This window comes from Lynx canadensis, chromosome C2 (genome assembly GCF_007474595.2).
Source record: "Lynx canadensis isolate LIC74 chromosome C2, mLynCan4.pri.v2, whole genome shotgun sequence".
In the NCBI taxonomy this organism is placed as follows: Eukaryota; Metazoa; Chordata; class Mammalia; order Carnivora; family Felidae; genus Lynx; species Lynx canadensis.
Window position 1 is genome coordinate 92,638,165 of NC_044311.2, and position 72,089 is coordinate 92,710,253.

The window sequence follows — 72,089 nt, forward strand, 5'->3', positions numbered from 1 at the left end:
TCTTAATCACAACAAAACACCAGAAAGACTGCACTACCCACATGCTAACATTTAGCATTGTTCAACTTTCTAATTTTTGCCTCTGTGATGATTGTAAAGTAACATCTATCACTTAATGTATAACTTAGACGAATTACTTAAACCGTCTTTGTCTCAATTTCCTTACCTGTGAAATGAGGTAATAAAATAATATTGATTTCATAGGATTGTTGTGCAGTTTATTTTTTGTTTCAACGTTTATTTATTTTTTGGGACAGAGAGAGACAGAGCATGAATGGGGGAGGGGCAGAGAGAGAGGGAGACACAGAATCAGAAACAGGCTCCAGGCTCTGAGCCATCAGCCCAGAGCCCGACGCGGGGCTCGAACTCACGGACCGCGAGATCGTGACCTGGCTGAAGTCGGACGCTTAACCGACTGCGCCACCCAGGCGCCCCGATTGTTGTGCAGTTTAAATAATACCAGTGATTTTGAGCATCTTTTTTCTACTTGTTGGCTATTTGAAATTCCTGGTTTGGGAACTGCCTGTTCATAACCTCTGCCCATTTCAAACTGAGTTTCCAATCTTTTCCTTACTGATTTGCACGAGTGTGTATGTATGTGAATGTATATGTATATGTATATGTATTTGTATATGTGTATGTATATGAATATGTAATGTATATGTACATTTCAGTTATGAGTTCCATGTCAGTTTTAGATATTGAATATCTCTAATCTTTCATTTTTTCTATAGTGCTGTTGATTGAACAGGAATTTGTAATTTTGATACAATCAAATCCATCGACTGTGCCCCAAACGTGGAGAGAATAAAGATATGAAAAAAAAAAACTGTTTATGCCCTAAGCATCTTAAAATCTAGCTGGAGAATCAAGAACAATAACCACATGAACAAGTGTTAAACATCATATAACAGTATGCAATAAAATGCCAAGTTGTAAGGCTATATAACCAAGTTTTAACCTTGGAAAAATAAACAAATGTTCCTGTGCTTCAGTTTCCTTATTTGGAAAACGGAAGCAATAAAAAATACCTTTCAGTTTGTTGTGATAATTAAATGAGACATGTTGAATGGCTCGGTAGTACCTAGTATACAGTACCAACCGCAGCTCAGATACAAAGCAGATCAATAAAATAATAATGGCTACCATCTGTAGAGGTCTACTACCTGCCAGGCACTTTCTATAACACACCGCATTTGCGTTGCTATCTGTCAGAGAAGGAAACCTCAATTCCTAGATTCCGAGAGCTTAAGTAATTTGAGGTCACACAGCTAGTAAGTGGTAGTCACCGCATAGAAAGCCAGGTTTGTTAGACCTCAAACCTCATATGCTCTCCCCTATGCCAAATTATTGTACGAAATGGTGCTAAAGAAACAAAGAAACTTCACTTGGGTCCTGGGGAGAGAGAGACAGACTTTGACTTTGAAAAGACACAAGGAGAAGGAGAGGAAAGGAGATCATGCCAGATTCTGAGGGGATGCAGTGCCTGTGCAAGGATAAAAAGTATTGTGAGTTATTAGAGGGCCAAAACCTTTTATGCTGCAGTTCCCTTCAATCCTAGCACAGAGACCAGTACAGAGGGTGGGGAGACATCTATTCCCTACATCTCCTATTTCCATACCAAGGAAGCAGGAATGAGTTATCTGACTGGTGAGCTTCAAAGAGGAATGATATATGTGTCGCCATGACCCCTCAAGTTGGGGGAGCTGGCCTGTCCTAGAAATCATGTGTTTTCTGCTTTTCCAGAAACTGTAAAACTGCAGTCAATTTTACAAAAGCAGTTTTTCACAAGAGGGGACTCTCTGCATGTCTGGCCTTCTATCAATCATTGAGGGGGTGTGGGGGACAGGTCTGGCTTCCCAAGGTTACACAAGCAAATTGTCCACTTCTGCTTATGACTGCCAGGTACTAAGAGAGCCATTTAACATATTTTATTTAATTCTGGGGTGAAGTACATGCAGGTCCATTGTCCTGGAAGATCTAAAGGCATGGCCACCATTCTAGTGCCTGCCCGGGACAAAGTTGATATTTTCCTCCCTTCAGTCTGACTCCAGTGGCTACCTCAATGGATTGTGAACCTGTATGGGGAATATGGGTGTTATCTGAAACCCCCTAAAACCACAACAGTAGGCTCTCAACAAGCCATGGTAGAAGAAAGAATATGAAAAGTTCAGAGGACAATGAGAATACTGGCCTGATTCCAGCAAAGGGAGTATAAGAAGTAGTTGAAGTAAGGTTACATAAATAGGTTGGTCCCACTAATGGAAGACCTACATGGAAGGGAGAGAGCTTGGATGCGATGTGGGTGAAGAGCGCTGAGAGTTTCTGAGGAGGGGAAGAGCCTAAGGAGGACAGAATTTAAATCAGGTAGTGAAAATATGGCAATGCATTGCAGTGGAGACTAGGGGAGGAGAGCCTGGAGCTGGAAAGCAACCAGAGGTGGTTTCCAGATTTCCCCAGAGAGGGAAGAGGAGGTCTGGCCTAGGGAAGTGGCAATGTGAGTGGCAGTAAAGAGATGCACGTGAGATCTCAAAGGGAAAACTGCCAGATCTCGGGGAAACCGGGGTCTGGGAAGAGGGGAAACGTTTGGATGGCGCTGCTCTGAAACAGATAGATGAGCAGGCCTGGGAGCTGATAGGAAGTGGGTCTCAGCCTTGGGCACGTTAAAGCTGAGGCGTCGAGTGGATTTGCTTCTCAGCACCAGGGACACCAGACACAAGGTAGGAAAGGGGCCGCAGCTAGGAGTTTGGGGAGCCAACACCTTCAAGGAGGCAGTGTACATTTGAAGGCCCTTCGGAAGAAGTTGGTGGAGATGGGAAGTATGAACAGGGAGGGGACTTGGGATGACAGGGCTGGGAACAAGGGCACAGGTGTGGGAGCAAGGGGAGGGGGGCGGAAAAGAGGAGGGGGACACCACTCCTGGACCAGAGGGGAGGATGGGATGAGGCTGCTGGCAAACGCTGGATTAAGGATCTTTTTAGCAGAGCAGGGCGGCTGCCACCTCTCCCCCAGGAAATCCACAGTTGAACCCAAAGCAGCCTTCCCCAGGCTGACCGTGTTCTGGGCCCTGCGCCCACTTCCTCGCACTCTCTCTGCCTGCCGCGAGTCCCTGGTCCCCGGGCCCGTAAGGGTCCCTCCGCACCTCTGGCTCTCTCTCCATCAGTCGTGGGGCGGGGGGAGGGGGGCGGCTCCGGCTCCCCAGGCCGCAGGGCGCCTTTTCCTCCAGGTTCCCGCCCTGGAACCGGCCGTGAGCCTTCCGCAGCACCGCCCACCTGGCCACCGCCGCAGCCCGCGCCCACGGCCCGCCAGAGCTGCCGCGAGCCTACAGCCCCTCCCGGGGGTGGGGTTTCGGCCCCCCACCCCTGTCCGCCTTTGTTACAGCTTCCCCCCGGACGCGCCCTCTCGGCCTCTGCCCCCACGTCCTGGGGGCCAGAGGGAGAGGGGTTCGGGTGGCGCCGGGACGCACGCGGGCTCCCCAGAGAGAGGGGCGGGGAGGACGGAGCGGAGCCGCGAGCCGCGGGGGCAGCTGCTGCAGAAGGGGAGGAGAATGGGGAGGAGCTGGGGGGCAGGCAGTCGGGGAAGGAGGGGTCTTAAGGGGCGGCGAGCGCAGGTCGGATTTCCTCCGAGGCTGCCGATCGGCGGAGCTCCCACCTTCCCTTAGAGCTCGCTGCAGCCGCCCTGCCCCGCGCCCTCCGGAGACCGGGACCAGACCATGGTGAGAGCTGGGTGCGCGGCGCGGGGCGCGGTGGCCCGACCCCTCCGGGCGCCCGAGGGTGGACGGGCGGAGGGGGCGAGTCTGCGGGACCCGGAGAAGTTTCCGGGGTGGGCGCGGGGCCCGGCGCCTTCAGCCTCGCTCTTCTCTCTTCCGCAGATGTGGACACGCTGGCTCGCGCTCGCGCTGGTGGCGGTCGCCTGGGTCCACGCCGAGGTAGGTGAGCGGCCGAGGAGGTCCGAACTCGGGATCCGGAGCCACTTGGGTGTGCGCGCCTGGCGGGCGGGGAGTGCGTCCTGGGGATGTTCTCCCGGGGTGGGACTGGGAGTTTCCATGCGTGGGGTGAGGGGGCCGCTCCGAGCAGAAATGCTACTTAACGAAACTTAAACCTCCAAATCAGGAAAAGTAGTTTGGGCCGTAAGCGGGAGCCCCACCGCGGCTAATATGGAGGGAGAGTGGGGAGGGGGGAGAGGACGAGCTGGGTGGATTGGGACGGAGGCGGCGACAAGAGCAGCAGCCGAGTTCAAAAAGGCGCCTTTGAGTTCTTTCCTTCACTTAAAAGGAAATTGAGAATAGTTGGGGGCTTTTTGCTTCCCAGGCTGACTCCTTGGGGAAAGGGGCGGGGGGGAATCTCCAGAGATTTTTCTTTTAGGGCGGAGAGCCCTTTTTTTTTTTTTTAATCTTTTTTATAAAGTAAGTTCATGATCACCAGCATTTTTTTTTCTTTCTTTGTAAAGTCCTCTCGGATTTTGTGTTCATATCAGGGCTATATAACGGCCTTTAAAAGTCTCAATTTTCCCTTAATCCAGCGTTGCGCAAGTGTAAGAGATCCATTGCTCTGCTCTTTGGGGGCTCCGCGTTTCCAGTCAAAGTATTTCAGCACTTTTTTGGTAATGTTTTCCTTTCAACTCCAGTGACCTTCCTGAGACACTACAAACAAACCAACAAACCCTTCACTCACAAGCCCCTCCATTAACTCAAAGGTTTATGGACAGAAAATAAACAATTCCAAATTCCCTGGGCTCTAGTCTCTCAAACAGTGAGGTCAGAAACCAAACATTTGATAATTATGGCAGGAAATGTGGAAGGAATTAAAAAGCATGAGGGAGAAGAAATGGAATGTACATTACAAAAGAAATAGCTCCCTGGTGGGTGGTTATTCTCCCTCTTTGAATTTTTTTCTTCATATTACAGTTTAGCCCCACCCTTAGCATCATAACTTGAGTCTGCCCAGAAAAAAATCATAAAAGTATGCAAGGTCTTCATGATTAAAAAAAAAAAATACACATACATTAAACTCTCACTTAATTCACTCTAGGTTGCACTGGAAACCCAAGCTGTTTTTACTCACAATGAAATAACAAAAAAAAAAAAAAAAATAGCTCCTGTTTACTGGATATCTACTTTGTGTTATAATAAAACCCCATTTTAATGATGGGAAAACTGAGTCAGAGGTTACATAATTTATCCAGTGCCCTAAGTTGTTAGATGGTAGGGATAGGGATTTGAACCCAGATAGTCTGGCATCATACCCCAGGTTCTTAACCTCTATCCCACAAAAGGAGTTCACGTTTGGTGTGCCTCTTACACAGCACACATTGGGCTACATGCATCATTTCTTTTAAATCTTCCCCAACCTTAATAAGGTCAGCGTTGTTAACCCTATTTTATAGAGGAGGAAGCAGGTTTAGGAGATTAGGTAACCTACTCAAGGTCACATGGCTAGTTATTTCTGAAGAAGGATCTAAATCCAGTTCCCTCAATGTTTGGGGGCCCATCTTGAACACCAGATCTGCTTCTCCTGCATTTTGTCTTCCAGGGTTTGAATTTGAGGGAGGATCTGTCTTCACTGGCTGATTTAACCCTAGTTAAGGAACACCCTTCCATCCCTGCTGTGGCCCTCAAAAGGCAGCTGCAGCCCAATGATGGATGAAGTGAATCCCTGGTTGGTTTTATGGCCAGGCTTAGAATTGCCAGTTAGTGTGTGAAATCATTCAGTGAACTGGAATGCAGATGTGAGGTATGATGAGGCTGTTGGTTCCCAGACCACAAGACTGAAGGCTGAAGGCTGTGTGGCCCAAGGTCCAGGATCTATTCTAGGCAGCCTGTGCTACACCCCTCCCCCTCAGGAGCATTGCAAGGCAAAGCTTTGCTCTCATAGGAAGCTCCCCCAGCAGCAATTTCCTGCTTGAGGTGGAAGAGCAAAGAGTACTCCCACCAAATTCCCAGCTAAAATCAAGAAGTGCTGAGGCATGAAAACTGAGAGTTGGTGCAGAAAGCAGGCTGTGAACTCAGGGTACCTGAGCAGTGAGGAGTAAGTATGATCCAGTTTGCATTTCTTGGCTCCAGACTCTTAAGGATTATTTTTTAATCAATCCAATCTCTTGATGTCTGGCCTGAGTAACACATGGCAAGTTTTTAACCTGTGTTTAATAATAATATACCTTTAATTATTAATAAAAAGGTAAAATAACCCTAGCAATTTATTATTTTAAGCATTTTACTGTGTAATTCTACTTGAAATAGAATTTTTTTTCCTTGCTAGCTATAACAACATATAGCAAACATATAGCAAATTAATGATATTTACAGCCTTTGTTGACATGAATCCACTTTAGTAGACTTTAGGGCTAACATTGTACAAATATTGTTGAATTTTTTAAAAATGACATTTAGAAAATAAACTTAGTTTCTTGGTGCTTTTTGGTTTAATATAAGTATGATTATTCAACTCAACATATATTTTTTTTTAATTGTGATTACCTGACAAATCATGTTGATATTACAAAAAGCCAAGCCTTTGCAGTAGTAGACCTCCAGAACTAGAGGTGTCCCAGATTTGGGAAAAGGTGGTTGTCATCATTATTAATGCCAGTCTATAAATCCTGTTTGGCTAGATTCAAGAAACTATTAACAAATCTCATTAAGGAAAGTGTTATATTTTGAATGTCTTCCATGGTCTCTTACTTGGCACCACTTTTTTTTTTTATTGCTTCCTCTCATTCTTACTTTCTTCTTGTCTTAATACCCTTATTCCTTTTAGCAGCCTCCCACAAAATTCTGCCCCATCCACATGAGCTCACTTCTGTGCTCCTTTATATTTCTGTTTGAGGGGATGGTGGGGAGTGTGGCACAAGTCTGTTGAAGACTATACATTAACATCTGTATGGATGAGGAATAGGGGGGATGGGTCGAAGCAGCTTGAGGGAGTGCTTCAACTGACAATTACACAGCTACCCCTTTTTTAGGTTCTGTTGAGAGGGGGCTGTGTGGGCTCATTCATTCTTGCTCACCCATCCCCCTCCCACTGAGAATTCTAGCAGTTCAGAGAGGTGTTGATGGAGACTGGGAAAGTTTGACAACCCAGGCATTAGGGCATGTGCCCTTGACTCTGAATAGGTGGATCTGAGTCTAACATGGCAGGCTGGAGGGAGTCCTGTGGCCCAACTGTCTGCTCCTGGAAGACAGCCTTGGTGAGCACCTAAGCACACTTCCACTCTCCCTTGGTGGTTGTCTCTGCTTGCACTCTGATTGCCAGCATTGCAGGTCTATAAATTCATCATGATAAGTCACATGTACGGGGGACTCATTCACAGATCAGAATGCTCATTTCAGTAAGGAAAAACTTGACCCATGAACTGCGAGTATATCACTTAAGATAATAGTAAAAATAATAACAATTACACAGATGGGTGAGAAGATTATTAGGTCATCGTCCCTCTGATGCCAGATTTCTCATTTACACCCTATTATCAAAATGCAAGTTAATCAACCACCAGGGGTTTTATTGGCTGATGTGGGATATCCTCTGTATCCTTCAGAATTATCCTAATGGTGGATTTAGGGAGGCCTACAGTCTGGCCCACATCCTCTGACTGCTTCTTGGAGCTGCAGCAGAACTACGATTTTAATATCCATCTTGCACATTAAGCACTAAAATAATATCTTGTTTCCTTATTCATTGGCAAATAAACTACTTGCTGTGATTCTAAAGACCACTATTGGAAATTAGACTGTTAAAACATAGCAGGGACTCTGCTTGAATAGTCAAAACAGATGGGCAAGCACCCTGCAAACTGAGGCCCTGGCCACCAAAAATGTCTTTAGAAGGAGGACATATTCATTTCCCATAGAGGTCCCTGGATTGGGTGATGGAAAGCATGAGTCCCTTCCCAGGCTCAGAGGAGCTAACTGGGGAGGAACTGTGATCAGGGGGCATGGGCTGCAGTGGATGTAATGTCCCAGAGAAGAAAATAAAGTCTTCAAAGTCAGTGAGTTAGAATGATGTGTTTCTAGGAGAATAGAGAAAGTAAAGGATGAACTGTAAATACCAGTGGTCGCATATCATGAATTGAAATGTCAGTATTCGTTTTCCTACTCTTCAAATAACCGGACATGGAGACAGCATTTCTAGCAGCCACAAATAGAATTAACATAATGACACCAGATGTTGTAGGGTTGAAAAATACCTTACACTTAGATGGATTCATTTTGTAAAGCCAGGTTTTTAATGTCCTATAGGTCAAATGCATAATTTTCTGTAAGGTGCCATCTTCTGGTGCCTGTAACTTTGGCGTGGGGTTGGGGGGTTCTCTAGGGTTGAGTCATCGACAGCATGGGTCTTCTCTTCACAGGGCCCATCAGGCAGTATCCCCACAGGCCGAGCATACCCTACACACAGGGCCGAGTCATGCATAAAGTGCAAGACATGGTCTCTGCCCTCATTACAGTCTAATGATGGGCCAGATACCTTAAACTGCGGCAGTTGTAATATTATTATAACTATATGATGAACAAGTATCTGTACAATTATAATTATTGCTTTTTTATATTAACATAGGGCTTCCCTTGATTTTTAAAGTATTTTTACATTAGCACAATGCACAAATCTTTAACATAGAGTTTGATGAACTCTTACATCTGGATATACCCATATAGCCAGGACCCAATCAAGGCTGAGGAAGTTGGTGCAGAGAGGAGGCTGTGAACTCCTGGTGTGTGGAAGCAGTTACAATGAAAAAAGTGAGGAGTAGATACGATCAGAGTTACATTTTATCACTCAGGGATCATCATTTAATTAGTGCATCTTCTTCATGTCTGGCCCAGTAACATTTGGCAAGCTTTTAATTTATGTTTCAACAATAAACCTTTAATAAGTAATGAAAAAGTAAATTAACCGTCTCCATATGATGATTACAATTTGGATATTATTTTAAGCATTTTAGCAGTGTTTATAGCAGAAAATTGATTTTCTTGTTAACTATAAGGACGTATAGCAAACACAGTTAAATACGGTCTTTTTTGACATTAATCCATTTTAGCAGACTTTGGATCAGCTTTAGGGGAGCTGACTTGACTATTTTGCAGATGGATATTCCAGGGCTCAATATAATCTACACTGAGAAACTAAATCAAGGAAAGAAACTCAAATAGTTCTTTTTGATCACTTTGCCCTGGCCATTATTACTTTCAAAGGGACTACATAAGATGTCTATTACATTATTTATGATGGCTAATACTTAAAATTTACTACATATCCAACAGTAGGGGAAGAGTTAAGAGTTAACAACAATATGTGCCACTAAAAGTTATGTTTACAAAAATTTTTAAAGCTCTGGCAAATGATTGTGATTTAATTTAAAAAGCAGAACACCCTCCACTCTGTGCCTTATTCTCACAACTGTGCACAGATTTGTATAGAAGTGTAACAAAATCTTAAAATCCATCTTGAGGATTCTTGTGATCCCTTTCCTTTTTTCAGGAGGAATTTACCATCCTAGTATATGCTCTTTTATTTAAATAAAAGTGTTGAGCTATTTTCTGATAAAATATGAAAAGATAATATGCTCATAAAAAGCTTAGAGAATATGGAAAAGATGAGAGCAAACAATAAAATCAACCATAATTCCACCACCTAAAGATAAATCAGCCCTGCATCCCTTCTTTCAGAGAAACTATCAAAATCAATCAACAAATGTATGTGGTGAGCCTACTAAACACTGTAGGCAATAAAAATAAGTATGAGGTATCACTACGAGATAAACGGCATGCAGTAATGGGACAAGCATGGCAAACACATCACCACTACCCCCTCCTTTCCCCATGGCAGACATTGCTAATCAATCATAGGATTCTGTCCTTCTGAGTCTGGAGGAGGTTTGAAAATCCTCAGCAATGTTCTGGGTAGCCACTAGCAATTAGTCTGCATGTGAGATAAAAGATATTTGCCACTACTTCTGGAAAAGTCTATCCAATCTGACAAACACTGGTATATCTTTAAACAAAATTAAGGTGATTAAAAGGCAGAGTTCAGGACTATGTGAAACAAAGACAACATGGGGTAATGGGTGGTATGACTAGGGTAGCGAATAGATGAAATCACACACACACACACACACACACACACACACACACACACACACACAGCACTTTATTCCTGGCCCAAGCTTTTAACTTCTTTAGACAAATTCCAACACCTTAAAGTGAGCCAAACCCTCTAATGTTGGCCATCAACAAGAATATGATAATGAGAATTTTCTTGGCTGTTCTGATGGAGTAAACAGTTGTTCTTGCTAAGGCTCTCTAAGAGCTGCTGCTGTCATAGATAACAGTTCCTGCATTAGCAGCCATCTGGCAGTAACTTGCTAATAGAAAGCTCTTTGGGTAGTTGGAGTACAAAATATATCCTATAAATCTGCATTTTCTGCTGTGGTTGGAGGATTTCAATGAAATCTTTCACAGACTTTTTATGTGCTCATTTGGAAGCCATCACCAATAAGCTATTCCCAGGATTAAGTCTGAAATTTATGACCCTTCAAATGTTCCCTGAATAATCCTGGACACTATTTTTGACCAGCTAAACTGTTGCCAAAACAAGTCGTGTGACACATGGCAAAAACCATGACATGTTGCAGGCTCAGATTTATACATATGTGTGTCATGGGATATTGGCTTGAATTGATAGAAGGAAAGTGGCTCTTTGTCTTTACTTTTTATGTCATTCAAGACTTAAAATTTTTGTGTCTGAGGCAAAATTTGTCTTTTCCGCACAGTCTTTCATTCTGCCCTTCGGTGATAGTCAATGAGTATAAATTATTGATCTACTGAAGTTCCAGACATTATCCCAATCCCTTTGCACATATGCTGCTATTGAGAATAGTGTGGAACTAAAAGGCAATACCATGGAGGTCCCTGTTCTTAAGGAGTCACTACCACCATAGCTCCTGTGCAGCTCAAAAGGACCTGGCCAACTTTAGGGCCCAGATTTATGGCTTTCACAGAAATTTTCACTCCCTTCCTCACCTCTCGCTGCTGGTTCAGAAAACCCTGAAATGCAGCATAGGGATAGATGCCTTCTCAGAACTTGAGAGGCTCCACTTGAGTTGCTGGTGCCATTTTCAGCCTGTCTACCTTGACCACTCAACCAACCTATCCAGAATGTGGCAGCTTTTTGTGTGGAAATTGTGTCTGTTCACGGAGTGCCAATGCTTTTCTCTTGTTTCCCATATTCAGGTCACTCAAGCCTTCCACTGAGTTCCTTCATTCTCTTCTCTTGTTTGCCATATCTGGGTGTTTCCAAGTTTTATCTTTTACACAGACCCTGTTACAAGCACCTTCTCATTATTAAGAAAGATGTTATAAAATAATGAGAGTCCTTGACTTCAAAGTCTTGCTCCACCCCTTTCTTGATGATGTTACCTTTTTTAAGCCACCTACTGTCTCTGACTTGCAGCTTCAGTTAAGAGCAAGGGCTTTGGGTAATGGGCTGGGTTTGAATTCTGCCCTTGTCTAGCTCTGAGGCTTTGTGCAAGTAACTTAACCTCCCTGAGCTTATTTTCCTCATCTGTAAAATGGGAATAATGGCCATCTCTCTGTCTGTCTAACTAATGGAAACTGGAAAAGGTTTCCTCTACTCATGAAACATAGTCAACATGAAACACAATAAAGTGCCTCTTAGCAGCCCCTAGTAGGCACTGAGAAAGAATGTTTTTGACTCTGTAATGACTTCAACAAGAGAATTCTCAACTTACATACTAACATCTAGTAGGCATTGTGTATATTTGTACAACCTGTGTGCTGGCTCAGGCTGTTACTGTGTTTATCCTTGAGAGGAGGTGTAGCATAATGGTTAAGTGCTAAGACCTTGGAGCTAGATTACCCAAATTTAAATCCTAGCACTACCATTACTAGCCCTGTGATCTTGAGAAACTTACTTAACCTCTCTGGGCCTGTATCCTTATCTATAAAATGGGCATACTACAGGGTATTTACTCCATAGGTTACTTGTGAGAATTGAATGACTTATTACATGTAAAGCAGTTAGAAGAGTGGCTCAGCACATAAGAGTACAGTGTTAGCTATTATTATCATCCTAGTGGCATCTATTTATTGGAAGAGCTCCAAAACCCATGGAGTGTGGGTGTAGGTGTGCACATGCATGTCCGTGACTTACAGAACTCTCCTTGCCTCTTTTACTCTCCAGAGATTAAGGATCACCTTTTTATTTTTTATTTTTTTTTTTTAAATTTTTTTTTTTCAACGTTTATTTATTTTTGGGACAGAGAGAGACAGAGCATGAACGGGGGAGGGGCAGAGAGAGAGGGAGACACAGAATCGGAAGCAGGCTCCAGGCTCTGAGCCGTCAGCCCAGAGCCCGACGCGGGGCTCGAACTCACGGACCGCGAGATCGTGACCCGGCTGAAGTCGGACGCTTAACCGACTGCGCCACCCAGGCACCCCAAGGATCACCTTTTTAAATGACACCTGGATGGCTCAGTCAGTTGAGTGTCTGACTCTTGATTTCAGCTCAGGTCATGATCTCATTTTCTTGAGATCAAGCCTCATGTAGGATTCCATGCTGAATGTCCAGACTGCTTGGGATTCTTTTTCTCTCTTCCTCTCTGCTCTCTCTCTTTCTCAAAAAAAAAAAAAAAAAAAAAAAAAAAAGACAACTAGGCTATGGATATTTATTTCAGTGGAGGCTTTGACGCCGAGAATTCATATCAGAACTCTTGCTTCTACTGAGCCAATCTTGCTTTCAAACTTCTAGATACTGTCAGTTCTGTGAAGTCAGAACCCTATCATTCCTGCAGAAAGAGAATTAGGTCCTCGTTGAGCCCCTCCCGTTGCACAGGCAGTGGGCTGTGCAAACTAGCATAAGTTCTCCCTAAAGACAGTAAATGAGGGAGAGAACCAAAAAGGGGAAAAGAGGGAGAAAAAGCAAAGAAAAGAGGGTATAAAGTTCTTGGAGGAGCACCTGAGTGGTTCAGTTGGTTAAGTCTCTGACCAGCTCAGGTCATGATCTCACAGTTCATGGGGTTGAGCCCTGCATTGGGCTCTGTGCTGACAGCTCAGAGCCTGGAGCCTGCTTCAGATTCTGTGTCTTCCTCTCTCTCTGCCCCTCCTCTGCTCTCTCTCTCTCAAAAATAAATAAACATTTAAATAAATAGCTAGCTAGCTAGCTCTTGGAATTTTTCCACATTCAGTTTTTCTCTCCTCTCTGTCTCTCCTTCTTAGATACGGAGGTGGCCACCGGATATCTTGGGTTTTTTGGGGGAATGGTCATTTTTGTCTATTCTTGCTGTCGTCCCCATAGCATGCCTGTTACTGGGCCATAAATTCTAAATTTGGGGTTTGGAACATATGATCACGCAAAGGAATAGAACCCTTTGCTTTCACTGTTTGAAAAATAAATACCTGCTCTCAAAGACAGGGTAGGGAAGTATTCCTGGAGCAGGCTGGGATTTGTCCCTCTGGGAACCAAGGCAACGCTCTGGGTGTTTGGCACACAAACCTTGAGTCCTCCGCTGGGAACTGCTGTGTCTGGTGGCCAGCCCTGACTGCACCCTCACATGGCCACTGATCCCAGGCCCCAGAGCCAGGTCTTTGTTGCTCCCCGTGCTGCTCCTTGCTCTCCTCTGTGTCTTTCCCTTCTTCCTTCTTGTCTCTCTCAGCTTCCTCCTCCACCATTGAAGCGAGGTCATCCTGGAGTGTTGGCGCCACGTTAGGAGCTGCCAACCCCTCCCCCCCCCCCCCCCCCCCCCCCGCCACCGACCACCAGGTTCACATTCTATGCAGAGAAAAAGCTCCCCAAAGTTTTCACACAGTATTTTGCTTCACCCATCTAGGATCAAGTAAAATTTCACAAAGTTAACTCAAGGAATGAAAGAACTGTCACAAACCTGTTCTCTGTCAGGCACTAAGTTAGTGCTGGTGACTAAGACATAGACCCTGTTCCTAAGGGGCCTGCAGTCCAGTGAGGGAGGGAGACGGGAGCAGAGGCTCAGAGTGATCCAGTGTGGTAAGTGCCAGGACAGGCCTGAGAACCCACGCCAGCCCTGGGGGGTCTGGGAAGGCCTCCAAGAGGCCTCACAATCTGCGCCCTGAAAAATGAGTAGTAGCCAGACAACAGCAGGAGGAGAAGACAAGAGCCTTCTCATATTTAATTCTCACAACCCGAGAATTTATTACAATCTTCATTTTAGCAATGAAGAAACCCAAGCTGAGAGGATACAGTTAGTTACTCAAAATCAGCCACCTAGTAAAGAGTAAAGCCAGGATACAAGCCCAGACTTCAGCTCTCAAAGCAAAGGCTGTGTGTTCCAGGCCCATTGTGTCTTATTTCTGAAAGTGACTTTGAAAACAACCCCCCCAAAAAATGACCAGGCCTAGTCATTTTGGCCACATAGATAGGCATCTGATCTCAACCTGGTTCAGGTTCAGCTGCTTCTCTGACATTACAGCACTTGCAGCTTTGTGTTCAGTGACTCGGGGGATGTTTTAAGGCAGTTTTTTTGTCCTTCGGATGCATTCAGATGTTCCACATTGAGTAAGACCAGATTGAAAGGCAGCTCTAAAAAAACTCCAGCTGAGTTGCTGTGTATGGTTGTTCTGACTGTCTACTGTACCAGTGCAGCTGGCCAAGGGGACCACTGGGGCTGACTGCATCCTGCACTCAATGAGCCCTGGCATGGAGCTTGTCTGTCCACCCAGACGACGGGCGCCTTCTTTCCAACTGAGACACAGAGTTCCCCAAACCCAACAGTTTCTCTCAGATATGTGATGCTTATTGGACCACGGTGGCCATTTCTCCGTCTGTACTTTTATACATTGATATCATTCAAGTCTTCTAAAATTTTCATAACAGGCCTCCATCAAAAGCCAGTTCTGTATTTTTGTGGGTTTTCCTCATGGATTTAGCTAATACAAATAGAAATGTAAAAAACCTGTTCTTTTGCACCCACAAATGTGCTACGTTGGGCTGTTGCCCAACTCCATCTAGTTTGGGAACTGTGATTCCCCAGGAATTAGGAAAAGCATTCCTAGCTTCTCCCTGATTGCTGGATTAGCACAGCCTCCCTCAGCCCACAGCTGAATTCCAGCCCTGAGGAAGAAATGTCTTATTAGACTGAGTGAACTCCCAGCCTGGAGCCTGTCAGAGGCGGTGTCATGTGTTTGCATTAGCTGAACAAAAAGCAAGCAGGCTTTCTGGCCTCACTCCCCCTCCTCCCGCACCCCCCTCTGGAGGGGCCGGTTAAAGTCTAGACAGTGTCTGCTTGGCAGTATGCCTTTTTAGCACAATCTGCACGGTTCTGCAGCTCTCGCTTGGGTTGCCTTTCCTCACTCACTTCCCCAGTTTTCTTGGTCGGCCTCAAACTGTCTCGGGGAGACTGGCATGAGCCGCACACAAAAGAAGCAAGTGAGTGAATTTATGAGACCATCAGGTTTCAGCTGTCTGGAGAGGTTCGCAGTTGAGGAAATACCAGCAGTGCTGGCTGAAGCTGCGTCTGAGCTTACAGAGATCCCTGATGTGAGCTGGCTTCAAACAAGCCTCCGCTTCTTGGCCAGACATGGGCTGGAGTGAACAACCCACGACAGACAGTGGCACCCAGGTCTTGAGCCTCTTGCCTTCCGTTGGTAGTATGAACTTGGGCAAGTCACCGGCTGCCTCATCTTGAAAATATGGGGGTTAGAGCAGGTGAGCTCTGGAACCCAGCCCAGAAATCCTATCCATAGGAAAGGAGGCAGACATGTTAGGTTCGATTGTCAAAATATGCTTAATAGAGTTAGGATATTTGATTAGCTCTTGTCTTAATTGATGGTCCCGAGGAGGAGCGGTTTGAAAAGAGAAGCTGGCCCAGGAGTGGGAAAAGAGTGACTAAAAGCAGTTGGCATTTTGTGTGTCTTACTGTCTCCTGCGTATATGGAGTGCAATATAAATAGTACAGCATGTGGCACCCAAGCAGTCTGCATGCCCAGGAATCCCAAATGCTGTTTACTCTATAGAAAGGAACCACTTGATTTTCCACTTCAGAAACCAGCTGCTCAACAACACTGGGCAAGAAATGAAGGATGCTGGGTCTCTTTGGGGTTGAGCGAAGAATTTTTTAAAAAAGGAAGACAACCCAGAATTCTAAAGTGTGCAACTTGAGCTTTTATTGAACTGATTAAAAAAACAAAGACAAAACTTTCTTCTGACCTTTGTAAATATAAGTTAAAATAGAAATTAAATATAAATTAAAAATAATGACGCAGGGGTGCCTGGGTGGCCCAGTTGGTTTAGGCATCTGACTGTTGATTTCTGCTCAGGTCAGGATCTCAAAACCATGGGATCGAGCCCCACGTCAGGCTCTGCCACAGTGAGTGTGGAGCCTGCTTAAGATTCTCTCTCTCTCCCTCTGCCCCTCTCCCACTTGTGTGTATTCTCTGCCTCTAAAATTAAAATAATGATGATGTTGATGATGTTGATGATGATGATGATGATGATGATGATGATGATGTAGTATTGAAATGGCTTATAAAAATAACTGTCTGAAAATGCTGTGTGGACCCTAATATTGCTTTCTGGGTCACCAGTGCTACCTGGCCCATGACCAGGATCCTGGGTTTCCTGAACAGGTATTGATGAAGTTGCTGCCCTGGCCCCCATGCCTTTCTCCAAATCAGTTCAGGGCTGTTATAGCTGAGGGCACTGCTCTTTGGCCTTGACCTCAGCAGTTAAATCAAGTGACTTGCAAGGGTGAACTCAGTAAGGAAACAGAGGCCAACACTGATGTTTTAGTTCCACTTAAATGCTTAGTATCTTAACTGCACTCCAATTCCTAAATACCAGTAGTGAAGCCCAGTATGCTACATTGTACCCACTGTCAGTCCTGCATGGGGCCGCCCAATGTTGCCTGTGGTTTTCCACATAAATCTACTTGTACACAAGTGTCAGAATTGAATTAAAATTGTCTGTGCCCCAGAATAGCCTGTATACACAGACACACACATACATTTTGCTACTTAATTGACATTACTTGAGTTAGATTTCACTACTTGGAGAGTATGACTGTCTACCTTTAGCTCAAATACACTTCCCTCACAAAAAACCCCAAATTTCTTTTGGAACTAATGAAGAGAAGCATGTATGTTATTAAATTTCCCCTAATGTGACTGTCTCGTTTAATTTAGTTCAGTATTTGATCTGTGTTATACTGTCTTGATTCCTTTCTGAGCCAAGGCATATAGAAAATAGTGATAAGGAGGGCTTATTTTTGTGGTTGTGAAGCTTCTTAATGAGCGTTAACTTTATCAGTGCATGTTATTCATTTATTCATTTGTTCATTCATTCATTTCCTACCTCATTCCAAAACTAAGAGGTATGTTTTTCCTTTCAAATCCCATAGCTAGCATGTCCTGCTGTCTTCTGTTAGTGCTAGGCTAACTATTTTCAGTGCTGGGGAAGGACCCAAGTTTGTGGCATATTTGCAACAGAGAAAAATAAAATAGATAAAGAACGCAAAGACAAAAATTTCTGGTGACTCTCACTAGGATACTTGGCTCATCTAAACTTCAGTAAGAAATTGATGATGTGTAGAGTTTCTGTTAGAGCAGCTAAAAGCTATTAAACTGGGCACAGACTCAGACATACTTGAGTTCCCTTTATGGACAAGGTCCCTATAAGGAGGACCCAGGTGGGGTTTCTGGGGTAGCCCACCTCAGCTCACAAAAACCTGCTTTGGGATGCAGACAGGTGTCACAAATGCTTGATATTCTTAGTTTCACTCCTCCAGGGACATCCTTATCCTTGGGTCTTCTCTGTATGCCAAAATTATGATGCTACAATTAATTGGGGTCAGGCTGAGGTCTATGTCAGAAGCAGGAGAATTCAGCTGACTTCTTTTCCCTTAGACTCTTAAGAATCTTTCAGGAGTGAGTCCATTTGTGCTTTGTCCCCCACCCCTCCTCTAGTCTTCTATCCTTGGCATTTTCTATTTTCTTTCCTTTCTTATCCTGTGTGGCCTTGGCCTTGCCAACAGCCACATGCAGAGAAGCAGACTTCCTGGTTTAGCTATTTATTTTTAGGGTAAAGCTTTCCACTCCATGCATTAATTGGTGTCTGCATCATGTTCAACAGAAGAGTAATTTTCTGCATGGCACTAAGGGCTGGCTAATGATCAAAGAAAACTCCAGGAGAAGGACACCTACTTCAGGTGTGAGTTCATTAGAGGTTTCTCAAGTTCCTTTCTTGGGGGGATGGGACTAGAAGGGAGAATGGGGTTGGGAAGTATTTTGAGTAAAGAGGCCAGACATTGAAGTCTTCTTTGCTGAACATTGGGTATATTCAGTATTCAGTATTCACTGCAGTATTTCTTCCTTTCTTTCTTTCTTTCTTTCTTTCTTTCTTTCTTTCTTTCTTTCTTTCAAGAATGAACAGCAATCCTTTTTTTTTTTAAATGTTTATATCTTTTGAGAGAAAGAGAGAGCATGAGCAGGGGTGGGGGGCAGAGAGGAGAGAGAACCTAAGCAGGTTCCACCCCGTCAGCACAGAGCCCCATGTCACAGTGGGGCTGCATTTCACAAACCATGAGATCATGACCTGAGCTGAAATCAAGAGTCATATGCTTAACTGAGCCACCCAGGCGCCCCTAGATTTATTTCTTAATAAATTTCCTAAACTACTTGGGGGCCATATTGTTTAAAGGACAATTACTAAGTTAATAGCTTTATCTCTGAGAGATACAACTGGACAACAGTCTGTGTTTTTTTTTTTTTTGTTTTGTTTTCTGCAAAAGAACATGTATAGGTAACTAGACTTATTATGGGGATTATTTTGTAATATATAAAAAATATCAAATCACTATGATGTACACCTAAAACTACTAGTATGTGAATTATACTTCAGTAAAAAAAATCAAAGAAAAAAAAACCATGTGCAATACAACCTGGAGGATAATAAGAAACTATAAAAGTTGTTTTTTTGTGTTTGTCACTTGCCCTATTTAGGCTCTCTGTTTGCTTAGACAAAACTAAGAAAACTATGAAGATAATAAATCCTCTAAGAACAACCAATGCTTGAAGATTGTTAAGCCCACTGTGTTGGTCATTTTACAGCTTAGGTCATTTCTCTCTAATTTTCTGTACATATTTGATCAAATAGAAGGCTCTTCATTTCTTGCTTCAGTTGCAACATTGAATTGCTGGTGGGTTAGAGAGCGAGCTGCGATCCTCCACAGTGGCTGTATTTCATTTGGTGATTGGGTTATTTTTCTACGTAATGCTACGATTATTTTGCCCAGTGTAAAATAAATCACATTGTCATTTAAGAGCCGTAATGACTCATGTTCCAGTAGCCTGGAATGTAAAGACCTCCTCATTCCCAGTGATCTATTGTTTCTCCAGGAGAAAATCTTCTCTCTGTTGAGGTTGGTGAAATGAGCCTGTGTGTGTGTGTGTGTGTGTGTGTGTGTGTGTGTGTGTCTCCAGACAGCTGAGAATAACGAGCTCTAGATTACCAATCCCTAGGTTTAGATGTGACAATAGCCATATTCTGAATATCATGATATTTTCTTTGAAAGGGAGACAGAAAGTAGGGAATTCTAAACCCAAGAGTGTTCAAAGCATGTGAACTGCCCCCAAATAATTCTTGTTTTAGAAATAAGTGGAATAAATAGGAAGAAGGAAACTAGTAATGAGGAAGCCTGAAGGAAGAGGAGAGAGTCAGTGATGAGGGTAAGAAATTCTCACTGTTACTCGTAGTGGGGTAAGTAAATGAATATGAGGCGATAAAGTGGAGAATTTCTGGTCTTTATCTTATGTGCTGCATGAGGAAATACTATGAATGAACACTGGTGATCTATACAATCAGAGAAGATATGTCTGCTTTTGTGAAGTGAACATATGGTCTGTAGGCAAAACTCACAAGAACAAATGATAATGTAAAAGCTATAAATTAAAACGGCACCTGTATATAGAGTATATAGCAAGAGTGATAATGATATAAAGTACCTTACACAAGGTAAGTGCTCAGTAAATAGTAGCTGTTATTCTTGATGTTTTTGCTTGAATTCTAAGGCACAGGAAAACTGCAGGGAGAGACATACAGATTCTTCTAGACCCATGTTTCTCAAACTGTATTGAGTGATGCTAATATATGTGCTAGGTTAAGTGGTTCTTTAGTTGCAGGATTTTTTAGAACCTTACAATGTTCATGTGCATTATTTATTTTCTTTTCTAGGAGGAAAGTATCATAAGCAGTGTTTCCCAGGCATTTTGCCATTGAACACCATTTCCAATATTCCATTAGTATTTCAGTGCTGTGTTCCATGGGACAGTTTGGAAACATGGGTCAATTCTGAACAGATTTTCATAAGCAGAGTCCATTTACACCTGACTCCAGGTCTTAGTGGGTTGTTGAACCCACTTCCTAAACTAATGCAATTTCACTGAGAAGGCATGGGGAAGGCATGGGACCTATCTGGACCCCAGGGCCAGTCCAAGGGAAGATCCTTCTGGGAGTGACTCCATACTGGACGCTGGTATGGCCATGTCCATATCTATCTAAATCTGGCTGGGGTATTTTTTGATTATCAACTCAAAGTACCCAGGAGTCTTCTTCTGGAGTTTTCACTTTTCCTATCCATTCTCAGTCCATCAGCAAGTCCTGCTGGCTCTACTGTCAGAATATATTACCTCTTCTTTGACTGTTATCAGTCTCCATTGCCACCATCCTACTCCAGGCCACCATCATTTTGTGCCCGGACTATTGCAGTAGCCTCTTAGCTGCTCACCCCTTTTTCCTTCACGCCTCTCTCCATCTACTTCTTTATATAGCAATCTTTGTGAAACACGTATCTGATCACTGTGTAAAAATCCTCCAGTGTTCCCCATTTCATTAAGAATAAAATACAAAGTTGTTATCAGTGCGTACAAGGTCATACATGCACCATGCTTTGCCTGCTTTTCCCAACTAATCTCTCACTGCTTTCCCTGCCAGACCCTATGTTGCGGCTACACTGGGCTTTTTCTGTTCCAGGAACATAACAAATTTCACCCTGCTTCACAACCTTTGCACTTTTTTTCCTGCTATCTGAACTGCTCCTTTCATTCTTAGGTCTCAGCTCAAGAGAGCGTTCCCTCACTCAGTCTAAAGGGTGCCCCCTCTCCTAGATGTCTGTCAAACATATCCTATGTTCTAAATAATCATCACAATCTGAAACGACCTTGTTCATTGTGTTTCTTTTCACTCTCCTCTCTCTAGAATATGTACTTCTTCAAGATACAGTCCTTCTCCATCTCATTTACCAATGAATCCCAAGCACCTAGAACTGAACTTAGCAAATACCAGGTGCTCAGTAAATATTTGTTGAATTGATCCACTGGTCAAATGGGTTAATTAATGAATCCAAATATCTCCTACGTAATATAAGGAGATACATGATATCCTGCCTGTAATTTTTGATCTCCGTGTCAGATTCTGTAAGTATTTGTGCAGCTGGGAAGATGGTTGATAGCATCTGCCCATCAACACTTTGCTTAACGTTGGACATGGTAGTAATGCTGGGCTTGCTTAGTCTGACACCTGGATTCTGATTCTCTCAGCTCCAGGTGAAGTTGGAATATAAGCAGAGGCTTACTGAATAGTAAGTATTTTTATTCTTTCCCTCCATGATCAGCAATTCTGATTTAACTGGGCATCGTTCCCAGAGTAAACTAATATCCCAAGGAATATAAAGTAAAGCATTAAATTAAATTCTGTTGTCAGTGGTTCTTTGCCCCAAAGCCTCTGGTCACTTTGTTTTCTGACCTCAACATTTGCTGAGACATTTGCTGAGACCTTTATTTTTTGGGATCCTTTCTGCTCTTGCTCTGTCTCCTGTTCATTTGAATGGCAACTGTGCCCTGTTCATTTGAATGGGCAAAACAGTGTCATTGGATTTGCACATTAGATCTCAGAGGATCTTTTATCCTGGGGAAGGCTCCACCAAGGGCACAGTGATCAGCAGTAGGTCGGGTCTTAGGGAGTAGACACTCCTACTTACCTGCACCTTATTCTCTAATCCCTTGCTCTTGACCGTAGACCAGTTTCTTGACTTCCAGAGTATGTTGGCCACTTTTCAGTGCAGTCAGGGTAACCAAAAGCAGTTAAATATGTGGCATTTCTCTCGTGTTGAATCAGTTAAAAATGAAGAACAGAGCTTTGAGAACTAAACTGCTACATAATACTTAGTGTTTTTATTGCAAATGATAATCTGTAGCAACTAAGCTACTAGGTTTTTGTGTAGAGTTTCTAATGTAGTCCTTGGGGGAACACAAATTGAACAGAAAAGGAGGTCTTTGTACATTGTGGGTACGGTTTGAAAGTCTAGCAGGATTTTAATCTTTGCAAAAATAGGGAGCTTTGCTACAGTGGAGTCGAATACCTGGCAGTCTCTCATTGGTGGGCCCCCTGCTTCAGATACAGCCTGATTGGCCAGCACAAGTAGGTTTTACAGCTCCTTCCCCCAAGCTGTGACTTCCCTGCTCCAGGGAAAGAATGCAAGGCAGGAATGTCTCAAGAATAGAATGTGCATATTTTCGTTGACTTTAATCTCAAAGCACTAAAATTGTGTGTGTGTGTGTGTGTGTGTGTGTGTGTGTGTAAGTGTAATATTATTGAAAATTGACAGCAAGAACATGTAGCAGTTGAGCCAAAAAAAAAAAAAAAAAAAAAAAAAAAAAAAGGTTTTGAGAAACATCTACTACATTGCCAAATTTATCCATGGTCTCTTATGCAAAAAAAAAAAAAAAAAAAAAAAAAGAAGAAGAAGAAGAAAAGAAAAAAGAAGTAAGTATTAAGAGAAGTTTCAAAATACAAAGCCATACAAAGTACAAAAGGAGGTGGCACATACTTTATTTTATAAAAGAGGCTAGAAGGGTCGAGTGACTCATCCATAGGCATTAAAAGCAGAGTCAGTTAAGCTTAAGTAGCCACGATGCCTGCCCGTTTTCAAAGGACTGGCTATTCACTACCTTACTGTCCTGGTCCCAGATGTAGCCCAGCATGCTGTCTTACCCAGGTGTGCAGATATCCATTGACTTCAACTATATACACCACTTACAAGACATTCCTCGTTAAAGAGAGTCTTACTCTTTCTACCTAAACTCTCCTCAATTCAGCCCTCAGTAATATGTCAGCTCTCGGAACTTATTAGAGCTGGGTTGTTCAGTAGGAAAAGCCACCAGCCACAAGTGGATGTTGAGCTCTTGCAGTGTGGCTAGTCCCATTAAGATGTGCTATAAGTATATAATGCATGCCAGGTATCGAACTGCATATGAAATAAAGCATGTAAAACGTCTCACTAATTGGTTACATGCTGAAATGGTAATATTTTGGCTATATGGGCTTAAGTAAAACAAATTATTAAAATAATTGTTTCTTCTGACTTTCTAAAATTTTGCTCGAAATTTGCAAATCTTCTGTGAGACTGGTATTACATTTCTGTTGGACACTGCTGCTTTAGAGACTTGTCACTTAACTGTATATCACATGTAGTTCCACCAATGCCTGGAGTTGTTACTTATTAGATTGTGTTGTTATTAAAATTCCGTGTATTTGCACCCCATCTCCTCATCTAAACTGTCAGCAGCTTAGGGACAAGGGCTGTGCTACCATGTGACTTTCTTAAGGACATGTGGCTTTCTTCCTTGAGACCCCAGCATCCAACCTGATGTTTGGTATTTTGTCATTCAGTTACTTGCTTGGAAATAGGTTTTGTCCAATTCTACTTTGGACAATGCTAAGGAAGTACAGATTAACTTGTGTTTGCAGTGTTGCTTTTTTTCAAAGGCACTGATTTTATGTAGTTCTTAATTTGTTCCAGAAAGGTTAATATTCCTCTAAACTGGACTCTTAAAATCCAGGGGACCTGCAGTGGATGTCAAAACTTCCTGGCACATGTACCCAGCAGAGAGCAGTGGTGTTCATTGATGATTACAGGTAGTAAGGAGCCCCTTATTGCCTCTCAGAAATCTTGGGGAAGCTCCACATTAAGCTCAGAGATTTGCACCCTACTGTCTAGGACCTGTCTGCATTTAGGTCAGGCAAGTAAGACAAGATAGCCCCAGTGGCTCCCAGCCTTGAGCCAAGGTTGAGAGAAGAGGACTATTACTGGTCACGGTTGTCCTGTAACTGCCAGGAACTTTTATAAAATAGCTGTGATCCCAAAGTCCCTGAGAAACTACTAGGGGATGCACCCTGGGTGGGCCTTACCCTCTAAACATTCCACAGTTTTGTAATTGAGCTGTCGCTGAACCACATTCTCATAATTTCTGGGCTGGTTATATTCTGCCTAAAATACAGTCATTTCTGCTGGTTCCCTGGGAGAGTTTAAACCTTCTCTGGGTTTTGTGACCACAGAATCCTGAGCCACTGTTTTTGATTCAGTTGTTAAGGAATGTGTAAGAATGCACACCTGGAAACCTCCCCTCTTCAGGCAGAGATTTATGAGGTCTCTCTGCTGTGGAGTGATCCCAGTCTATTGACTACACTATTGCCATAAATCCATAGAGAATCATCTCTCTTTGGCAATAATGCGTGAAATGAATGTTTTTCTCTTTAGAGAAGCAGTTGGAAGGATTTGTAATGACCAAGATTTTGAAGGAAAGTGGTCCTGTTTGCCCAGGTTCCCCAGCTTTGCAGAGCAGAACCCCACGAACATCCTCATATGGCAGTTGAATCAAGGGAGATTAAGGTTGCAAGGGGGAAGCACATGCCCAAAGTAGTACTTTCTTTGAGTTTCTCATCTTTCCTAGGTTATGTCCTAGGAAAATCAAGTCCCCAAATCTGTAGCTGGGCTTCTGGGGGCTCATAGACACCAGGTTAGAATTTTCACTCTGTAAATAAAACTAGTAATTTTTCCCCTTAGGTAGCCTGTTAATTAAGGTGACCAGATGTCACAGTTTATGCCTATTGTCCAAGTATGTCTATTTTAAAGGTCCCATTTTGCTTTCAAAAATGTTCCAATTTGGCTGATAAAATGTTTGGTTGCCCTACTAAGAGCAGAGATTCTTCTGCTCAAGCTCACATACCCCTACTTGTCCTGTGGTACCCACCCAGCATCCGCCTCATGCAGGAACTAGACTCCTTAGTGATATGTAAAGTAAGCTTGCAGCTTCCCCTGCTGATCCCCACACTAAGATCTAGAAAGCTCCTGGGACCAGAGACTGCCCAGAGAACAATATCACCTGCACACATCCTCCCAAGAATTGACTTCTCCTTAATTCCTTCCTTCAGATGCCATCTGAAGGGAGCGCTTCATCTGCATTTGGAATGGCTCTGGGTGTGTATCTGGGGTGTAGGAAGTGGGGGTGAGGAGGAATTGGATGGGGAGGGTCCTCAAGAGTGTAGGATTGGGCAAGGGGGAGAAACAGACCCTGCCCGTGGATCCTGAGGATGATGAACACCACCTGCCTCTGGCATTTCCTTGGAAGACTGTATTCCTCGGACTCCAGGTTCTCCTGGCCGACAGTTGCCATGGCAACAGTGTCTTAAGAACTTCTAATTACATCTGTCTGCTTCTCCTAGAACCATACCAAGCCACACATATGGTGACTTCATTTAGCGTGGAGTTTCTTGCTGGGTTTTAACCCCTTATGCATTCCACAGGCTGGAGAATAATTGCTGGGATGCTGGAAACTTGACAGCTGCTTTGCAGCCACACTGCCCCCAGAGTCCTAGGACTTTGTATTTTTATTTATTTATTTTTTGTTTGTTTTTTAAAAAAAATTTTTTTAACGTTTATTTATTTTTGAGACAGAGAGAGACAGAGCATGAACGGGGGAGGGGCAGAGAGAGAGGGAGACACAGAATCGGAAGCAGGCTCCGGGCTCTGAGCCATCAGCCCAGAGCCTGATACAGGGCTCGAACTCACCGACTGCGAGATCGTGACCTGAGCTGAAGTCGGACGCTTAACCGACTGAGCCACCCAGGCGCCCCTGTCTGTGTTTTTAAAGTAGACTCCCACTGTTATTCTCTGCTTGGTCTCTGGGTCTCTCTGCTCCATTTTGTTCCCGTCAACCCTAACCTCCCTGCTATCTTCCCTCTTGCCCCCTCTGTCTGTCAAATGGTTTCAGCTTTTGGTTGGACATCACAGTTCCTTTTAAGATGCCCAGCACCCTGGGAACTAAAACAGTTGGGCACAGCAGTAGCCTAGCCCTTCCAACTCACATTTCAGTGTATTCCAGCCTGCTGTAAGGTCAGCCTCATAGATGAGCCAGAAGGGAGTGGTTGGAAACCTCCAGAACATGCTGGCACACGGGGGAGGGGTAGAATAAGGCAATTTATTCTTTCTCATGTTTAGGGAGACTGACCACGTACCTTCTACCTCCCTTCTACTTCATACGACAATGTAGGAATAGGGTTCGTGAGGAGAGTGAGCATAAAACAGCTGTCTTGCCTCATTTCACAATTAGGCCTATTTTCACAATTTCTCTTGGCCTGTCATCCTTGCTTATTTTTGTCTCTACTTCTCCCTTGTGTAGGTCATCAAGGTGTGAGCCTGCTCTGTGATGACCCCCATCCTACACTCTGAAGTCCCACACAATTTTGCCTTCCCACGAGGTACCCTGCATTGCCACATTGCCTCCTCTTCCATTATTCTCCCCCAAGCACGTTGTCATTCCTTCAGCATATCTGCTGGATTATACATTAACTGTGAACAAACGAAATGACTGAAAGCCATTTCAGTCCCCCATTGCTCTCCTGTCCACCTCACCATTACGCGCGCATGCGCACACACACACACACACACACACACACACACACCCCAGTGTCTTTCTGTGGGTCTAAGATAATCTCTCATTAGGGAATTCCAGGCTGAATATTTATTGCCAGGTGAAGAAGGGTGGTGTCTTTAGGCTATTTCCCCAAAAAACCTGATCCTAAAAGGGGGCAGCCCCAGGAGAGGAATTGGCCCAGGGGGCTTTGTGACCCTGCCGTAGGGCCTTAGGGTTGTGTGTCTCAGTCACCCTTTGATACTTTTAACAAAGGTCGCTTGAGTGGCACAGGGCACTCTGCCAGGACCAAGCCTTGTCCTCTAAGGGTTTAGCTGGGAAGCCAAACTCTGCATAATCAATTAAATTTTCTAAAAAGTGATCAAGATGAGTTCAGAGATGGATGGAGCAATTCATACCAGTCAAGAGGGAAAGGTCACCGAGGATGGAGTTGTGGAACTTGAGCTGAGCTTTGAAGGACAGGAAGAATTTGTGTAATTCAGACAATCAATCAGCCTTCCCAGATGGTGACATTATTTTTTTAGCTGGTCTTGTGGGACATTCTCTGCCCATTTGAAGGTTAAAGAAGCATCTGATAATCCCTCATGGTGCTGACATTTTCAAAGGGTAATGAGTTTTCATTTCAAAATGTAGGACCTCAGGTGCCCTGTACCCTTCAGTTTGGCCTGCCTGCTGTACTCACAGATAACCTCCTAAAGCTTCCTGTAGCCAGAGGACTTTAGAAGTGAGGGTTACTGGAGGTGAGGAGGTCAAGGATCTTGAGCCCACATAAACAATGAAATCACCCAGGAGACAGGAAGAAGACTGAGTCACTGCCAAAGTTAATGTGGCAGTGTTAAATGCGGCCAAGTAGATTTCAGTAGCCATCTGAATTAATGCCAGGTCATGCGGACCACCTTGGGGAATAGTGGGTTAACTGTCAGTTTTAGGGGGAGCCACATGCAGACTGGGATAATGGAAAGGAGCTGCAGATGTGGGGACTGTTCTCCGGCTTGAGGAAGGAACCCACGTTCTCTGCACACTGGATTCCTTCTCTAGTATGTGGTATCGGGAACTACCCAGAGTCTACCTAAATTCAGTAGAGCCCAGGGAAAAAGGGATGGAGAGGAGAACTTGTAGCTCTTAGCCTATATCCATACCTCTTTTGCTTTCTACCAAAGCAGGAATAAATCCTACATTCCACTCAGAAGTTCAAAGAATGTGAATCCTGTTTGGTTCAGTGCTTGGAGAACCTTGGGGAGGTGGAGAGTTGGCTTGGGATGGAGCGTCGGGAATGCTTGGGGATGTGCAGGGATGTTGATCCAGATGTGGTTAGCACTGCAGGGGACACTTCCAAAACCAGTTCTCTCGGAGCTCTCCCATAGCTGCCCTGGAGCTGTCTCCCCTCTTACTGGAGGGTATTGGGATTTAGGTGTGGGGGTGTTTTTTTAACTTTTAATCAACCATTTGCCTTGAACTACATGTGGAAATAATTAGAGCATGGATGCTGAGTAAATGTGAGCCCTGGCAGTCCCAGACATACTTCAGTGACAGGTTCTTGGCAGGAATGAAGAATTGTGAATCTCATGTGAATTTCCTTTAGCCATTCTCTCCCTTTTCTTCTTGCAAGGCAAACACAGATAGAATAAAAATGTCATTTAATGGCATTCAAAGGGAGAAGAGGGTTCCAAGCAGTTAACCAAGAGTGAAATCAGGCCACTCAATTGGGGTCCCATTACTACTCCTCTGATTTCCTCTGTCATGACCCAGGAGAGAATGAAAAGGCATTGCTTACAAAAATTCTTTAATTCCTCCACTCAGACCAACTTTAATTGGTCAACTTTAATTCCTCCACTCAGACCAAACAAAGACCTTGAAACACTCTCAGGAGACTATCCATAACCAGTCTCTAGTTTGGGTGTCTAGGTTAACTTCCTTGAGAGATTAAAGTTTGATACTCAGGAACATCTGAAATGGCAAATTTCTGTGATTTCTAGTTAAGAGAATCTTAACAGTTTAAGGGACATGGGCATCATCTACAATTCTTTCCTTTTATAGATGGGGAAACTGAGGCCCCTTTCTCGGGTATCTTGCCCTAAGTCACGCAGTGTTGGAAGCAGAGAGACATGTGTCCAGGGCCTCTCTCCAGGTTCCTGTATCAGTTCTCGTTACATAGGACCTCACTGCCTCTGTCTGGTCTGGCCTCTGGTTCAGGTTTCCACAGAGGTTTAAAGGTTGTGTTGTGTTGTGTTTTTTGCTGTCTCATTCCAACATTTGCCAAATCATTTCTCATACAATAGCATTCATCACCTGTTTCATCACCATCCGGCTCTCTAGATGTCCTGATTTTGCTTCCAGTTTTCTGAATGTGCTTGCTTTGCTTTCTTGGCTGCTTTGCCCTCAGAGCCCTCGTAACAGTTGTGCAGGCTGCTCGCTGCATGGGGAGGTGAAGGGGGCTGAAGTCCAACCTGCACTGATTACTGAGCCCTGTAGCCTGGTCTGGGATCGCATCTGCCCAGAGGGGAAGGCACCTTCTCTGGCTTGCAGAGAGCCCCCGTGTGGGCTGCTAGCAACCTGTTCTTCCTGCTTCTTGGCCACCCTCAGCCCTCCATTTCCACCCTTTCTTCCTGAGCTCATGTGTTCTCTTGGCCCTGTTTCTTACTCCTACATGGATCATGACCAGATGTGCTTCTCTAATCCTTTATTTTCAACTGTCAGTGGGATGTTGTACTGTTGCCTTAGACTTAAAGTCCATGACTGACTCATCATCACTGACCCCTTCCCCGCTCAGCCTCTGCCTGGTCTCCATCTCTGGCAGACACACTAGCAAACTTCCAGACCCTCAAAGCCAATGATCTTGGTTCTCCGGTTTCTCACCTTCCTCTCTCCTATCTGGTATGTGGCCAGACCTCACTGTTCTTTAGGACTTTCTCCTGAATTCCCTCCTTTCTCTGTATCTATGCCACCACCATACACGAGACTTTCATCATCCCCGGCACTTGCTACCTTGTTTCCTTGTGCCCCCAAATTCTTCCTCACCCACTTCTCCCCATGTACCACTGCTGAACTGGTCTTAAGGCCCTCCTGCTCAAAAACCTACAGTTTTCGGGGCGCCTGGGTGGCGCAGTCGGTTAAGCGTCCGACTTCAGCCAGGTCACGATCTCGTGGTCCGTGAGTTTGAGCCCCGCGTCGGGCTCTGGGCTGATGGCTCAGAGCCTGGACCCTGTTTCCGATTCTGTGTCTCCCTCTCTCTCTGCCCCTCCCCCGTTCATGCTCTGTCTCTCTCTGTCCCAAAAATAAAATAAACGTTGAAAAAAAAAATTAAAAAAAAAAAAAACAAAAAAAAACCTACAGTTTTCCTATCCAGATCCTACCACTTTTTAGGGCTCACTTGAGTCCCCCTCTCATCCATGAAGCTCCATCTCCTAGATTCAACCTCCTTTACTCAGGGCTGTGCTGACCTGCATTTCTGAGTTTCATCACCCTGATGAGTTTAGAAACTCCTATGAAGGTAGAGGCCGTGTCCTGTCCTCCTTCAGGGTTTATTGCATGGAGCTTGCATCACCCTGGTCACAGGCTGTTATCCTTCTTGTGTTTTCACAGGCATTTATCAAATAGGCTTTCTAATAGATTTTAGTTACTTGCCCTGGCCTTTACTGAAGAAGACTGAAGGACTATCCGTACCACCTACATTATCCTTTAAAGTGGTCAAGTCTTGGGGTGCCTGGGTGGCTCAGTTGGTTAAGTGTCCAACTGTGATTTCAGCTCAGGTCATGATCTCAGTTTGTGAATTGGAGCCCCACATCGGCCTCTGTGCTGACAGTGCAGAGTCTGCTTCAGATTCTCTGTCCCTCCCCAACCCTGATCTCTGCCCCTTCCCCGTGCATGTGCACACATGCACACGTGCTCTCTCCGTCTCTCTCCCTCTCAAAAATAACATTAAAAAAACTTTTTTTAAATAAATAAATAGGGGAACCTGGGTGGCTCAGTTGGTTAAGCATCCAACTTTGGCTCAAGTTGTGATCTCACCATTCATGGGTTGGAGCCCCATGTTGTGCTCCATGCTGACAGCTCAGAGCCTGGAGCCTGTTTCGGATTCTGTGTCTCCCTCTCTCTCTCTCTGCCCCTCCCCTGCTCATACTTCCATCTCTCAAAAATAAATAAACGTTAAAACTAAAAAAAATTAAGTGGACAAATCTTAAAGGCAGATGGTTGGAGGATGGAAAATGAATACCATGATCAAACCTATCAGACTAATTCAGGGCAAAAAGTGGTTTGGCTTGAAAGGTCTCACCAAGGAATTCTAAAGACACTGAAGTGTTCAATTGTAGAACTAGGGGCCTTACAAAAAGACAGGATATCTTGGGAGCTCCCAGGGATCACTCAGAACTGTAGACAGATGCTGGGGAGCCTGGTATACCCTGTCCGTCAGAGTGGAGTCCCTGGGTGTGCCTAAGTTGGAGAGACAGCATGGCGCTCCCCTGGGACACTCTAGCACATCACTGTGGCCCATGCTCTGAATGCATGAGACCAGAAGTGCCTCCCTGGGGTGCTGGAGGCAGAGGCTCCTCACTGCCAACGGGGATGAATCCTCAGATCTGGTAGACCCATGTGAGATTTTTCTCAGTCCTGTGTGAACGGGCTTAACATATTTCTAACTCATGTTTATTAAATGCTGCTATTCTTCTACTATGACTAGACAAGGCCATTACAGCAGACTTAACTCACCCTTATGTAGAAACCATCACCTTGTTTGCCATGCTGGGGCTGGGCTGCCTCAAGAAAGGTCTATGTATAGGAGTGGGTGGCATTCCAGAGATAGTGAATATGCAGCTGGGAAAGTGACAGGGCTCCCCTAGGAAGATGGCAGTCTAGATCCTTCCCTTTGACAAGGCAAACACGTAGAGAGTGTGACAGCATCTGTAAGATAATAAAGACAGTGGTTAAGGTAAACAGACTTGTCCCATTTGAAATTTGAAAGTAGTAATTTCCAGACACAAAATACATTATCACGTAATGAGAAGAAAATGTCAAGAACATGTTATCCCATAAGCTGTGATAGAAGCTAAACATAGGAATTAATACAAGGGAGAATTAGGTAATTTTTTTTTAATGTTTATTTTTGAGAGACAGAGAGAAAATGGGGGAGGGGCAGAGAGAGGGGGAGACAGAGGATCTGAAGCAGGCTCTGTGTTGACACCAGTGAGCCCCATGTGGGGCTCAAACTCACCAACTGTGAGACCATGACCTGAGCCGAAATCAGACAACTGACTGAGCCACCCAAGTGCCCCAGAATTAGGTAATTCTTAAATGACAGGTCCATAATTGTTGTTTTTTTTTTTATCTTAAAGCTAATACTCTTGGGGAGATGCATCCCTTATTTTGATGTCATAAAGACCAGCCACTCCTTCCCCCAGACATCCTGACATCCTGGCCACTGACATTGACACTAACTTGAGCAAATCGCCAGTAAAATTTAATGTAAAAAACATTTACTGTGGATTTTCTCAGGCAGGGCACTGTGGTGAGTGTGTCAGAAGCCAAAATGTGCAGACACTTGGAGTTCAATTGAGATAAGTTATACATGTATAAAATATTAAAGAGGGCTCCAGTAGACTAAAAGCCCCAAAGCCTTCTTGTTTATGAAGAACATAATAGGGTTGATGGAGAGTCAGATTTACCGTGAGCTAATCAAGCTTTAGTTTCAGACATCACACACAAGGCCCCTTCCCAAGGCCCTGTGCCCAATTTTACAGTCATAATCATGTGTTCTTTTTCTCATGGTGGCTGTCTCAAATTGTTTGAGCTTACCAGGCTCCTCAGAACCTGGATCTGGCTGTGTTGCATTAACCTTGAGGTGAGGGCATGGTTGTGAGCACAAATACACGAGGCACACTGTTCCTGCAGATGCAGAGGCCTCTGCCACGTGCATCAGAACAGCTGCTAGAAATTGCTACTCCTTTCAGCTCTTTCCTTAGAATATGTGGGATGCAGCAACATGTTCCTTTTCAGAGAAAAAGAATTGGAGAGACTTGAACAGGGTCACGTGGTGCTCCAGCTAGATTTCAAGGTCCTGAAGAGGTTTGGCTTTCTCAAGCTCTCCAGCCTGTACTACTGGGTTCCATTCCAGAACACCGGCTAGGAGCAGCCAACGTCCCACCCTGTGCCCCACCCAGGCCTCCTCCTGCTCTCCCCAGTTCTGTGAATTCCTTTGTCCCAAGCTCCATGGTGCTCAGTGTATCTGAGGGGCCCTGGTGTTCCTGTGAAGTTTCCATGACTAATTCTGGCAAAGCAAGGAGAGCCTTTCTCACGTCAACAAAGCCGCTCTGTCACAAAATAGTGGCAAGTGGAGCCAAAATTCCACCTTGGCATAAGTAGGACTGTTTTTTTTTGTTTTTGTTTTTTTTAAAGAAAGTTGGGAAGGAAGAAAAGGATTGGGGGTACACAGCTGACCCAGTTCACTTTAGTGAAATAATGATATATTAAGCTGACAGTTTTATGGTTTTGCTTACAAGCTTCCTCCCTTGCCAAAGCACAGTGGTCTTCCAGAAAATGATTTTTACTTTAGAAGACTTTTTTTCTTTAAATATTCAAAGTGTAGTTTATGTTCAGCCTTAATGCTAGTCGGCCCAGAGTATCAGGCACACCATCACCTCTACTGGTGGTTTTGCAAATAACTTGCTTTGCTCTTTGTTTGCAAAGGATCTTTTTAAATTGCAAAACTAATTGATTTTTTTAGACCTTGGATCCATGACAATATCTTTTCTAGCTTTGATTTGTAATGAGGCAAAGTGGTTTGTGGAAAGAGGGCTGGAATTAGGGCCTGGACACCTAGGCCAGGACCCAGCTCTGCAACTGTGAGGTCTTGGAACAGTCACATGTAGCCCTGAGCCTCAGTTTCTTCTTCATCATTGGATGTTAAGTCTGGCAGTGTCTTAAGAGCTAACCCCTGCCTGCCTATCCTAAAGAGTTTTGAGAATCAAAAATGATAGTAAAAATTACAGATGAATCAAACTTGCTGTGCAAGTATCAAGTATCATTATTACCATGCAATGACTGACAGTTGCTCAGGGAGGAAGTTTTTCCCCAGTAAAAGTTAGCAATGTTCCCAGGCCATCTTTTACCAAGGGGAGTTTGCATTATGAACAAAGCATGACTGGCGACGCATAATGAAAATAGCACAGCAGCAGGTCAGGAAGATGAGGCAGAAAGTCAAAGCTAGAAACCCAATGTTTCTCCATTGGAAGCAAGTATACAGTTGACTTTTATCAACATGTCAGTGTTCACACCCTCAGAACATGCCCCCGGACCCCATTCAGTCAATCACGTTTTCATAAGTACACTCAGACTTAGAGATTCATACATTGTGACCTCACACTCCTAGAGCATATCCATATGACAGTGTGGTTGTCTATACATAGATGAAATTCTAATACAGGCTTGGGACCTCATTCTTAAAAGAACTGCATTGTGCTGTGCAGCCTCTACCTATGCTAGCCCTTGTAGCTGTCCCCTCTGTCCATACCTTATTCCCTTGACTGTTCCCTCCCTGCGAGGGAATATCGAGGCTTCTGATTCAGGCTGACCTGTCTTCCAGTCCTGACTCAGTCTCTCCCTCATCATGTGGCCTCTGTATGTCACCGAGCTTTTCTGAATCTGTTAGATAGGAGTAAAACTATGGAAACTTGTACTGATGTTGTGAGGACAGAGATATCTGTGAAGAGCCTCACTCAGTTGTAGGTGCTCTAATTAATATTAGCATTGGACCCTAGGTCCTTGTCACCCCCGCTAGTTCACTGTCTTTCACCTGGCGGGTTCCCTTGCCTCCAGCCTCCATCCAGGCTGCCCTGCACTTTAGTTAAAATTTCTGAGTTGGAAGGGACCAGACACAAATTAATATTCCAAAGCACCACCTTCACCATGTTACCTGCTGCCCTGCCTCTTTTCTGCCTTACTCACCACACCCCTGCCCACCAGACAGCCATTGATTTCCCTGTTCCATGAGCGTGTTTACGCCATGTGCATGTTCTTGCAAGATGTTCTCCACTCAGCAGAGGGGTAAGACCATCTACCATGCTCAGGAACTTTCTGGGAGCCCCAGGGTTGCTCCTGACCGCCCATTCCCCGAGAAAGGGCTTGGATAAGGGCTTTCAATGCCACACAGAGGCCACCTCTAGGTAGAAAATTTTCATTGTTTTTTTCTGCATTATAGCACACCTGTGAATGGTAAGAACTGGGGAAGATTGGGAGCTTTGGGTAGGACACTCTTTCCCAAGTCGGCAAAAATTTGGTTTTCTGTACCGCTGCCTGTGCCTGTGGGGTGCTTGCCTCACCCCGCTGTCCCACCTCCTGCTCCACATCTCCTGGGCTGGGAGGGTAGAACTGCAGGAGCCAAGGCTGCATCTCTGCATTGCGGCTTTGAGTTCTCCAAGACAAAGAGAGAGATTGCCACCTATTGACAGATGTGCCACCTGCAAAGAGGAATGCTTGTGTGACTGGTGCTGCCCCCTTTCTCTTTGGTCTCAAACGGGAAGGAATCTGGGTTTTTTCCATTCACTCAGTCCTTGTGCTCTCAGTAGTATCGTTTCTGGGTAACAGAGGCTGGGTGGGGACCTGACCACCAAGGTGGTATCGGGCACTCCATGAGGAAATTGAGAATCAGTGACAACGGCAGCTTTCAGCTGTACAGCAGGCAGTTCATCTCCTTTAATGCCCACACACCCCTCGCAGGGATTAGTGTTCCCATTTCACACATGAGGAAACTGAGGTTTAAAGAAAGTACATTGCCCACGGCCATGGCAAATAAGGAGCAGAGGCGGGATGTGGGAGCTCAAATCCAGCTCTCTAGCTACTCTTAAGCACTTTCTCATATTTGCTAATTATGTAAATCACCTTCCTGTCCTAATCTCTTTAAACCTTTAATTTTCTGGATATGAAAGTAAATCAAATATAAAGGAGCTGCTTTCCCTTTGATTGGGTAGAATCCTAGCACTATCATTTTCTAGTTATTTAACCTCAAAGGCTTAAGTTCCATCATTGGTAAAATGGGGAGAGTTATGATGTCTAACTTGTGGTATTATCATAGGGCTTACATAAGATAACATAGAATCAAAATCACTTAGAATGCCAGGTATTTATAACTGGGAACTTAATCACCTGTTGTCTAGATCCAGGTTGGAATACTGGCTCCTCTCATTTTTAGCATTAGGACCTTTGGGCAAGTTACTTGACCTTCCTGATCTTCAGTTTCCTCATCTATAAAATGAGGTTAATAATATACATTTCCTTGCAATGTTGTTCGTACAGTAAGATGAAATCATAAGTGTGAAACATTTTGCAAATTTTAATTGTACTATTCAAATATTAGATTTTACGTTTTAAATTTTTTTTTTCAACGTTTATTTATTTTTGGGACAGAGAGAGACAGAGCATGAATGGAGGAGGGGCAGAGAGAGAGGGAGACACAGAATCGGAAACAGGCTCCAGGCTCTGCGCTATCAGCCCAGAGCCTGACGCGGGGCTCGAACTCCCGGACCGCGAGATCGTGACCTGGCTGAAGTCGGACGCTTAACCGACTGCGCCACCCAGGCGCCCCTAGATTTTACGTTTTAAATAAGAGTGTTTCTTCAAATGATTTTTGAGAACTATTGACTTGGTTTGAATTCAACCTGGAAGTCAAAGCTTTACTCTTTAATACTCACTAAAAACAACAACATAAGATAAAAGGAACTCTCTACATGCCACGGGCTACTGTGCAGGAAGCTCTCTGCTTGCTTTTCAGTTTATGGTGCCCTTCCAAATATACTATTTCATCTTCACGAGGCAGGGTTGGTATTTACCCCTATTTTACAGATGAGGAAACTGAGGTTCAAAGAATTAAAGTGGCTATGGACAGACATATAGCTAAGTGGTAAAGGTCTGCTGGTGGAGCTGTATACTGGTGTGTTGTTTGAGTGTAGATGTATGTCTGAGCATGCCTTTTTAGGAATGTATTTGTGGTATCTCTTGGTTCGAGTGTTTCATGAGGGGGAGAGAACAAGGTAGTCTTATCTGAGATTTTGTTACACTGGTCAGCAGCAGCCTTTTCCTCTTCCTTTTTAGAGCTGCTTTCCCTTCCCAGGCACAGTTATGAGCGCCCTGATCAGAGAATATATGCTTGAGTTTTATCTCCACACCCAGTTTAGGAAACAACAGCTATCCAGTCATCCCAGCCTTTTGGGGATTACTTCCTCTTTTTTTTTTCCCCTGCCTGCCAGCTTTATTGAATTTTCCTTAGCAACACCCCCAAAAAAGAATGGGTTTAGCAACAGCATATGAACCAATGAAATGTGAGCATGGCAAGAGTTTCTCGACCAATGGGATCCCTGCATGACAGGCAAGATGGCTCAGCAGAGAAAATAATACCCTGGAGTTTGCAAAGCAGCCTCCAGGTGGCAGCAGACTAGCTGTATTGGGTGCAGTCCTCAGCTTTCAGCATCTACTTTGTTTTTTGTTTTCTTTGACCTATTCTTAGATATGAAACATTTACGGACTACAAGAATTTTAGTATTACAAGCTTTGTGTGTGTGAGTTCTCTGCATGACATGGTAGACATGGTCTGAGGGGTGGGATCTGAGGTTCCATCTCTGCCTTTACTGACCCCGCCACAGCTCTTGTCATTTTTGTTGGTTTTGTCACAGCTAGTGCTACCCCAGTGGGTGGGAGCCCGGAGGCCTTTCGTGACTGCCTGCTCAGCAGTCAGACAGAGGCTGGAAGAATCACATTCTCCTTTGTTCAACCACCACTGCTGCTGGCCTGTGTGACAAATGAGGTGGGGCTGCCTTTTAGCCACTAATTAACGTGAGGGAAGGAATGTGTCACTGACAGATTAGTGTCTACATACGCTCTCCTTTTCAGTGACATAGACTGGGACTGTTCCCTGCCTGTAGGTTCTGCTGAGCAGGAATGACTGACCTTAAGTGGTTTGAGGATAATTCTACTGGCTCGCCAATGGTTTGGCACTCTTGGTCTTGAAGCCAGAGGCAGACGTGAACAGGGTCTGAACAAGACCATACTGAATAATAGCAAAGGCATGTTTCTGATGGTTTAGTTATCCTTTTGCCTTTTGAAATGATATTACCTTTAATATCACTCACTACTCAGTGAGATTTTGGTCCTTCAGATATCCATATTTCTCTCCATGTTTCTATTTCTCCCTGGCTTACTCTTCTCATTCTTTAGGAATTAGTCAAGGCAGCCTATCTTCAGAAAGTCTCATTTGGGTCTTGCCCTCCTTTCCTTCTCTGGCTGCTGGTGTTCCTGTTGCTGCACTTCTCTGTTGCTTGCTAAATGTCTCTTGATTTGTGAGTTTCCTCAGAGAGTCATGGAGCTTCTTGAGGACAGAGTCTGTGCCTGTATAGCTATATACTGTAGTGTTGACGTTTAAGGACTGTTCGATGACCATTTTTAAAAGAAAGGAAACACATAAGAAAGAGTCTCTTGCTCTTTAAGAAACAATCTGAGGGACTCAGAGGTAGCTGGGCCTGAGCTGGAGCAGTGCCAGCAAGTCTGGTGCTGGCTGTTGGGGACAGTTTCTAGCAATTTCAGAACTCTTCAGTAACCATGAGCTGCAACTCCAGACCAAGACCTGAGACTGAAAGATAATCGCCACCAGTGGCTTATGCCATGAAGCCCTCATCTCAGTGACCTGGTTTCCGTTATGATTTTGTGTTTTAGGAAGAACTAAGAAGCAAATCCAAGATCTGTGCCAATGTGTTTTGTGGAGCTGGCCGGGAATGTGCAGTCACAGAGAAGGGAGAGCCCACCTGCCTCTGCATTGAGGTAAGTTCTGAGGCCAGGAGCCAGAGGGCAATAGCCAAGGCCAATATAGCTACCTTGCTGGAGCTGCTAGTCAGCAGAGCAGTGCCAACCATGTCATCATCTTTATAAAAGCCTACCTTGGGGCGCCTGGGTGGCTCAGTCGGTTGAGCGTCCGACTTCGGCTCAGGTCACGATCTCGCGGTCCGTGGGTTCGAGCCCCGCATCGGGCTCTGGGCTGATGGCTTCCGATTCTGTGTCTCCCTCTCTCTCTGCCCCTCCCCCATTCATGCTCTGTCTCTCTCTGTCTCAAAAATAAATAAAACGTTAAAAAAAAAATAAAAAAAAAAAAAAGCCTACCTTGTCTATATGAAAGACAAGGGATTTTCATCCCAGACATTAAAAACAATCTGTAAATGCAGGGATATTTTTTCTTTTTTTAAAAAATGTTTAGTTTTATAAGAATTTTAAGTTACAAATTTAACAATTGCTTTATAGATGTCAAATAATACAGGTATTTGTATAAATATAAAATTAATAATCTTCCCCATAACCCTCAAATCCAATTAGTCTGAGATGACCAGTGTTAGTGGTTTGGTATAAGTTTCTCCACTTTTTTTTTCTGTGCTACTATACACATACAGGGTTGCCCCCCTATTTTATACAAAAATGGAGTCATAATAAATATTTTGTAATAGAATCATATTCATGTAATAATTTTCCCATAGGTGGACATTTAGGTTGTTTCATGGATCATTTACCACTGCAAAAAATAACATCCTTGTGAAAATATCCTTATGTACTGCTGCCTTTATTTCTAGAAGATTGATTCCCACTAGGGCTTGCCAAGTCAAAGGATATGCAAGTTTTTAGAAAAATACTAGATGAAATGAAGACTTTACAAGGTTGTGGGTTGTTTTTTTTTAATGAAGTTTAAAAAGCAGTGTGAGCTTTCGAGAAATACTTCTTTTGTAACCAGGATTCTGACAAGTTCTCCCTCTTCAGCAAACATAAATACCCTGGATATGTGTCCTTCCTTCTCCTTTCTACCATGCCAACACAAGCCTAGGAATATATCTGTCTTTCTGCAAATAAATACACCGCTTTAGTCCCCAGGTGAAGAATCCTGATTCATTGTCCCCGAAAGGAAGTCTCCCCAGCTCAGACACCTGAAAAACAGTTCCATTGGGAACCCTAGGTGGACCTCACTAGAGGAGTGCCTGGCCACTGTGTGGTAGCACGAGCCTGTACTTAGAGTTAGGAGACCTAGTACCTAGTCTTGCTTTGACCACATGTATTTCTGTGATTTTGAGCAAATTAGTTGCCACTGGATGCTGTGAAGGCAAGGGACCATGTTTGTCCAGCATGTAGGATACTTAGTAAGAACTCAGTAATAAATACTAGTTAAATGATATTTGTCTTCCTGGGCTTTGGTATTCTCCTCTAAAGCTGGAGAGGTGGGGCTACCTTCCAGCTCCAGTGTTCTGTGTTTCTTCTCACTACATCTACTCTTTCTTGCTTTCGTGCCTTTATTAGGGCTGAGCTGAACTGGCTTCCTCCTTCCCCCCCTTTCAAAAACCACACAAAAAACTAAAGACACTGAGCTTGCCTGTGACCATGGCCCTTTAAATAGCCAAAGTAAAACTGGGTTGCCAGGTGAACTTTACTCCATTTCCTTGTCCATAATGATTCTCTGTGGTACTTCACAAAGACCCAGGCATCCCCACCCCAGCCTCATAAGAGGCACTGTGAGATCGGGAGAAAAACAAAATGGCTCTGAAATACTATACAAAGCAAGAAAGCAAAGATCTTTCTAGTTAAACCCCAGAAGAACTGAAGAATTCGTGTGTGTGTGTGTGTGTGTGTGTGTGTGTGTGTGTGTGTGTTTGCCTGCCTTTCAATTTGCACATTCCCCACTCTCAGCTCTGGCTCTTTTGTGTCATAGAACGTTGGCATTTTAAGGGATCTTAGAGCATCCAGAGACATTGAGTGACTTTCTCCAAAGTGACAGAGAATCCAAATTTCTGACTTCCAATAAAATGCCCTCCGTGCTAACTTGATAGGGTCAGGACGGTCTATTTCTTCACTGAATAGAAGAGATGACCCGAAGCCAGGATCAACACGGGGCCATGCAGGGCTACAAAGACCCTAGACCCTAGTAGGGAGGCTCCCCACAGGATACACGTGTGGATGCATGTGTGTGCTGGTGCCCCGACTGCACAGACCTCCTTCTCGGGTCTGTTTCAGCAATGCAAACCTCACAAGAGGCCTGTGTGCGGCAGCAATGGCAAGACCTACCTCAACCACTGTGAGTTACATCGAGACGCCTGCCTCACTGGATCCAAAATCCAGGTTGATTATGATGGACACTGCAAAGGTAAGAAGTGCCTCCCAACTCCAGCCAGAGGAGCCAGAGGACAGAGCAGTATGGCCTGGTTGCCCAGAGTCCTCTCCACTTGACCACAGCACCCGATGCCACAGGGACCACCCAGCTACTTGGAGAGGCAGCCTGTTGGCGCTCATGAGCCTACTGGGTTTGCACTGGATAGCCCAGGCCTCTGCCCAGGGTTTCCTGCGTCAGCCTCCCAAGGGGGGTTCCAGTACTTTCTGCAGTAGATAGGGGACCATGTCAATGGTCAATAATAATAAGGAAGTGTTTACATGAATTCTATACCTTTTTAAAAAGTAGGTGAATTTCACTTTTTAAATTTGGGCACCTCTCAGCCCTGCTATATATATTTCCTCTATTTTGCACTCAAACCACTGCCATTCAGATAAGATTGGAGGGGGTCTCAACCTCCTTGCTAATTAGATACCAGTTCCTTACCAAACAGCAGCCCTACTCAGCCCCTCTCAGCCTTGAACTGCCCTGGAGAAACAAGCTGTTTCCTATGTGTGGGTCTCCACTCCATTTCCCTCTCTATAATAATTCCATATGAATTCTCAAAGTCCCAGCAACGCAACCCTACCCTGCAAACCTAATAGGAGGAGGTATGAGACTACAGGGCAACTCAGTGGCCTAAAAATGTGAAACAAAGCAGGGAAGAAAAGATCCCCATTCATAGGCCCTGGAAGAAGGAAAGGAGACAGGAACCCAGGACCAAATGATGAAAATGTTGCAAGTGGCCCCTGTAGTGTGGGATGATTTTAAACCTAGCAAAACACAGACATGTTCTTTTGTCTTCATTCTGCATTATGCATTTTCTCCTTTTGTCTTGCAGAGAAGAAATCTGTAAGTCCATCTGCCAGCCCAGGTGAGTGTCTATTTTTCCAACAGTGTGCATTTTAGGGAGGAAATTCTTTTCATGAAGGAATTTTGTGTTTCACATTCCCTGCTGAAGCCCATAAGATCTGTGTGTTAGAACTTGTGAGCCAGAACTGGTCATTCCTCAACACAGCTCAGAAAAGCTGCAAAACTGCATTTTTTTGTGCTTGACATTTGAAGCAGCTGGTTAGGTTGGAATGTTGGCTGTGTTGTCCATTTTTGCTAAGTAGTGATTGCATTAAAAGGACAGGAAAGCCACTGAGTCTTTCTTTCAATGATCTGTAAGACATGCTGATGTCACAGGACTAACAGAATCAGAAGGCACAACTTGTTTGAAAGGGGATCATTGGAAATGCAAGTAGGACTTTTTCTATGATTTTCTATGAATAAAAATTAAAATTTCACTGTTACAGTTACAGAAGATTTAGCATATACTTTTCTTCAGATCTTTGCAATAATCTTGTGAGGTAGACCTTATTGTAATGACCTCATAGGTGAGGAAATTGATGCTCAGAGAGGTTAAGTGAATTTCCTGAATTACACAGCTTAGAAGTGGCAGAGTGGGGAAAATTGCCCAGATTTACATTCCTCTGGCTCAGGGCCCTTTTCACATCCCAACATGTGTTGTCTTCCAGAAATTTCCTTTTGTCAAGGCTTTCCTTTCTCTTTTACCTCATCTACCCAACTCTCAGTCCCACCTGTTATTGCCATGTGTCTTAGAACAGCTGTCCAGAGCAGGGTTTCAGCATGGCCCTTTCTTGACCTTGTGTTCCGTGGTTTAGAACAAAGGATAATGCAGACAGTGTAAAATTTTAAGTGGGAGAAAGATTTGATAGACCCAGTTGGTAAAAGGAAAAGGCTATAGAGAGAGAATTTAAAATCTTGTGGCATAAAAAATTGTCATGTGCTCCTTCATTCACTTATTATTTCAGCTCATCTTTGAGCCAAGAGAGCTATTTATTGATTGATTGATTTTTTCCCCCTCAGCTTCCTTAGTTAATGAAAATAGTCCTTTATTTTTCCGCTCTGCGTTTTTCTCACCTAAGCAACATAGTTTCTCTGTTTCAATATTCTCAATTCGTATAAATTTTTTAGAAACATAAGCTTGAATCCTTGCTTAGATACTTTCTAATTGTGTACCCTGGGTTGACTCCTGTAAAATGTGTGTGATAATCTCGTGTCCCTGGAGTACTGTAAAAATTCATTGAGATGCCACATGCAGAGCCCCAGGCACTGAACCTCCCATGCAGTGGATGCTGGGTGACATTGGGGTCTCACTGCTCAGCTGACCTCACTCCCTTTTCCTGCAGTTGTTTGCTATCAGTCCAACCGGGATGAGCTCCGGCGTCGCATCATCCAGTGGCTGGAAGCAGAGATCATTCCAGATGGCTGGTTCTCTAAAGGCAGCAACTACAGCGAAATCCTAGACAAGTACTTTAAGGTAATCCAGAATTAGGGTCAAAGACTCTTCAGCTCCAGGGGCACCTGGGTGGCTCAGTCGGTTAAGCATCTGACTCTTGATTTCAGCTCAGGTCATGACCTTGTGGTTTTATGAGTTTGAGCCTCATATTGGCTCTGCTCTGACAGAGTAGAGCCTGCTTGAGATTCTCCCTCTCTCTCTGCCCCTCCCCTGCTCGCAATCTCTCTGTCTCAAAAATAAATAATAAAATAAAATAAATAAAATAAAATAAAATAAAAAGACTCTTCAGCCCCAAAGAGATACTTCCTCTCCCATCACCAGATCACATCTCCCCATTGTTCCATGAAGCTGTGACAGTTGCTTTCTGGCCTGCTTGATCAGTGGGATTCCAGCAGTAGAGCCCTTGGGATCTAATGTACATGTATGTGGCCAGGTTCTATCCCCCTACCCTGTATGTATCCCCCTACCCTTTACCTTATAGAGCTGGCTGTTGATACAGTATACCTTTTGATCTCACCTATACCTAAGCCACTTCAGCCTCTTTCCCACCTGGTCTGACATTTCTCTAAATCATTAACTTGACTGTCCCTGGCCTGTAGAGTGCTTCATCATCCAGGAAGAGTCAATGGACTGGCATTTCATGGTTCCAGGATTCTTCACTAACCTAGATATTGCTTGTCCCATTATTTAGTTTAAGAGACAGGTTGTTCCAATTGGAGATAGGAGAGATTCTGCTTTGAAAAAGATTGGAAATAGTATTTAGCAATGAGTGGAGCTCCCATGGCATGGATATTTCTCAGAGAGCTTGAGACAGTTGTTGGAAGAATCAGTGAAGGGTGCTCTTGCAGCTGATTGACAAGAACACAGATACACACATACATACATCACACCCAGAGATAAAAATACAAGCAGAAGCATGCACACACACACACACACACACACACACACACACACACATCCCACATACAGAGATGCACACCCCAGACAGAGACACAGCTACTCACAGACACACATTCAGATACCCACATTCCCACATAAGCAAAAAGCTCCCTTTACTTACAGACACACATCTCTGGGTGGATGCCCTCAGATGCTCATCTGCAGATGTACATGTTCCTAGGTGCCTCCAGGGCCTGCCATCTCAAGCCCTAACCTGCCTGCATTCAGGAGCAACCCCAGGCACATGAAGGATTTCTTGGTGGCTCTGTGTCAACACAAGCCTAGTCTGTGGATTTCTCTTTCTCACTAACATTAATGGACCCTACAGATAGAGAAATACTGAATGTTTGGTCATTTCAGACTTTGCTTGTGTTCCTGTCTTTAGAGAGCTCTCTCTCCTGTGGCAGAAGGTATGTCTCTCTGGGTTCCAAGTGTTTGAAGAAACAAGCTCCCTTGGCTCTTGTTCATGTGGACAAGAAAGCACAGCCCTTCTCAGTCTGTCCTCTATGTCAACCCCCCAACATTACAGGGCCCTTGGGGCAAGGGTGGTTCCTCATCTACACAGAAAAGCGTTATAGTACTGAGCCAGGAGAGTCACACAGGAGCAGAAAGAAACTTGAAGAAATTGATTTTTCAGAAGCTGAGTGAGCAGCACCTGCCAGGTCATTGTATACAGTGACTTTGCCATGGCCATTAAGGCCCAGGAGGCCACTGGTTCCAAGGGGCCCCTTGGGACCTTGTAATCATTCTTAGTGGCCTCTTGGTGGCACCCTGCTTCAGGCATCAGTGACACCTGCTATTAGTTTGATTCTCAAGTGCTTGGGCCCCACACCCCCCTTGACACCTGTCCACCTGTCCTGGCAGTAACTTCTCTAACAGGCCCCTATGTGAGACCCCTTGAGAAAGTGGCTTTCCTCTAGGGCATTCTCACTCCCGACCAATAAAGCTTCATCATGACTGACACAACGCTCGCTTCTCCCAGACACTCTGGGAGTGTCTTCTAAGAAAACAGGGATTTTACTATCTATTTTTTGATGATTATCGGAGTCCTGTGTGGTGCAGTCTTCAAAGAGAGACTCCTTCCCTCTAGGCAAACAGCTGTCTCTTGGTGAGAGATCTGATATCTCACAGAAACTGTTTCTGAACCAGTGAACTGCCCTCTAACCCAGCTGGCATTCCTTACGTCAAAATTAGTTGAAAAGAAAATCTAATCAGAATTTGGATAAGATGAAAACCAGACTCTCACTTCACCTAGTAATTCATTAATGATTTCTTAAGTGATAGTGTAGCAGAATGAAGAGGGCAGGCAGGTGGAGAGAGCCTTTCATGGCCATGTCATACACACACCCCCTCTCGGTGGTGGACTCCTGGTGGCCAGAGTCAGAATTGGAGCCAGACTTCTTATCTCCTTGACTCTGGTATCATGTTCCCCATGTCACCACAGATGCTGTGTGTGAGTGAGTGTCTGGCCTAGCTCATCCTCTGAACAGTCTCCAAACTTGCAGTAAGCCCCAAGCATGCGTTTCGTATCACACATCTTCCCGCCTTTCTACAACCCTACAGTTACATAGAAGAAAAGGGTGCTACATCACATACAGAGCTGGGAATTGCAGGCATACAGAGGTACTATGCCTTTTGTAAGTGGTTAGCTGAATAGAGGCTGAGTGAATTAGGTTGGTTCATGGTCCAAGATCAAAACCCCCTAAGTATGCCCCCCCCAGGCAGTCCAGGCTGTTTCTGGGGTGGGTACCAGACCTCTTTTCCTATGGATTCCACATACAGCGCTGGCCTGGGGAGGCCTGGCTGGGCCCTTGTGAGATGAGAGTGCACACAGGCTGGCCCTCCCCTCGGCTTCAGGCCTGGATCGAGACCTGAGTGAACTGTGTGCACTCAGCACTGCCTTTTGGGAGCTGGCTGGGCTGTAGCCACCAGGTTCCTGGTGCCCCCAGGCACTGCCTGGCACTGGGTCTGCAGCCATGGCTGCATGGCTCCTCTTCAGACTCTCACTCTCAACAAGCTGTGATGGTGTTGGGGTGTGTGAGGGCTGCTCCTGTCTGTCCAGCACTTGCAACGTTTGTATTCAAGAAAGTCCTGTACTGCTAAGAATGACTCCTGCCCAAGCTTATTTCATTTCTCTCCATTAATTAATCAAGACTTCACAAGGTGAAGGGCAGTTTCCTCAGGGGGAACATCTGAGACCTGTTCCTAGAAAATTTGTCAAGAATGATAAAAAGGCACTAAGCAAGGGCTGACATAGTTGTTTTGTACATGCCTGTCATTATGTATATCATGGAAAGATTTACAACCTTATAGCAGAGTACATGTGACACATGACAGGCATGGAAGGAGAGTCCCTTCTACCGGGAAGCCTGGACAGACTTTTCTTCAGAATCCCTTATATCATCTGGTGAGCCACCTTCAACGTAACATGGGAATGCTGATAATTTCCCAGGGCAGCAGTCTGAGGCAGCCTATGGAAAGAATTTTTTCTAAAAACATTTTTCCTCCATTGGAACTATCTAGGAGGGCAGCAACATCCAACTTAGAATTTGATGGAAACTTGAAATCGACACCCTCTTCCAGCAGCTAGGGCCTGGGCATTTTGAATAGTCCCAAATGGCTATGGTCTAGGTTTAGCACCTTGCCAAGAGGGGATAATGCCTGAGCTCACTATACCCTCACCTTGTGCTCGTGGGATGTCAGGTAGGTCATGAGGATAGCCTGTGCTCGGTAAGCCGAGGACCCCTACACATGTCTGCGGTGGGGCCCAGAGCAGAGGGGTGGAGGGCTTTGTACCACCTCTGCCTGCAGGTTATCAATTTGGGGCCTTTGCTTGCGACTTCTCACTGCTGTGCTTGGTTAGGGGCACCAGTGTGAATGTGAAGCATGACAGCAAGCCAGGGAAATAAGCAGCAAGAAGTGGTCATGTGACTCCCAGAGTGAGCTCTGAGGGGTGCCTGCATTGTTGTTCCCAAGTAGCTTGTTAGAAATATATATCCAGGGGCACCTGGGTGGCTCAGTCAGTTAAGCATCTGATTCTTGATTTCGTCTCAGGTCATGATCTCATGGTTCATGAGATCAAGGCCCAGGTTGGGCTCTGTGTTGACAGCATAGAGCCTGCTTGGGATTCTCTCCCTGCCTCTCTGCCCTTTCCCCGCTCGTGTGTGCATGTGCTCACACTCTCTCCCTGTCTTCTCAAAATAAATAAATAAGCTTAAAAAAAAGAAAAAAGAAATAGACATCCTGGGCTCTGCCACAGAATCTGATTCATAATGTTCATCAAGGTTTGAGAACAGGGTATGGTGGCTGGCTTGAACCCAGATGTTAAAGAGGAGAATGTCTGCAAGACGGTGTCAGGGATGAGGCTGCAGGGGGTTCTCCAGCACCCCAGGTGCCTGGGTAACACAGGTCTGTGTTCCCACTGCCCTTCTGAGCAGGGTGTGGGTTTGAAAGGCCCCCAGTGGCCTCTGCCCACACACTTTCAGTCTCTCATCTTGGGGTGCTGGTACCTTCTCTGGGGGCCCCAAGTCTTCAAGCCTTTGTTGCAGTAGGTGTGAGGCCAAGGCAGGGTTGGAATGGGTCAAGAGCCAAAGATGGGTCAAGCTGAGAGGGAGACAGATCTACAAAATGTTCCTGAAAGTGCTCTTTATCCCCTTTCCAGAACGTTGATAATGGTGACTCTCGCTTGGACTCCAGTGAGTTACTGAAATTTGTGGAGCAGAATGAAACTGCCATCAACATCACTACCTATGCCGACCAGGAGAACAACAAGCTGCTTAGGTGAGTGCAGTTGAGGGGTCAGGGAGGGGCCCATGAGGGGAGGGCTGGATAGGATAGGGGATTTGAACCCCTTCCTACCTGCAGAGGGGCCACCAGTGCCAGTGAGAAGTAAAAAGCAAAACAGGAATTCTGTCCTGGTCTATTTTGTGAACGTTATGAACTAATATATTGAGCACCACTGGTATCTGATCAAATAGTTGTTGTTTTGCCAGAACTTACAAGGAATAGAAGAATGTAATTTTAAAGTAAATTATCAAGGTCACATCAGAGCAAATGTGTTTCTGAGTGTCATGATAATGTTTTAATGGTTAATTTTTGGAAGGAATTGTATCACTGTGTTATTCAACTATAAGTCTAAAATAGCTTTAGTTCTGACTTTTAAGATATAGAGAACCCTAACTGTCACAAATGTAAGCATGTCCCTGTCCTTTTCTGATATTATTCCAGAGCAAATATTAATAAAAATTAACCCCTAAGAAACTTCTGCTGTGGCTCCAGTACATCAGCAAGAATTAAAAATAGGAATAACACCTCTTTTGTTCAGAAGAAATATAAAGCATGAAGCCCAGATTCTAGAATGATTCTCCCTTAGTAATATGCCATGGCCTTAGAATATAGTATCTGAAAATCCTTCATATTTTGATAACTTGAAATTAGATAATATTTTATTTTAAAGATCAATGTTTGATCTTCGTAACATCCCAGTTAAGGAGGGCTCCCTGTCCTCATTTTACAGATGAGAAAACAGGCTCAGAAAAGTTGAAGAACTAGCTCAAGGCCATTTGGGTAATAAGTGATTGAACCAAGGCTCACATCCAAGCCAAGGGGAGAGTGAGGGAACTAGGATTCCATTAAACTTTTCTAAACATTTCTCTTTCTAGATAGTGATAGTGATAATGCCTGCTTGAACTCCATAGTCTTTCAGATCCCATATTCCATTCCTATCATCTATTTGTCTCCCTTCTGTTTTGATTTTCCTAGTTTGGTTGACTTGACCAGTACCATGGGGAAAGGGAATTGCTCACAGAAGGTGCACAGGTAGTGAAAACATATGCCAATCAAAGTGAACACAACCATTCAGGAAACTTGAGTCTTCTTGGAAGAACATTTGAACAATGTAAATGATCTGACATCAAGTATAACCAAGTAAAGTCTGGATGCTCACAGGAGTCAGGTTGGATGATAGTTGTGGGAAGGCATGTAGAAAGTTCCTCAGTTGGCAGTTGTCTCCTTGGCCTCCTCTGGAGGCCCCACATGTATGTGATCCCAATGCTTAGGTCCTTTCTGCGGGAGTGAAATCAGGCTCTTACTGACACATTTCTCCTGTGTTTTGTTTCAGAGGACTCTGTGTTGATGCTCTCATTGAACTGTCTGACGAAAATGCTGACTGGAAACTCAGCTTCCAAGAGTTCCTCAAGTGCCTCAACCCGACCTTCAATCCTCCAGAGAGGAGTATGCTTAACCTAAGAAATATGTGGAGTTGAAGGGAATGAGGGCATTTGGCAGGGGACGGGGGGAGGGGCAAGATAGAATTGATGGAACTTTCCAGAGCTTGCTAAGAAAATTCCCTTTCACAATTCCAGACTGGGCCCCGGCCCATCAACTCTGTGCTGAGGTTAGGATCCAACAATCTTTGGATCAGTGGCATCATTTACTCAGATATGGTGCCTCTGAAGGTTAAGCAGAAGCAGGTCTTGTCTGGGAAAAGGGTAAGGTGCACAGATGATGGCCAAGATGTCTTGTTCCACTCTCACCCTAAACTATTGCCCCTTATTTCTTGTCCCAACAGAGTGTGCCCTGGAGGATGAGACATATGCAGATGGAGCAGAGACCGAGGTGGACTGTAACCGTTGTGTCTGTGCCTGTGGAAACTGGGTCTGCACAGCCATGACCTGTGATGGTGAGCTGTGCCCCAGGCAGAAAGAAGGGACGGCAGGGAGAGGGCTTCCTTTGTGAACTCACCATGAGAGAAGTCAGGGTGGGGATGATGGAGAAGAGGGCAGTGGCCAGGAGCAAGGAAACTGGGGAGCAAGTGACAGACTCCAACCTGTAACGTTGGAGCACCCAGTGGGCAGCACTGGGCAAAGCACTTAGGCCAGACGCATTACGTTTGCAAATCACTCCAGAGGCTTGGCATAAGAGAGGTTTAAGATGCAGGGCAAGATCAAATGTTGATGTGAGATTGGAATCATCATAACAATAATGAAAGGAAATATTTAGTGAGAACTATGTGCCAGGCACTCCACTAAGCACTCTACATATTAACCCACTTGATCCTTATGACAGCTTGGGAAATCTTATATGTAAAAGACTTAGGTGGTTTGAAAACAAAATGACTCCTGCTTGCCACCTATATCCAGCAGAGAAAGGAAAAATGTTCATAGACCCTCTTTGAATTAACAGAATTGGATAACGCCTAAAAAAAGAAAGTTGAGACATGGTTAGGGTGGATTAGAGAGATAGAGGTGTCAGAGAGTTTGGGGGACCAGTGCAGAAACCAAATGGCCCCAAGTCTGGGGGCCATCTGAGCCAAAGATCAAAAGAAACTCTTGAATCAAAGCCAGGTTATAGGGAAAAAACAGGCATAATTCGGAGTAGAGGAAAGACAGAAAAGGGTGAGATCAGGTCTAGAATAGAGAGTTACATTGGGTTTGAGAAGAAAAGTCAGTAGGAACCAAGCCCCAATCTGGAACCACGAGATGGGATGAACTTAAAATTATACCTTAAAGAAACTGAGACAAGAAAGAACGGGATGGTCTTAGGATCATGTTCAGGAAGGTCAGGTAAGATGGAAACTGGGAGACAGAGGTCAAGGACCCAGAAGATGTTTTTCTAGATAAGAAGCTTACAAATGGAACTCAATTGTACCAGGGGATCCCTAGTCTTTTACTGCCCAGGACCAAGTCTCTTCTCAAAGTGGGAAGGCAGGAAGCCAACACAATTCCAGAGACAAATGGAAGAGTAGGAAGAGGCTGTTTAGAGACAGAAATCCTAGAAATTTCTGGAAGTCAAAACTAAGGGTATCCAGACCAAGCACACAGCAGCTACTGAAGCCAAGAGAGAACATTTCAAAATACTACCCCAGCCTGCCTCCATCAGGAAGCATCTTACATTCACCTTCCCCAAACCCCCTGCAGTAGCTCCCCACATCTAACTGCTCCTGGCCTGGCTTTGTAAAGGTAGCCATCCATTTCTAAGACAGGCAATTGTTAAACATCTGCCTTATGGAATAAGCCTGATCACCTGGATAATAAGCCCCATCACATGCATCAGACAAAACCCAAATGATCACCTCCATGGGACAATGCCCACTTCCACAGCCACACTGGACAGCTCGTCCTCCCTCTCTGGATGGCCAGGTTTAGAGCCCTGTGGGTATAAAGAGCACCACAGATGGTGGTGCCCCAAGGTGAGCATGTCTTGGTGTGTGGGCCACGGAGCTGAGAGGACATTGTAGAGGCAGCACTCCAGAGTCAGTACCTGAACGTTAGTCTGGTCTTAGATCAGAAATCTCAATGGGGCAAAGAAAAAGTGACATCAGGATATAAAGCCAGGTAGAGCCACAGCTGAGGGAAACTGCTGTGATTAATGCCAAACTCAAGAAGGCATGGCGGAGCAGTGTTTCCTGACGGCAAACACTATACTTGGTAAATGTACAGAGTCTATCCCAAACCTACTGAATCAAACCCACAAAAGAGCAGCTTGGGAACCTCCACTTTTAAGATATATTCTATGGTTTTTTTTTTTTTAATCACCACGTAAGTTTGGGAAACACTGCTAGATATAGTGGCTATCAACCCTGCCTGCACATTGCAATCACCTAGAAACTTTACAAAATCCTGGTGCCCAACAACAATTAAATCAGAGTCTAAAAGTGGAATTTAAACACGTGTATTTTGAAAAGTTCTCCATGTGAATGGTTGAGAATCCTTAGCCCAGAGGAACGTCCTGAGTCAAGACCCAGATATTCCCCATAGATTTTACGGCAGGGCCAGTGCCTGGCATGGATATACGTGCTGGAGCAGTCGGAGACACCAGGAACAGAGGCCGGGGTGGGGGGGTGGAAGAGATTGCTTGGTTCACAGTGTTACTTTGGAGGTGTCAGTTGAACTGGGACACTTCATATTCAGAGATATGCAGGCAGTTCCCCTCTCCTTCCATAGATTAAATGGGAGATGAAATTGAGAGCCTAAAAGGTAGATATTGGTAGGATCCCTAACTAGCTTCTATCAGTGAGCACTGCCCTGAGCTTTGGTTCTTCTTCCAGGAAAGAATCAGAAGGGGGCCCAGGCCCAGACAGAGGAGGAGATGACCAGATATGTCCAGGAGCTCCAGAAGCACCAGGTGAGTTGCAGACTCCATGCTGGCTCAGGTATTGCTGCTGCCACTAAGCCCTTCTGCCATTCAGATATCGCCTAATGCTCCAGATGTCCAAGGAGCCACTCTGTTCCATACAATAGGTCCTGAATGATAAACCTATTCTATCAAACCATGATACAGACAGTTCCCTAATGGAGTCCTGTGTGGTCCAGCAGGTCCCAACAGATGTAGGTTACAACTTGGTAAATTGCTTTAGAAGCAAGAATTAGCCAGGTGGTGATTTGCAAATATGTTGGAAGTGGTTTGCAAATGAGCATGGTCTATGGAAGTGTTACTGCTTCCTGTCACGACCAGTGCCCGGACCTGAAGACTGTGAGCTCCTTGAGGGCAACAAGCAGGAAATAAGTGAATGTGGACCACAATAAAAGATACTTCAGTTAAATGCCAAGCTGGTTAGAGAACAGCCTGGGATTTTCAAAACCGAGAGAACTTAAGAGTTTCCTGGAGACTTGAGAAGATAATAAATAAGAATTCTGTTCAGGTTCTGTGTCATCAAATTGAAGATCTTCTTGGGGAAAAGGGTCTTGGCAGAATAGCGATTCACTGACATAGATGGTAAAGGCCTGGAGAGAAAACATGGATGTGCTCGACTCTTGGGCCTGTCTTGCCCCTGATTTACCATGTAGTTAACAAAGGACATTGTGCCTCAGATCACCTGTCTGTACACTGGGTCTGTTATACAAGCCTTCTCTCTGACTTAAGTTTTGAGAGAATCTAACAGTCACAAGAGCTGCTAAACTATTGAGATGAAATATTTGATTTCAAAATAATTATTAATATTAATAATGCTCAAAAATAAAATTGCTCATATTTATTGATGGTTTTTATATGCATTTTGTCATTATTGTCACTCATAATATAGAAACCTCATGTCAGTTTTGTTTTGTTTTTTAATTTATTTATTTTGAGAGAGAGACAGAGAGCGTGAGTAGAGGAGGGGCAGAGACACAGAATCCAGAGCAGACTCCAGGCTCTGAGCTGTCAGCACAGAGCCCAATGTGGGGCTCGAACCCACAAGCCACGAGATCATGACCTGAGTCGAAGTCGGATGCTTAACTGACTGAGCCACCCAGGCACCCCCCTCATGTCAGTTTTTTAAGCAGAAGCTCCCAGCCTTTTGTTTTTCCATATTTCATCAGTCTTGAGTCTCCAGATGAGTGCAACCACATAAAAGAAGAAAAAAAAAACTTAATAGGAATTCCTTTCCTCTGGGGTGGGGAAATGATCAGAGTAGACAGTGAGGAGTGCATTATAATAGCTAACATTTTTACATATCTGTTTTATGTGAGTTCCCTCAGAAAGAAGACGCTAAGGCAAGGACTTGAGTACAAATAGTTTATTTGGGAAGCAATCCTAGGAGACACTAGACAGGGAGCTGGGAAGCCAGCCCAGGAAGGGAAGGAAGCAATAAAGAGCGTCTACCAAGGCATGTTACCACTGTGGGCGTGTGGAGCTTAGTCCTATCGTGGATCTCTGGGAACAGAGTTCCCATTCCTGAGGGGGAAGGGAGAAGGCACGTTCCTACACAAACTCTCATCAGCCATTGGCAAGGGCTGCCACCAGCGACATGAATTCCCTGGCATTTCTGGCCTGCCAACATGTGTGGGCAGAGCAGGCTCCAGCAGCCAGAGAAAGCCTCAGGCAGAGAGGTGCAGGTGCTGGCAGTAAGAAGCCGTACCCGTGTACTGAACTGCTAAAGGCAAGGGGCTATGGATGGAGAACCAACCGTGTCTGCTAGATGCCAGGCACTGTTGTTTTTTATTTCCTAATTAGTTTTTTTATTGAGATCTAATTTATATACCATAAAATTCACCCTTTTAAATATACAATCCAGTGGTTTTTATATATTCACAAGATCATCAACCATCACTACTACCTAATTCCAGTACATTTTCATTATCCCACAAAGACACCCTAGGCCCATTAGAAGTCATTCCCCATTCTGTCTTCTCCCAGCCCCTGGCGGCCACTCATCTACTTTCTAACTCTATTTCGATTTGCCTATTCTGGACATACACAAATGGAATCATACAGTATTTGGCATTTTCTGTTTGACTGCTTTGATCTAGCATTATGTTTTCAAGGTCTATCCTTGTTATAGCATAGGTTGGCACTTCATTCCTTTTTATGGCTACATAACATTCCATTGTATGGATATACCACATTTTGTGTATCCAGTCGTCAGCTGATATTTAGGTTGTTTCCCCTGTTTTGCTATGATGAATGATGCTGCTAGGAACATTCTTGTTCCGGTTTTTGTGTGGACTTATGTTTTCAGGTCTCTTGGGTATATACCTAAGAGTGCACTTCCTGGATGCTATGGTAACTCTGTGATTAATCTTTTGAGGGCTGCCAGACTGTTTTGCAAAGTGGCTGTACCATTTCACATCCTTGCCAGCAGTGTTGCTCTTTTTTCACAAACTCACCACATTTGTCATTGTCCATTATGTTTTATTTTAGCCATTGTACTGGGTGTGAAGTGGCATCTCATTGTAGTTTTGACTTGTATTTCCCTAATGACTAATGACATTGAACATTTTCTCATGTGCCTACTGGCCGTAAGTAAGAAAGGCTTCTTTGGAGAAATGTGACACTGTTGTAAGAGGTGGCACTTTATTACCCTCATTTTGTAGTTGAGGACATTGAGGCACAGAAGTTTTTATAACATGGCCAAAGTCCCCCAGAAAATAGCATGTCCGCGATTCAAGTTCAGACAGTCTGCCTCCAGAACCTTTGTTCTTAACACCTCTCTGGACTGGGATCCAGAATATCTTGTAGCACTTGCATCTAGTATCCTTTTCTTCATTTTTAAAATGAGGATAATCATGTTTGACCTGTTGTGTCACAGGCATTCAAGTGGGGTCAGCTACTAATTCAGTGACAGCCCCTATGTGACCATGTCAAAAATAAGACCTGATCTTTGCCCTCAGGTTCTTCTCATCCACGGAGGAGACAGACAAGTAAACAGAATGAAAATTTAGCACAAGCATGTATCTGTCAATGCTATATAAAGTCTTGAGGACTAGATAGATACCAATGATTCTTTTTTTTTTTTTTTTTAATTCACAATGCTTATTTTCTCCTGCATCTCAAAGGAAACAGCTGAAAAGACCAAAAAAGTGAGCACCAAAGAGATCTAAAGAGGAGGCATCTGGGAAGGGCGTCCAGAGCCTGGCACCTTCTTTCACTTCAGCGCTGAGTTCAGTATATCCAAGTGTCTGCTACAATTGCCGAATCACCAGTATTTGCTTGTATAGCAATGAGTTTTATTTTGTCTATTTGTTTTGCAAAAGGAAATGGGGGTGGCTGGCGAGGAGGGGAAGGGCCATAGCCTTCATTTCTAGGAGTGCTTTGAGAGAAACTATAAATGGTGCTCAGGGGCTGGAGACAAGTAAGGAAACTGCATCAGGGTTGGGAGAGGAGCAGATCTGAACCACGGTTGGCCACGGCTATAAACGTCCTGCAGGGAGTGCGAATGATGCCAGAGAGAACTTTGCAGCTGCCCCAGAGGAGGGGTCTGGCAGAAGCCCAGTGGAGAGGAACACATTCTGCGTCCAGCCCTTCCTGTCGCCATCAGCATAATAGACGTCCAGCATCTGTGCTTCTCATGGTCCCAACCACTGCCTCTAGATACACAGCCACCCTTCTCGTTACCCAGTGGTCCCTTAGGCTTGGAGTTTCTGGGAGGGTGCACACAAATGATGCAGATACTTGTATAACTTTGAGCCCCTTAGAGACCTAACCAAATTTTTAAGATACTTTTTACCAAAGGTGCTATTTTTCTGTAAAACTTTTTTTGGCGAGTTGACTTCATTCTTCAATTATTATCATTATATTATTGTTGTGTTTTAATATTTTATTTTCTTGACTAGAAACTGAGCTTTTGTAATTATTTTTCAGTAGTCCTGCCATTTCAAAGGAGGGAGAGTTTGGGGTTCTTTTCTGGTGCAGGGACCGCTATAACCAAGACTCCTCCCCGCCCTGCCACATACTAGATGCAGCCCAGAGTTGTGTCCCCCTGGCTTCCAGTGGATCAGCAGTCTGCCAGCAGGAGCCTCAAACAGAAGCCAGGGAATACAAAGCATCTCCATACAAAGCTTTTTTAAGATCTAAAAAGCTAATTTGTTTCCATTTATTATGATAAGTTCATGCAAATCAGTATTCCAAAGAATGGAGACAAGTGCAGCCAAGCAAGGCTTAGATATCTGTGCTTAGATGTCAATATGTTTGTTGGTTCACCACTAGGAGAGTGATTTGGCCCTATCTCTTCCTATTTCTGGGCCTCAGTCTCCTCAGTGAGCAAGTAGGAATGCATTAATCTCAATTTGATAAATTACAAATTCTCTGGTTCTGATCATTGGTCCAGAAGGATACAGTTCCTATGGCTTTCCTTCTCCTTAGGATAAATGAAACCTTACTGTTGCAACAAAAGAGTCAGGTGGCCAAAATCCAGATGACCAAACCTGACCTCAGTCTGCACGGCTGCACTGGTTGTGCGGTGATGTAGTACCCTCTCGGGTAATGTCTGCCTAGGAAGAGAATGGGAAGGAGAACTACTCCACTTTGTTGAAACTTTTGCATTCCATCTTTAACCTTCTTGGAAACAGAAATAGCTTTCCCTTTCAAGATGAGGACAAAAGGTGGTTTCACCTTTTAAGAGGGGGGAGGGAATGGAAATTGAGTCTTAAAACTGTGATTGGGGAGAAGACCATTGTTCCTGTGTTTTGGACTCTGTGATGATTAACCCCACTATTTACCATGTATAAGATGCATTTGGAATAACGAAGATTAAAAACTTGACAAAAGCACTCATCTTCAGAAAGCAGATGGGAAATTATATAGATTGCACTGCATGGGCAATACTGAGAACGTTGTGCTGAATGTGGAATTGCCTCTAAACAAGTTTCCTTGTTCTCCTTTGAAAGGAGAGCATTCTGTTTTGTTTAGAATTCTGACCTTTTAGATACATCCCATTTGAAAGCTCTCTTCGAGCCCTACTTGTGCGCTCTGAAATGCACCTCCCTGTCCAGTTGTCTTGGAGAGCTCCCACAGCACACCTTGATCAAGTTTTGCCAGCTCTTGGACACAGAGGGCAGGCGTGCCAGTTTGTTTAAAGCTAGAATCCAGAGTGTCTCCTCACCAGTTACATTTAGGACAGTGGCTGCCATTTAAGATTACCCTACCCTGCACCACGGAATTCCCAAGAGCAAATCTGCATTCCTCCTGTAAATACGGACGCTATTGTCTGCACCACAGAATCACATGATCTGATGACCATTCATGGAAAGCTGCTAAATAGCCTAGTTTGGGGAGTCTTGCATGGAGCTTTGTATGGAGCAAATAGGATTAAATCGGGTTCAGTTCCTCCAGCTCTCTACAAGCACAGGGCTTAGACTGCAAGCTTCCTTGGGCTTTCTCAATGTGTATATGATTTTATTAATATATTACAGTGTCTGTTAAGATTCAGTGTTCATGGAAACCTTCTCACATGCCATGACTCTGGACTCCATCACTGTTTTGGGAAAGCAGGGCGTCTCCACCTGCTAATAAGCCCATGTGAACAAGTCTGAATGTCTTTCCTTTACACTTAAGTTTTTAATCAAATGTCAAGCAGCAATTTGAACAGGTTTCTGTTGCCTATGTGTTTGTGAAATGTATTTGTATTTAGTAGGCTTCCATACTGCATTTAACTTGTTTTTGTAACTCCTGATTCTTTTTTTCTTCCCTTTTTTTTTGGATACTATTGATAAATAAAGAAATTAAAATAGTAATTGTGTTGTTTTCCTTCCCCTGAATTAAGACTAAATAAAGTTGTGAGAACATTAACCATTTACCTCATAAAAGTCGATTTGGCTTTCAGGAGCCTTAAAAGAGGTGTGAAGAGTGTCTCCTAATAAAATCTTGGGACTGCAGCTGGGAGGACAAATTTACTCAGGGACTGATAGAACAAGTTTATTTAAAAGGATCCTGGGGGCGCCTGGGTGGCTCAGTCAGTTGAGCATCCAACTTTGGATTCAGGTCATGAATCCAGGTTCATGGATTCAAGCCCCACATTGGAGCTCGCATTCTGTCTCTCAAAAATAAACATTAAAAATTTTATATTAAAAAATAAAAGGATCTTGGACGGTGGGTCTGGAATAGGAAATGATGAGAAGTCAGAGAGCATTCCTTTTTTTTTTTTTTTTTTAATTTTTTTAATGTTTATTTGAGAGAGAGAGAGACAGCATGAATGGGGAAGGGGAGAGAGAGAGGGAGATACAGAATCCAAAGCAGGCTCCAGTCTCTGAGCTGTCAGCAGAGAGCCCAACGTGGGGCTTGAAGTCACGAACCCCAAGATCATGACCTGAGCTGAAGTCAGACGCTCAACCGACTGAGCCACCCAGATGCTCCCAGATAACATTCTTATATTGGGCAGAGGTTAAACTAACTGGCTCCTAAAGCCCCTGAAGGTCCTATGAGACTGGAATGAAACCAGGTAAGGCTGGCTGCAGGTGAACCTGCATGAGAAGCCAAGTCAACCTGGAGATGTGGCACAGGGTGCCGAGGTCTAACTGGACAGCCTTAATGGCTTTCACCTGATACATACCCCATAAGGACAAACATTTCCAAGTGAAGTGAATGTTGGCTGGTTAAAACCTATTCTGCTCCACCTTGGAGACACATGACCATTACTTGCTTTCTGCCTCCCTACCCGAGTCTTACAGATACCATGCACTCCACACCCCCAATAATTATGTCTTCCAAAAGTGCTCATTCCAGTTGATTGAGGTTTACGCTTTCTTAATTTTAATCTTCTGTGGAGAAGTCTTGCTTCTCTAAAATTATAGCCAAATCCCTTGATTGGATTTGGGGTATTACTCAAATGTTAATCAAATATTAAAAGGCAAACTCTGGTTATGTTATTGCAATAGACTACTGGTCTCATTAATCAGTTTGATTCTTCAAATCTTTATTCTCAGAAGGAATTTTAAACCAAATTTGAAGAGTACCTTGTCCATAGTCACTTTTAAATTCTGGCTATCCTTCCCCAATCTTCTGTGCTCTGGGAACACTGCTGTTACAATATTTATGTGTTAAGAAGTGAAAATGAATTAAAAATAGCCTGAAAGAAGCTTAATTCAGATGGTATGTTTCCTATAATCAAATGTGTTATTATGAATTGTGCAAATTAATACCAATTACTTTGATTAGCTTTAGTTTTAGAGTCCCTGTGTCAAATTCCCATCAGTCCTCTTGAATTATCTCTGAAATAAGGGGGAGGAGGGAGGAAGGAAAAAGAATGAATGGGTGGATAGCTCCAAGCAGAAGCCATCAGAACCCTGGAGTAAATGTAGCATGGATGTGTGATGTGAAGAGGAAATCAGGACCACTGCTGGAGAAGGCTATTCCATGCTGGACCACAGGAGGCATCATGTTGCCGCCCTAATGAGACGGTCTTGCTGTCAACAGGAGGTAACTGAGTTCATTTTTAAAAATTTAACACATTTCTTATTGAAAAGTAATATATGCACATGGTAAAAAAAAAAAAAACTGTCAAAATACAACTAAAAAATCCATCCTTTTGGGGCACCTGGGTGGCTTGGTTAGTGAAGTGTCCGACTTTGGCTCAGGTCATGATCTCAAGGTTCAGTTTGTGGGTTTGAGCCCTGCATTGGGTTCTGTGCTGACCGCTCAGAGCCTAGAAACTGCTTTGAATTCTGTGTCTCCCTCTCTCTCCCCATCCCCCTGCTGGCACATGCTCTCTCTCGCTCAAAAATAAATAAACATTAAAAAAATGTTTTTTAAATCCATCCTCTTAGAGGGTGTGTATATTGATAAAGTTGCTTATAATTACTGATTGTCCTTCAAAGAAATTATACCTATTTACATTCACACCAAAAATATACAACTTAGCGTCTATTTCCTACATTTTTGCAAGCACTGTGTCCTTAAACTTTTGGGCCTCTGATAGAGAAAAAATGGTAATTCATTTTGCTTTATTTCAAATTTATTTTATTACTCCCTTTGTGAGATTGAGCATCTTTCTATAAATTACTGGTTCTTGCCCCTTTCTTTCTTTCTTTATTTCTTTTTCTATTGATTCTTAGTCTTTTTCTAATTGGTTTGTAATGGTTCTTCATATATTGTCATTAGCCCTTTGTCTGTCATGATGGTGGCTAGACCTAGCAGTAGAAGCTTGGTTAGGAGGTGATTTCAGGAATGAGGTGAGAAATATGGTGATCTGAATTAAGATAATGGCAGTGAGGATTCACGGAAGGTTTAGGAGGTAGCAGGGACAGGAGTTGGCTATTGACTGTCTATGGGAGTTAAGGAGGAGGTAACAGTCCAGAATGACTCCAAGCTTCCAGCTTGGATAACTTGGTAGATAGTCATGCCATTTCCTGTGATTGGTAAGAGAACAGAAGATACTGCTTGGCTGGGGAAGGAAGGAAGGGAGGGATGGCAGGAGGGAGTAATGAAGGAAGGAAGGAAGGGAAAGAAGGAAGGAAGGGAGGAAAAAATGAATTACATTTTCCACAAAATGAATATGAGTTACTTTAAGACATCCAAATGGAGATACCTTGTGAGCAGTTGGATAGAGTTCTGGAAGAGTTTCTGGAAGAGCTCTCAGCTCTGGTGGTACAGATCTGGGAATACACAGTGTAGAGATAGTATTTCTTTGTGTAGACAAGATGGCTATGGAAAATGTATCAAGTGAGGAAAAAAAGAAAAATGTTGAGTTGAGAAGGTCCATCATAAAGAAAGAAAACTCTTTGGAAAAACTCTAGGCTTGTATATTTCTCCTGCTTCCTCATGGCATCATTAACAAAAAGGGCACACAGAAAAAAGGTATAATGGGTTGAGTTCATATATGAGATTCATATACACAGCACGTAGAGAATTCACATGGGAAATGATACTGTGGATTCTATAGAGAGGTCAAAACTTAGAGCACGTATGGAATGGAGTAATACAACTTGCTGGAAAACAGGCTAAATGAACGTGGGAGAAAACAGGAAATGCACCCTGATGGTTATCACTGGAATACAGAGGTCTTATCTGACCTACTGTGGTCAGATATGAAACACCCAGAAACTGGATAAAATGAGGGCCTATAAAAAGAATGTATTGCCAGGAAAATAAGAGACAAGATTGTTAATGGATAAGAATGCAATATTTAACTGGGAAATTGTATAAAATTGTCAAAAGGATGAAACATGTTTGAAAGGAAATTTTTGCCTTTAAAAGAAAAGGGACTTTATCTTTCTAATTCCTAGCCTAGTTTTAAATTATACAAAGTTAGCAGAATTTGTCATTTTCCAAGGAGCAGGGACAACTCAAAACAAAATGATCCAAAATTCTTCCGCCAGACTCTACAGTAAAGCTGGTAGCCAGTCATATTTATATTCTCACATATTCTTTGTGTTTTGTAAATGCCAGTCATCCCTAGTCTCATGTTTCAACTTCTTTCTAATTGACCTGTATCGTAACAACATTCTTGTGATTGATACCTTATGGAGAGACAACATTATGTTTAACAACCAGGCTTCCTAGGTTTAAATCCTGGCTCTGCCTGACCCTGCCCTTTATACTTCTGGAAGTTATTTAACCTTTCTGTGTCTGGTTCCTCTTTAAAGAGGCATAATAACAGTACTTAACTCATCCTTTTTCTTTTCTTTTTTTGAGGATTCAGTGAGCTAATGTATACAAATTTTTTTGAATAGTCTGTGGCACAAAAAGAGTCCTATGTGTCAAGTATCATTTATTATTATCAATTATTTTAACCTATTATATTTTCTTATAAGTCTCACAATGAGCCTATGAAAAAGATATTTTACAGATAAGGAACATACAGTTCATAAAATTTCGGGAACTTGTCTAAGACCATACAACTAGTTAGGAATAGAGTCAGGATTCACTGGGTGGGTCCCTCTCATACTCATTCTATCTTGCTGCAATGTTTCCCTTTATTTTATTTTATTTTTTTTAACCTTCAAGATTTTAATTTATAATTTAAATTGTATCACATAAATCATACATAATGTGTTTCCCTTTATTTTAAAAATCACATCAATGTGAATCACTAATTCCTAATTAATGTTCTCTATTATGTAGTTGCTGAACACATATAAGTAATTCGTAAGTTCCTTCATTTAGTTCTAATAACTATGTAAATCCTTTCACTTTTTTATTTTAAGTAGATATGTGAGTACAGTTCAGGCCAGGCCTCTAAAGTTCCCTGAAATGTGATCCCTGGTCCAACTTGGTCTCCCCATAGAGGATACATCCAAGAATCATGCCAGCCATTGTGGGTCCCCCACAACTTCTAGCACACATCTCAAAGTTCTGTCCTGGTGAAAACTTACCTTCAGAATGCAGCTATCAATCTCCCTGGTGTCCCTTCTTCCTGTGACATTCTACATGGAGGTTTCAGAAGCAGATATACATCTTATCTCCACTGAAATTATTTCATCACCTGAATCCACTGATTCAAAAAATTCAGGTTGTCAACCAATTAACATCTCTGGTTCTTAGACAATTTTCTGTGTTGGCTTTTGTCTGACATGACTTTTCCTTGTCTCTCCCATAACCTAATCTTGATTCCTACAGGGCCCAGGACAGATGTCATCCTCCAACCCCCACCATTTCCAAAGGGAGCAAAGGAGGAGAATCTGTGCAAAAAGCATTGAAAGGAGAGATTTGGAAGGTGACGTTTAGGAATAATAAAGACTGAAATCAACTGGACAAATCAGAAGAGTTTAAGAGTTAGTCTCACTTTCTTTGACTTTCCAAGATTTCTGTAGCCTTTGTCCAATAATGCCCAGAGAAGGCTTTTACAAATATAATGATCCCATCCATAGTCAGTTTTAGGAAGACATCCCTTAGGTCTCCTTTTGTGTTGGCAAAGTGCCCATGTAATCTCAATACCAAAAGCAAAAATTGGCTTAGAGGAAAACTGATCTGCCCTGACTCTCCAACAAATCATCACTGAAGCACCACATCAATGAAACATACACAATGTAGATAGTACATCAGGCTTTCAATCGTCTTTTCATTTTGCAGTTAAGGTTGTTAAATTCTACTCAGAGCATTTAACATGAGAGAGGCATAAGGTCAAATGAAAGTAAATCTTATAAATGAAACAGAATTAAAGATGAAGAAATAAGACTTAAACATGCAGGCCTGAGAGAGACAAGATAGGGGAGCTCTACAGTTTCAGGGAGCATCCAACACACTGGACTTATTACCTCATTACTTTTTCTTGGTTTATGACAGATAAGTGCTGAGAACAAAAAAGAATATCATCCACAGGAGAAAAACAGGAGCTCCACTGGCAAAAGGCAAGACAGTTTGCTCTTTGGGTAGATGTTATTCAAATCTCTTAATAGTAGACATACATGTGGGGATACTTTATCCCTATAAAAAAAGAAAACATGGTAGGCTAGGGTTCTGTACCAGAGGCAAACCCTGCAATCAGCTACAATGCATCTCTGAATGTTCCACAGGAAAGAACAGTTGAGAAAAATGAATTGTCTCTGTTCTCTGTTTCCTAAGAGCAGTAACACTCAAATAACCCTCACTCAGCACTAGCCGTTCTCCATCTGTGAGGCAAAATTCTGATTTACTCACTCATCAATTCAACAATATTGTTGAGGGAACAATTAGAGAAGCAAAAAGAGAAATAGGAAGTGAATGGATATTTCCTACCAACTTTCAGAGACAGAAGGGAAACAGAAGCCAAACAGGTCCATGGCCTTGAAATAGCACTACTGCGTCTATTAGGTTTGTAGGGCTGAGACACATGCAAGAGGAATTGATGTCACCAGTCAACAAATCCCACCATTTCAGTATTCTCTGAAAGGAAGTAATCCCAGGCCAAGGAACAACTGTAGAGTCTGTTTATTAGCTTGTGAGTCCACAGAGGGAGAAAGGAGGAGGGTGCTCCTGGTGTGACCTGAGAAAAGGAATAGAGAGGTCATGCATTTCCATATCAAGGTTCCAAGTTATTTTGCACCTCTGGAGCCATGATGATAAGACTCAGGAATTAAGAGCTAATGACGCCTATTCCAAAAGTCTACTATGTTTCAGAGGCCAGAAAAGAGAGATAGGGCAACATGGTTTCTCTTTGTAAGGGATTCACACAGCCTTGTGACAAGATGAGTAATAATGAATCTCAGCAATGTTAAAAGTTTACGAATATAATATATTTCAGGTGTTGTGGAGAGTGTGTTTTTCCAGGGTGGTTACATTAGAGTGTATGTAAATGAAACACCCTTGACTTGTAATATGCACAACCTGAGCTACTGTACGTGGCTGTCTTGCTTTTCTTTCTCCAGCTTCCATGCTGTCACCCACAAGAATCAAAAGGGAGTCCCAGATTTCCACATGATCCAGATAAGTCTGCTCCATCCTGGCTTCCACTCCTTCATCAGAGTAAAGAGAGGACCTGAAAATTCTGTGTGCTCCTGACAAAACCCTCACCCTCTTTCCCCTCAACAACATTCACAGCTTTGCCATTATGTTCTGTCTTGAGATAACCGTATCTAATCTCACCGTGTCTTTTTCCCTTTTCAAGCTTAACATGACAAGAAGCACAAGACTCCCAGTATATCCTTAATCCCGTGGACTCTGATCTCCCTATGGCTTTTACCCTTCCTTTTCGGATCCTATTTACAACCCATTCCCAAATTCTGAAACCCTTCTACTGTGCCCTTTGGAACCTGCTATCAATCATCAGCAAACCCCTTCTATTCTCAATTTCTGTTAACATTTCCCTTACCTTCTTGCTCTAACTGAAATTTGACTTTCCTGTGAGGACACTTCTTCCCCTATAGCCCTTTCAAGTTTTCTTTCTAACATCCTCCATACATTTGACATAAGTGAATTCCTTACTTCTCATTATGGCTTCCAGGTCATTCTCTCTCCCTCCTCTCTGTACACTTCAAGCTTAAAATCTCATCCCATTAGACTTTTCCATTCACTACCTTCCATGTTACATTCTTCTACTGCTCCCCACCACCATTCCTTGATTTTAGGTGCTGGTCCTGCCAAGCCATTCAACATTACTTCTGTCATAATTCTTGGTGTATGATCTACCCATTGAACCACTCCATTATCTCAATTCCAAGCATTGAAACTCTCCAGCCACTACCTTCTACCCCTCCAGCTCACTATCTCTAGTACCTGACTCTAAGAACTCTTTGGCTGCCATTAGGACCTGGACACCAATGATCCTACTGCTTCCTCACTGTCCTTTCCCCTGCTTTACATCCCTTACCCTTTCTAACACAGCTTAGATCCCATCACTTTCTAGCACATATCTGTCTTCCTTTGTCACACCTATATGGCCAAACCCCAACATCTGGCTAACCCTACTCTCCTCCCATTCTGTGCCTATACACAAGCAATTGAATGTGGCTGGAGAAAAACACACAACCATACTAAGTATTCTCACTTTAGATTTACAACCATAAACCTCAAATATGCCTTCTGTGCTACCCAGGAAGACTGTCATGTTTATTTAGTTATTCTCCTCTCCTCTCCTCTCCTAGATGACCGTTTCATCCTTTTTCCTCAAACCTCCAATACCATCATACCCAGCCTCACATTCAGCTGATAAACCTCCCATTTCACTAAGAAAATTAGAAGCAAGCAGAAGAGAATTTCTACAAGCTCCCCAAACCACACTATTCACTTTTGTCATCAGTGCCTACATACTCTGACTTACCTCTTTTGCATAATCTTACCTAGGCAAACCCTTCTACCTGTGCATTAGACCCCATCCTTTTGCCTACCAAGAGACATTACTCAGCAATTCTTCCCCCATTCTACTTCAACTTTACCCTCTCCATTTGTTCATTATCAACATACAAACAAGCTGTTATTCCTCTCATCTAAACAAAAAGAAAAGTGAAACCCTAATTTTCTCAGCTAACACACATTTCTCTTGCTCCCCTTTGAAACAAACTGTCCTCTGTGTTACCTCTCCAGTGATCTATTCTTAGTCCCCCAAAACTGCCTGTGTTCTCTCAAATGATCTCATCTCAGTCCTCCTCTTATTGACTTGTGTGCAGCTTTTGGCACAAGTGATCATTCCTTCCTCCCTGAAACATTTCCTTCGTTTGGCTTCCAGGTCACAACACATTCCTCTTTTCCACTCTACTTTACTGTCCTTTCCTTCTCATTTCCCTTTGCTGGTTTCTCTTAATCTCTCTGACCTAAAAATGTTGGAGGGTCCCAGGGTTCAGTTCCTGGACCTCTAATCTTTTCCATCTATGACTGCTCCCTTGTAAGCACATTTAGTCTTACAATTTGAAATACCATCTATAGATTGACAACTCTCAGTTGCATGTTTCAAGCCTGGACTTCTCTCCTCAACTCCAATTTCATATCCAACCATCAATTCAACATGGCCCCTCAAATGTCTGAAATGGGCCTCTCTAACTTAACACATCCAAACCAAATTTCAGACTTTTGGATCAGAATAAATGGTGACTCCACTCTCTCAGGTGACTCCACTCTCTCTTTTCTGCACACCCGTCATCTAATCTGTCAGTAAATCCTATCTGCTCTGCCTCCATAACCCACTCTCCTCTCACCATTTCCACTACTACCATCTTAGACAAGTCATCATCTTTTCTTACCTGGATTATTATAACAATCTCCCAACTAGCCACTCTGCTCTCATCCTCATCTCTCTTGGCTCTTTTCTCAAAAGTCACCAGAAAGATACTTTTAAAATATAAGTGAGGTAATTTTACTCCTATGTTGAAAACCTTCTAAAAAATTTTTTTTCAACGTTTATTTATTTTTGGGACAGAGAGAGACAGAGCATGAACGGGGGAGGGGCAGAGAGAGAGGGAGACACAGAATCGGAAACAGGCTCCAGGCTCTGAGCCATCAGCCCAGAGCCCGATGCAGGGCTCGAACTCCCGGACCGCGAGATCGTGACCTGGCTGAAGTCGGACGCTTAACCGACTGCGCCACCCAGGCGCCCCATGTTGAAAACCTTCTAATAGTTTTCCATCTTTTCTCAGAGTATAAGCAAAAGCCAAAACCCTTACAATGGCCTATAAAGCACAATGCATTCCAGTCTCTTGTTATCTTTCTGATACCATCTCTTACACTCTCCTCATATTCTCTTCATTCCAACCAGTGGTCTCCTTGCTGTTATTCAAATCCACCAGCCCTTGTCCATCCCAGGGCCTGGCATCCTCACCTCCTACAAATTCTTCTTAAAATTTAGCTTCGCAGTAAGGTTTTTCTCTGGACAGCCTATTTAAAATCACAACCTTCCTTTCCTTCCCCTCCACTCTTTTTCCAATCTGCCTTCCCTGCTTTATTTTTCTCTATACAACTCTTGACCATTTGATACACTACCTATAAACTAAATATTTAGTTTATCTTGAAATATAATATACACACAGAAAAGTACATGTAAGCGTTCAGCTCAATTAATTTTCACAAACTGAATGCAATCATGTAACTAGCACCCAGACCAAGAAACAGAATATTACCAACACCTGCAGATTTTCCTCATGCTCCCTCCTAGCCACTGTGCCCTCTTCACACTCTAAGGGTAAGCATGACTCTAACTTCTGACAGCATAGATTAATTTTGCTTGTTTTTGTATTTCATATAAATGGACCCATACAGTGACATACTACATATTTTAATGATCTGTTTATTTACTGCCTATTTTACCCAACTACTAGCATGTAAGTTCCAAGACAGAAGGAATTCGTTTTGTTTATTTCTGTATACCCAATGCCTAAAAGAGGATCTGGCACAGAGTTGTAGCCCAACAAATATTTGATGAATGAATGAAATATTGAACAAATAGAAATGAGAGTAGGAGATTTAGGAAAGGCTTAACGTCTGAGCCAAATCCTTCAGGATGATTAGGAGTCCATGAAGCAGTCCCAAAAAAGAAAGGCAACCTAAGCATAGGCAGGTCCTCTGTGGTGGCTTGGCAGAATGAAAAAATAAGCACAGTCTAGAACCATGAGAAGTCCGTTAGCTGAAAGTAACGGCAATAGCCATGTGTTGAAAAACAGTGAGTTATGAGGGTGGAAAAATAGGCAGATGCCCGATCTCAAAGGGCTTTATATAAATAAGTCCATGCACAGAGTTAGAAAGGAAGAAAAGTAAAATATAGGGGACTCTAGGCACTTCCAGGACACCAGGCATTTTTAGGTGTTGACATTTTGGAGCATTTCAGAGGACATGAAACAGGAATTTCCTTGAAGTCAACTTATTAATAACTTTTTGTAGTGTCTCAGAAAAGAGTCTGTGGCCCCATGGTAATGGTCAGAGACCTCTACTTCTGAATATGTGAGAAAGGCTTCTGAATATGCGAGAATAATCTGAGGAATAAGTAACCTCCATTTTTTTTTCCTTTAAAGGAATGCACAACGCAAAATAAATCTGAGTCTGTCTAATTATCCTTGTTTTACCGGAATGGGGCAAGGAGCCAGGAGCTCTGCTTTCCTCACCTGCTGCCCATGACTTTGAGGAGATGGCACCCCATCTCATGGGGAGGGATAGGCCAGAGATGCTGTGAGTGTCTTCATTACCCCTGAGGGCTGATGCCCTACATCAGTGGTTCTTGAACTTGACAGTGGGTCAGAATCACCTGAAGGCCTTGTTAAAACACAAATTGTTAGGCCTACCCCCAGAATTCTTGATTTAGTAGGTCTTGGGTGGGGCCTGAAAATCTTCATTTCCAACAAGCTCCCAGGTGGTGCCAATGTTGCTCATCTGAGAGTGCTGCTTGAGAACCACCACCCTACCCAATGCTATCCTCCTAAAGTGAGCAATGCTATCCTCCTAAAGTGAGGAGGCCCTCTGCATGCTCCTGCTGGACCCGATTTCTCTCCATCATAACTCCCCTCACCCTGCAGAGTTCCCTCATTTAATCAGTGTCTTCCCCACTAACCTGTCCACTGCATGAGGACAGGAACTACTTCAATCTTGGTTATCTTTCATGGTGCAGTGCCAACGTCTGGCACCAACTAAACATTCTTCCAATGTTTGTTGAATTAATAGATGAATGACCCTAACTGGCTTACCAAAAACACAGAAAAATAGAAGAAAAAGAGGCCTCCAAAGAACATGGTTCCAGCCCCCTCTCCTCTACAGATAAGCATAGAAAGCATGAAAGAGTAATTGTTCTTTAGTTTCTTCTTTCTGTTTTTCCAGTGAAGTTTGAATGCTCCCTCCCAATTGTCTCTGAGCTTCAGTTTCCCCATCTATTAGAGGTTTTCCAAATAAAATATAGGACACTCCGTTAAATTAGAATTTTACATAAATAACAAATAATTTTTTGGCATACATATGTGGTAATGTTTGTTGTTTATCTGAAATTCAAATTTAACTGAGCACCCTCTATTTTTATTTACTAAATCTGATAAACATACTTATATGTGGATATTATTTTTCTCATCTGATTCCCACATTGATTAAGTACCTATATATAAAGCCCTAGAACAGCAACAGAAGCCAAGTAAGAGTTCTATTTAAGTATTTACTATTATTTTTATTGTACCCATAGAACACACACACACACACCTGGCTAGAGATTCAACACCTTTTTTCCATTAACCTACTCCAGTTTTTTTTTTTTTTTTTTTTTTTTTTTAGTTTAAATTCAAGTTAGCTAGCATATAGTGTAGTACTGGTTTTAGGAGTAGAATTTAGTGACTCATCACTTACATAAAACGCCCAGTGCTTATCTCAACAAGTGCCCTCTTTAATGCCCATCACCCATTTAGCCCATCCCCCCAACCACCTCCCCTCCAGCAATCCTCAGTTCATTCTCTATATTTAAGAGTTTCTAAGGATTTGCCTCCCTCTCTGTTTTTATCTTATTTAATTTTTTCCTTCTCTTCTCTTATGTTCATCTGTATTATTTCTTAAATTCCACATATGAGTGAAATCATGTATTTGTCTTCGGTGAACTGACTTATTTCACTTAGCATAATATACTCTAGTTCCATCTATGTATATATATACATATATATATACATGCATATGTATATATGCATGCCACATCTTCTTTATCCATTCATCAGTTGATGGACATTTAGGCTCTTTCCATAATTTGGCTATTGTTGATAACGCTGGTAAACATTGGGGTGCATGTGTCCCTTCAAATCAGCATTTTTGTATCCTTTCAGTAAATAGTAGTGTAATTGCTAGGTCATAACCTACTCCAGTTTTGAAAAAATTTTAAGGGATATTTTAAAATCTTGAGGTTTTAATTTATGACTATCCTATTTTATTATCTCCTTCACAAATCTCATGAACAACAAATCAGTATCTATTTTTATAAAGGTGCTTTAAATAGTTAAGGCCAAAATAATCTCCTAATCTTTTCTTCTTAGGATAAGATTCTAATTATTTGATCTTTTACTATAAGAATCTGTTCTTCTTCCCTGAAGTCTGTCCAGTTCCTCCACATTATATTTTTTCTTTGGTTAGGAAAATATACATTTATTATTATAAACTCACAGGAAGGAAAAAATTATTCTTTCTTCTTGCATTATTGTCTGAATTTTCCATAATCAGTACATATGTAAAATAAAATAAGCATATGCTCTTTGGCGGGAGTTTTATTTTCTTGTTTTTGTCTTTTTATGCTCAGACAATTATGCCTTTCAGCTTATTTAAGCAGATTTTTATGATTTTTATTTTAAATTTTGCCCATTACTAGTCAGTGATTTTATGACTCTAGAGCCTACCCTCTTAAAAACATTCTTAAGATGTTGAAGTAATAAAAATAAAAACAAGAATATATTTAATGACAATACCACCTAACATTTATTGTTAGTGTACTATGTCCAGGAACTATGCTAGGAAATTTTAACTTTATTAAATCTTTTAATTCTCATAAGTAGTGTCACGAAAAAGATACAATTATTATCAATTCTCAGTCTTTTCGGCTCTGGTTGCTGGACAATTGCTCCACTGAACATTTCTTGGTAAGGTCATGAAAAGATGATCTGCAAGACACTAAATGGGATAAACATTTTCTGTCTTTATGTAACCTGCCAATACATATTGCACACTCTACCTCCATGCCTCTGTCCCTCTTTCTTGTCTTCCCCTTCTTTCCTCTCTTTCTCGTCCTCATTTTCCCCCTTCTCTTTCTTCCTTGCAGTAGGGTTTGAGCCATTACACCCTTCAACAAGAAAACAGCAGCAAAATTATTCTAAAGTGGGCTTCACTTCTCTAGTGTGTCATGTACTGGTCTTTTTTCCCTCCAAATTCATTTAACCTCAGGGCCTCTAAAATTTATTTTACATTTTTTATTTTTTTAATTTTTGTTTATGTTTTGAGAAAGAGAGTGAGTGGGCAGGGAAGGGACAGAGAGAGAAGGAAAGAGAAAGAATCCCAAGCAGGCTCCATGCTGTCAGCACAGAGCCTGATGCAGGGCTCGAACCCACAAATGATGGGATCATGACCTATGCCAAAACCAAAAGTTGGGTACTTAACTGACTGAGCCACTCAGGTGCCCCTTTTACATTAAAAAAAAAAATCATATCTTTAAACAAATGGAAAGGTATCAATGTTCATGGGTCAAAATCTTAATATGGCAATGCTATCCAAATTGACCTACAGATTCATAGCTATCCCTATCAAAATCCCACCTTGCTTTTGATCAGAAGTTGACAAGCTGATCATAACATTCATATGGAAATGCAAGCGGTACAGAATAGCCAAAACAATTTTGAAAACAAAGAACAAAGTTACAAACAAACAAAGGAAAAAAAGAGACAAAAATATGGAGAACTGGTGATTTC

At 43.3% G+C, this 72,089-nt stretch overlaps 1 protein-coding gene across 1 annotated transcript; it reads left to right on the forward strand.

Moving 5' to 3' along the window:
• Positions 1 to 3,601: 3,601 nt before the first annotated feature.
• FSTL1 (follistatin like 1) lies at positions 3,602 to 57,306 on the forward strand. Its single transcript, XM_030329869.1, has 11 exons — positions 3,602 to 3,715; positions 3,872 to 3,928; positions 38,441 to 38,545; positions 40,769 to 40,898; positions 41,743 to 41,775; positions 43,097 to 43,227; positions 47,807 to 47,925; positions 49,265 to 49,377; positions 49,715 to 49,825; positions 52,193 to 52,269; positions 55,401 to 57,306. The coding sequence occupies exons 1-11, from the start codon at positions 3,713 to 3,715 to the stop codon at positions 55,443 to 55,445; spliced, it is 924 nt and encodes a 307-aa protein (XP_030185729.1). The 5' UTR covers positions 3,602 to 3,712; the 3' UTR covers positions 55,446 to 57,306.
• Positions 57,307 to 72,089: the final 14,783 nt, after the last annotated feature.

Bases quoted from the DNA above. Each gene is read 5' to 3' on its own strand.
- FSTL1 (XM_030329869.1), top strand. The intron at 38,546-40,768 runs GTAAGTTCTGAG...GGTCTGTTTCAG, and splicing joins CCACCTGCCTCTGCATTGAG to CAATGCAAACCTCACAAGAG. The intron at 52,270-55,400 runs GTGAGTTGCAGA...TGCATCTCAAAG, and splicing joins AGGAGCTCCAGAAGCACCAG to GAAACAGCTGAAAAGACCAA.